At 34.9% G+C, this 72,089-nt stretch overlaps 1 protein-coding gene across 1 annotated transcript; it reads right to left on the reverse strand.

Annotated features, from left to right (window-relative positions):
• Positions 1–7,870: 7,870 nt before the first annotated feature.
• On the reverse strand, positions 7,871–28,606 carry MCHR2 (melanin concentrating hormone receptor 2). The gene is made up of 5 exons (XM_051993292.1): positions 28,410–28,606; positions 20,729–20,938; positions 11,920–12,114; positions 9,537–9,656; positions 7,871–8,195 (listed from the first exon to the last, which is right to left on the reverse strand). The coding sequence occupies exons 1-5, from the start codon at positions 28,589–28,591 to the stop codon at positions 7,871–7,873; spliced, it is 1,032 nt and encodes a 343-aa protein (XP_051849252.1). The 5' UTR covers positions 28,592–28,606.
• Between the last annotated feature and the right edge of the window lie 43,483 nt (positions 28,607–72,089).

Genomic DNA, 72,089 nt, shown 5'->3' on the forward strand with positions numbered 1-72,089 from the left:
GGAGAATGGCTTGATTTCTTATAAATTAGAGTCAATTCTCTATATATTTTGGAAATGAGGCCTTTATCAGAACCTTTGACTGTAAAAATGTTTTCCCAGTTTATTGTTTCCCTTCTAATCTTGTCTGCATTTGTTTTGTTTGTACAAAAACTTTTCAATTTGATATAATCAAAATTTTCTATTTTGTGGTCAATAGTGATCTCTAGTTCTTCTTTGGTCATAAATTCCTCCCTCTTCCACAGGTCTGAGAGGTAAACTATCCTCTGCTCTTCCAATTTATTTAAAATCTCATTCTTTATGAACCCATTTTGATCTTATCTTGGTGTACAGTATTAAGTGTGGGTCAATACCTAGTTTCTGCTATACTAATTTCCAATTTTCCCAGCAATTTTTGTCAAATAATGTGTTCTTATCCCCAAAACTGGGATCTTTGGGTTTGTTAAATACTATATTATTAAAGTTATTGGCTGTTTTGTCCTTTGAACCTAACCTATTCCATCGATCAACTAGTCTATTTCTTAGCCAATACCAGATGGTTTTAGTAACTGCTGCTTTATAATATAATTTTAGATCGGGTACAGCTAGGCCACCTTCATTTGATTTTTTTTTTCACTAATTCCCTTGAAATTCTTGACTTTTTGTTTTTTCATATGAACTTTGTTGTTATTTTTTCTAGGTCATCAAAGTAGTTTTTTGGGAGTCTGATTGGTATAGCGCTAAATAAATAGATTAGTTTAGGTAGTATTGTCATCTTTATTATAATTGTTCGCCTAATCCAAGAGCATTTAATATTTTTCCAGTAGGTTAGATCAGACTTAATTTGTGTGGAAAGTGTTTTGTACTTTTGCTCATAAAGTTTCTGATTTTCCCTTGGCAGATAGATGTTGGAATCCTTACTAACTGCTAACTAATTAGAGTTGATCTAATCTTACAAGAAGATGTTTTGGGCAGAACCTGAAACAAGGTACTAAGTAGAACTACCCATAATCCCTCTCTCTGGAAGGAGCATAAATAGGCCAATGGGCCAGTCGGAGAGTTCTTCAGAGGAAGACGCTACAAGTCGAGATTTCACTGGAATGACATGAAGACTGGAGCTGGCTGGAGGCTGAAGAAAGCAGAGGCAGAGGCTGAAGGACCAGACCTTTGGATTTAAAGACATTTGGAGAGAGCTCTTGGAACCAAGCAGAGAGATAGGCCTCTAAGCTAACCGGGCTATATTGGAGATAATAAAAGATCTGAACTTTCATCACCTGGCTGCATTTGGGAAGAAGATCACGACAGATAGATTCTTAAATATTTTATACAATCAGTAGTTACTTTATATGGAATTTCTCTTTGTAACTCTGTTGGGTTTTGTTAGTGATATATAAGAATGCTGATGACTTATGTGGGTTTATTTTGTACTGGAAAAGTTTTAAGGAGGGAAAGAGAAAATTGAGTAAAGTAGCAAAGACAAAATTATGCTTCAAAACAGTCCTTTAAGGTGCTCTGAAAAAAATGAGATTGGAGGACCTGAGTTCAGACTTGAGTTTTGCTACTTAGGTATTTAAGTATTTGATTTCCTCAACTGTTTAAAATGAAGGTGTTGGAGTAGAAGACTAAATCTGTGATTTTATTATTCTTCTCCCATTGTTATTCAGAAAAAAAGAAAAAAAAACCCAATTCCTTCTTAAGATATCATGCAGAATGGGTTAGGACCAAGGTCTGCCCAGGTTAGGGAAGAACTAAAAAATTTGGCTGTGATTATGTAGATCATTGGGGAAAATGCAGGTCATCATGTCATAAGCAATAATGAGATGAAGCCTATGTTAGTTATCTGAAGGCCATTGTTGTTGATCTTCACTTTTATTCAGGGATAAGAATTATGGTACTTTTTTTCCTGACAGGCCTTGACAGAAATCAGAAGTTAGCCAATTTAGTGTTATGGACACATTAGAAGTTATCAAATTTTGGCTACTACCAAAATAAATGATTGCTCTGTTCTATATACTTCACATAGGCCAGGTGAGCACTTAGGTGATGTATTTCAGAAGTATAGAGAGAGCACTTTCACAATGAGAATATCTCTTCTACCCCACTAATACATGAAATTAAGGAAGCTAATTAGACAAACTCAATGGAAACATTGTTTCTTTAATTTAAGACTCTTATTCCTGTTGAAATGCAAATTTCCTTGGGAAAGGTACCAATTTTGGGTGCAAGTCATTTACACTTTAATGTGAATGAATTTTAAATAATCTCTGTACAATGTGTGCTATACTTGGAGTTAGAGAACCTGGATTTTGCATCTTGATTCTTCAATTTACTAGCTAAGTGATCTTTGGCAAATCATTTAACTTCTCTGAGCCTCAGTTTCTTCATGTGTAAAGTGAGAGTGGACTTAGAAGGTCTCTGAGATCCTTTAAGGTCCTATCCTTGAGAGCAGCTTTTAATAGAGAGACAGAAAAAACCAGGCAGCAGAATTGGTAGGCTTCATTTTTCAATCCATTTTATACTTTTATCAATAATTACAATTTCTAGATAGTTTTGAATTTTAACCATTGTATCTTTGAGGAAAATGTCTCACCTTGAAAAATGGCTCTCTTTCCCTGCAGATTTTTCATCATTTAGAAGGTGATAAATTTCTTATACTTCAGAAAAGTAGCCTATTACCTAAGCTAATAAGTTTAAATGGAGGTAGAGACATCATTTACTCAGGGAGGTTATTCATGTATTTCATAACACCATGACAAGAGACATGAAGCAGAGAAACTGAAATAAGTATTCTCTCAGCTGGATATCTTGGAACCTTTCAGGCAGAATGTTCTAAATGGAGTGTCAAAACCTTTCCATTCAGTGATTAGAATGACACTGAAGATTTCCAGTCAAAATGTTGCTCTGTACCTCCGGGATACTTTTAAATCATGGAAAATGATCCATGTCTTTATGCTTTCCAGAGGCTTCTGACTACAGTTTGTAAAAGTGCTATAAATTCCTTAATGAAAGGTATAAAGGAAGTAAAAATCATAATAAACTTTTTATAATGTAGATATGTAGGTCTACCTGTGAGGTGAAAAATATAAACAAGACAAAGAATACAGATATTTACTGAATATTAACCACATGCAAGATGCAGTGTGGGATATATAGTTGAATACAATAGAGTGACTACTCTCCAAGAGTTTTTAAATGTAATTGGGGAGATGAGGCTAAGCTCAGAAAAAATTATATACAAGATTTAAATGAGCATACAATAAATACAAAAGCACAAGAGCTTTCATAAAGCAGTATATTATAATTACACAACCTAGAGTTTAGGGCTATCAGGATGGAGGAGAGAAAAGTTAACTAGATTCCAGAATGGTCTGGAGAGTGTTCCTGGGGACTCATATGATAAGAGATCTAGAGCTAAAATATGTTTTAGAGTTTACTGAATTCAACCCCCTCCTTTTCTGATGAGAAAATAAAGCCCCCCAAAGTTAACACAACTTATTAGCTATAAGTATCTAGGGTGAAATTCAAACTTAGTTCTTTCTGAATCACAAAATGCATTTTATTCAAAAGAGGAATCTTGAAGGATAAAAAAAATCTGGGAAGAAGAAAAAAGTGAAACCATTCAAGCAAATAAAATAAACTTTTGTAAAATCTATGTCAACTCCAAACTATAAGTTTTTGTTTTGTTTTTTCTTGGTTGGTCACCCTAGCTTATGGGTGCTTTACCTCTAGTTGTTTTTCAGTCATATCTGGTTCTTTGTGACCCCATTTAGATTTTGTTTGGCAGACATTGGAGTGATTTACCATTTCCTTTTCTAGCTTATTTTACAGATGAGGAAACTGAGTCCAGAAAGGTTACGTGATTTGCTCAGGGTCACGCAAGTGTAAGTGTATGAAGTCAGATTTGAACTCAGAAGAAGAGTCTTCCTCATTCCAGGCATGGAGCTCTATCCACTGGACCACTTAATTGCCCCTGTGCTTAATCTGTATTGATCTGCTATCCTAAATCTCTCCTTTTAAAATTCCCCTACAAAATCTAGAAACCTCTTTAGCTTGGCGGCTTCAGAACTGGATTTTGCAGTAAAAGTTGCCTCTGTTCTGAGGTTCCTGGTTCTGAGTGGTTAGTTCCCCCCAGAATGTCTATTTTAATGAAGGTGCCCCAATTTATCATTCTTATCCTGGCAGTACTCCTATCTCTCCTTCTGGACTTTCTCTATAATTCTAACTCCCACCACTCTCTTCCCTGGACCTTTCATTTTTCATTCACCTATCCTCCCACTCCTATTTCAGCTTTCTTTTAATGTGTTGTCCTTTCCTATTGAATGTAAGTTTCTTGAGGGTAGGAGAATCTTTCTGCTTGTATTTGTATTTTGGACACTTAGGAATCAGTGCTTAGCTGGGAAAAATATTTCCAATGACATAGGTGCCCTGATTGCATCATATGGTGCCCATGATCACAGCCTTCAGTTAACCTTATAACTTGGTTTTAACTGTGAATGTCTCAACATGCTTAAGTCTCAATTTTCTCATCTACAAAATAAGGGAGTTTGAACTAGATGTTAAACTTTTGATTTGCCTTGGTAAGAATTTCGTTTCTCAGAAGGTGAATGAAGCAATAAGAATAATATTCTTTGGAAATAATTCTGATAACAAAGAACTAAATGGTGATGCAGAAGTTTTTTTAGGAAGAAAATTACTCTTATCCTGAAATTTGCATTTTTGAAAGACAGGAAATGTTGTTTCATAGTCAGATACATAGTCAGATCTGACTTTTTAGCAAATTTTATTTACTAAATGATTTTAATAAAGAAATTTACAAAAAAATTTAAGAGAAACAAGTATGATCACATAAACAAAAACAATAAAAGGGACTATGTCCCAAGAGGAATATGAATTGAAAGAAAATCTTACAACACAAACATAAATTAGATGTGGAAATATGTTTAGAAGAATTGCACATGTTAAATTTATATTGGATTATTTATTTTCTAGAGGAAGAGGGTGAGGGGAAGAGGAGGGAGAAAAAGTTTTGCAAGAGTGAATGTTGAAAAAAAAAAGAGTGAATGTTGAAAACTCTCTTAACATGTATTTTGAAAATAAAAAGCTACTATTAAAAAATAAATACAATCATGAATAATTCCAAATGGGAAAGAAACTTATGTGACTGCCCAGTGAGTTCTCTGATGAACTCAGATTTTAAAAGAACATGAAAAAAAAAATGGAAGAAAGAATACATTATCCAGGAATTCAAAAGAGATATAGAGGACTATGGGAACAATGTCCATGAAATTGACCTACCAGAATGAAAAAGAGAAGGAAGAAGGAAGAAGAAAAAAGATCAGCAAAATTGAAGTCAGTGAAGATGAGAGTCACCAAAAAAAAAAAATGGAGTCAAATGAGACTGATATCTCCTGCTCATGTGTTCCATTACTTCTGACACTCAAACTAGTCCTAACCAGGCTCTGATAGATTATATGTGTATATATATATCGGACCAAGTTCTGATATGCCCAAGTTGAGCTAAGCAAATTAAATTTTGGAATGAGTTAGCAAGACAAACTCAAAAGTGAAAACAGCAAATCAGAGTCACAGTAATAAGCAATTTCATGTAGTTGTAAGGTTATTTCTGAGAAAATTTTTATGAAAGTCCTAAACAGAACCAATACTCCAAACTTAAAATGACTTAATTAGATCTGAATGCGCATGAAGGGGAAATAACAAACAGAAACTCATAAGATAGCCAATAGTAAGAGGCAGCTTGGTGTGATGGAAAGAACACTTGTCAAGAGAACTGGATTTAACCCTAATTCTGATATTTATGAGTTGTGTCACTGTGAGTAAATTATTCACTCTTTTATTTATAAAATGACATTAATAAAATTATGCTACTACCAGAGCTGATATGGAGAAAGTATTCTGCATACCTTAAAGGCCTATGGAAGAGTAAATAATACATATTAACCAAATGTATTGAAATAGTCATGAAATTTACTTGGAATTATGCATAAATGTTTTATGAGGAGAAATATGTATCACATTAAGAAGCTGTATTAAACCATCCTTATATATTTGCATACAAATGTGCCTATTTATAGAAAAATATACAAAGCACCCCAAATTAATAAAAAGTCATCTGCTTCATTCATGTTTCATTAGCTACCACATTAATTTACAACTCATAGACAGAAGAAAGGGACTCTTTCCTCAACCTATGAAGTATTATTGCATGTTTGATGCCTTCAATTTTTTTAAGATAATTGAAAATATTATTAGAAAAAAATTATTTTTCAATAGCCTCCAGATTTGAAAATTTTTATAAAACACCAGATTATTTAGTGCCAGTGTTTAAAAAAAAGCCAATAACAATAAACAATAGGAAGCTGTTAAGTTACAAAATTTATATTATATATATATATTTGTGTGTGTGTCTGTCTGCTTTTATTTGGCTTACACATTTCAGTGCTTGAACACTAATAATCATACTTGGGAAAGTTAAAAATGAAGATTCCTAGACCCATACCCCAAGGAACTAGTCTTTAAAGTGCAAGATTTAGATATTTGAGGCAAGTATAAATTTTACTAGGGTAACTAAAATGCTAAAAGGAATGTTAGTTGGTTGCACCCATTTTTTTGTCACCAAGTATACCTGCAATTAGATTGCAATAGGAAAAAAAAAAACTCTAAAAATGTTTTAGATAGTTTTCTATTTCATCAAACTTCAGTTCCAAGAACAATGTCTTTCAAGTACTGTTGATATTAAATGTTTTACCAGTTTGATCTTTTACTAGAGAGAATCTGAGCTATAAGGGAGAGGTGGGTTTTTAGACTCTCTCCTGAAAGGCAATTAAAGATTAGATCCAATTTTCAGTGATGCAAATTATTTATGTTTTTCAGTGATGGGGGTTAATTTATAGATTCCATTTGCCATTTGAAACAAGCAATACTTTCTGCTGTGAAAAATACTGATTTTTTTCTTCAATTTATGCACATATGCAATATATCTCTCTCTATAAAGAGATATATATTATATATGTATATATGTACAGACACACACACATATATATATCAGGAAGAGAAATGGTCTGTAATGAATGTCTCTGATTTGAAAATGATATCCTTTAGCTGTTTGTAGGCATGCTCCTTAACATGAAAATATGACAGGTGTTGGGGTAATAGTCTGAAACACTACAATATGCTATCCATTTCTCATGGTTTGGAAGTCCAAAAACAACAAAGCAAACAATAGCAAGTTATTAAATTACAAATTACAAAATACAATTGAGACCTCTTGTATCAGGTCTTAAAGTCTTAAAATACCAGAGTCCAGGCTCTAAACTTAGAGATTTCAATATTAGACTTTTGAACTCAGAAGCATATAGTGGAAATAATGCTGTCTTTACTCTCTTTTAGCTTTTTTCCCTCAGTATTAAAAATAACAATAATTAAAAAAAAAAAAGTCAAAGCACCCTGGGACTACACTAGCACTAGGTGCTATAGTGAGGACTCAGATAGGTAAGTACTGATAGGACCTCATTGAAAGGCAGTCGGGGGCCAAGGACCTTGAGGGCAAAGTATGGGCAGGTCCTGTTGGCTATGAGGCTGAGTGATTTAGTAACTGTGTTGGTGTGGTGGCCACAGGCTGCTCTTAACTAACAAACCACTGGAAAGTCCAAGCATCTTAATGTAGTATTATTATTACTTAATGTAATCCTGTTTCCAAACAGGGAACAAAACCTTATCTACACTAGACACATTATGTTAGACTTATTTCCTTAATGATGTATGACATTAAGGGTCATATTTGCACAAATATAAAGATTATATTGGGCCCACTCCATACATTGCCTTATTTAGGTGAATATGCTTTTCAGTGCCCTCAGTGAGCCAAGTTCACCCACTAAAAGCTTGATTTCAGTGTGTTTCCAATATTGTTTATTTCCCTTTCAGTTGCCTTTCTTTGAATGTGGGTACATTGAGTCAGACGTTTACGGAAATTGCCACTCAGCAGGATGTAGAGAAAGGGATTGATTCCACTGCTGGCATAGCTGAGGCAGATAGAGAGGTAATAGCTCACATAGAAAGTCAGTGTTGGTTGGGCCATCTGCAGATTTACCAGCTGGATCACATGATAGGGCGTGGCACTCAGCACAAAAACTCCCACCAGCACCAGGACCATTCTCGTCAACCTCAGAACCCTTTGCCTGGGAATGCTAGGATTATAGCTGCAGGGGAGAAGTGAACACATAGATCAGGGTAATGGTAAATTAGAAGAAAATGATTCCTTAGAGTAATAAAAAGTAGAATACTAATACTCAATAATGATTAGAATACTAACATTGATGGCTTCTAAAGGTTTTTCAGGGGAATGCACGTCTTTAAAAAACTGACCAGGCATAAAATATGAATTCACTATTAGAGATATTAAATTCTTAAAATTTATAGTTTGACAGAGCCATAAGCAGCATGGGCAAAATGGGGTTTTCTCCCAGAATACTACATTTTAGTGTGGAGAGATACACTGTCACCTGGAAGACATGCTTTTCTCTCATGGTTACTACTGTCCCAGTCACTCACCTAATGGTCTTTTGATGCTGCAGTTGGCAAAACTTCTTCCAGACTATGACCTACTTCTTGGCTGGGGGACCTTTCTCTTGAGGCCCACTTTTCCACTCAACTCCTTCAGGAGGGAGAGATGGACCATTCATTTCCTTAGTCATACTGTCAGTATCATTACTACCTACCACCCCTCTCCCTCAAATGGTTTTGTTCCAAGTGAAAATCCTCCTAGTTATGGCTCTGCATTAGATAATTGATTGAAAATTTTTACAAGTGGGTCTAAATGATAACTACTCTTGTGGCTTATGACTTGAGGATGTTAGTTTAAAAACATTGCATCTTCTTGACTGAGCCACTATATCATATGGCCATATAAGTATACACATATATATTTATGCAATTCCATGTTGTCATAACTCACACATACAAATACATGGCAGCATGGAATCATATAAATATACATATGCACATATATACATATAATAATGTAACATATAAGACTTAGGATATACATAAATATGTGTCTGTATAAACACACATATATACATATCTATATATAGATATTTAGATACAAACACACATATGTACATCCTAAAAAATCTTTGCAGTTTTAAGCTTTAATTGTTTGAAATGGTACTATCTTTTGGAAGTTTCCTCTATCAACATAGGTTGGCAACTTTTCTGAAATATATAATTTATATAATAAGACTTACAGTATTTCTTAAATGGCAGTGAGAAATTAGGTCTTTTTTCCAAGGTTACAATAGCTATTATGTATCTGAAGCAGGACTGGAACACAGGTCTACAGATCTTCCATAAATACTATTGCTCCCTCCTTCCTTATCTGTCTGTCCATCTTTCACATTCATAATATGTACTCACATCTATATACATACTATACACTCACATACATACTCACTTAAAGTGATAATTATATAGCTACATTTCAGGTATATTAGGATACATGAAGTTTCATTAACCAGAAAGATAATAAAGTAGACTCTTACCATCCTGATTTCTTGTTTTGTTGGTACATCTCCCAGGTATAACATAAAATTAAAATGTAGCACACCAAGATCAAAGGCAAAGGGAAAAAAAATGTTGTTATAGTCAAATAAAGAGTGTACCTGCAAAGCAAAAATATAATGATCAGATTGAGAATTTACTCAATAGTTTATAGCATACCATAATGTTTCTTCAGAGGTGGGTAAAAGTAGGAATAAATTGTCTAAGACTCTCCATGTATATTTCTACATGAGAAGATCTAGGAAAACATCTTCCAAGTAATAGTGCATGGAGGTGTGGATGCTGAATAAGAATGAACAAGGATTCTTAACCTTTTTTGTGTCTTAGACCTTTTTGGCAACCTGCTGATCCCTTTTTTCAGAATGTTTTTAAATGCAAAAATAACACATATAGGATTGCAAAAGACCAAAGTTTTGTTACAATAAAGATGCAATTTTTTTCCCCATTCAAGTTTGCGAACTCCCTGAAATCTATCTATGGACCTGATAAAGGACTCCTTTATAATACAGTGTTTGCCCTCTTTCTGCATCTCTTCAGTGATAAGAGTGGCCCAAGTGGAGATGCATAGAGAATGAAAAGGAGCTCCTTTCTTAGAGTGATTCTTGCTGTCAATTCAGTTAAGATTATTTAATATTTCTCCAGAGTAAAGAGGGATACTTGAAGAGTGAATATGGCTATTTTCTTCATATGGACCTAATGTGAAACAGCTAAATGATGGATAGAGCACTGGGCCTGGAGCTAAAGGAGATTTGAATTCACATCTATCTCAGACACTAGCTGTGTCATTTTGGGCAAGTCATTTAATATTGTTTACTTTAATCCACTGGAGATGGAAATGACAAGCTACTTTAATATCACAGAACAATGAAGAGTCGGACACCACTGAACAAGTGAAAAACCATATAAACTTGATGTCCTCCCGGACAAATTTGTTTCCTGATTGCCTCCTTTTCTATTCCCAGCACTTAGCACAGTGCCTGACACATAAAAGGCACTTAATGTTTATTGCTTGATTGATCATGAGGGTAAATGATTGTACCATATTGAGGGACAAGTTGTTTTACCTCTTCTCTCTGCTCAGGTTGTTGCTTGATATGTTTACTCCGGAGATGAAGTTGTGGTATAAAGCCCTAATGCTAGAGTAAAAACAGCAGACAGGAATGGAAACAGAGGTAACTATCAGAACAAAATGCTTCCATTTCCATACTAATTTCTTCCTTTTATTAAGCTCATATAAGCTTGTTTGACTCCTGTTGTCTTTTAGGAATTTTAAGAAATTATCCTTTGGGAATTATAATCTCTGTGTATAACTGGGATTAAGAGAGAAAGGTGACAGGGAGAAGTCCTTTCAAGATAGCACATCTACACTGATAACGTTTATTTGTCATCATTACTTTCACTGCAGAACCTAGGGACTCAGCACTCAGTCTTTGAATATCTAATGCTAAAAAAAATGATTAGGTAATGATCAGATAAAACTATTTTGATCAAGTGGGAAAAAAATAGCCAAGTGGATTGTTTTATGTTCTATAGCTAAAAAACAAAACAAAACATAATCTCTACTTGGTTATCTTGATATCTTGAATAACACTTTTCAAATAGTGGGGGAAAGCTTAGATTTAAAACTGGAAGGAACATTGAAAGTCATCTATTCCCATTTTCATTTTACAGATGGTGGGGGGAGTTGACAGATATTTAGAGACAATTAATGGTCACATGGGCAGCTGGATGGCAAAATGGATAAAATCAGGAAGATTTATCCTCATGAGTTCAGATTTGGTCTCAGACACTTATTGGCTGTGTGATCCTGGCCAATTCACTTAACCTTGTTTGTTTCAGTCCCTCATCTATAAAATGAGCTGACCAAGGAAATGGCCAACCACTCCACTATCTTTGCCAAGAAAACCCCAAATAGTGGGATGAAGAGTTGTATATGATTGAAATGACTGAATAACAACAACAAAAATTGCCACATATTGCTCACAGGTAGAATTTGAACCCAGGTTCTGAGTCAGTGTTATCTGACTTGTACTCAAAAAAGCCCACTAATGCTGTCTTGGTCTTGAATGTTACAACTCAATCTGGCTAATTTAGTGTGTTTCTTTAAAATGAACATTTTAATATGTTCCAAATAATTTTGGTACCTGAATTCAGGCTCTTTTATAAAGGCTACCAAATGTACAGGTCCTCCCCCACCCAAAATGAAAGTGTCCAATTGATTGTGGAAAACAAGGAGATGAGAGGAGAGGAGTGTGCTGAGTACCTTGAGAGGATGCTCTCCAATGCTGCTCACTCACAGACAAGTGGGATGAAGTACTTGACAACTTAATTCCGCTTTATTTTCTCTAAGTTTTAACAACTTACCAAAGCACATCATCAGGGGATGCTAAATCAAAAGCACAACTTTCAAAACCATCTTTGAATTTGATGACTTTCGAGTAGATCCAGACAGGCAACATCAGAGCAAATGAAGCTACCCAAAGGCACAAATTGATGCGGATGGTCTTCGACCTTGTTCTCAAACTGGTAAGCTTAAATGGCTGGACCAGAGCCAAGTACCTGTAAAACCAGTTGAGAAGGGTTTGTGAACAATCAATACAAGCTCTGAGCTCTAAGGATGAAAGGTTCATGACAAGAGTAAATTATTAGTATTATTATTCTCCCTGAAGTGCAATTCTATCATGGTGAAGGAAAGTAATATTTTTTGAAAGATGGGCTACACCTTTAGAGAAAAACCTTTTCAGTCTGGAGGTCTAAATAAACCACTCAGACAAATAACTTCCACTACAAATAAGAGTGATAATGATAAAAAAAAAATCTTTAGGCTGAACTTTACCTTTACAACATTGTCCTTTATAGATATTCTCTGAAAATTGGATTCTGATCAGGGATTTCCTTCCGGAGGAAGTGTCCCTACTATGTATTCAAGAGCATTCACTTCTGAGCACAATTACATTAGTGGAGAGAAATTTTTTTTGGGAAGGGAGCGGGAGAAAAGAGAAGGGAGTGAAAATGCCATAGAAACATAAGGGAAAATGAATAGTTTATGTTTAACTTCTTTAGTTCCTAATAATAGAGGTTTAGGGTTGAAAGAAACATTTAAGGACCATTGAGTTTATTCCATATCTGGAAAAATAAACCCACCTTCTACAACATCCTTGATTCATAGTATTTATCCCTTGCTTGAATAAAACCAGTGAGGGAGAAATCCACTTCTTTTCTTTTTTTTGGATAACTAATTTTTGAGATGCATCACTACATAGATAATTGCAGCTTAGAGTAATTGAACAGTTTGTGGAGGGCAAAATAGTATAGAAACCACTTTAGCAAGCACATGATCTCCTTGCCAAGAGAAAGACATGACAACCAAATACAATGTCAATTAGAGGGAGAAGGAAATAAGTCTACCAAAAGCTATTCTTGATCCAGATAAAATTAGGAAAATTTATAAATATAATTGGATGTAGAAAAACAGAGTCAACATGTATCAGATTTGCCAGAATTTAGCGGTGTGTTCTCATCATTGAAGACAAAGGAAGCAACAAATTTATATTTTAATACCTCATGCCATATGTGCTTTATAAAGATATAGCAATACTCTTAAGCTGCTTCTGACCAAATACATGCAGAATACAATCTACGCAGGGATTGAAATAATATTAAAGATACTTTGAGGTAGATTGTCAAAATATTTCAGAGGGAAGAGGAAGCTACTAAAATAATAGGAAAGATAATGAGAGATTAAGTGAGAATTAGCAATTAGTGACTGATATATTTACTTTCTTCATCTATAAAATATTTTTAAGACTATTGTTCAAATATATAGAGGATCTCTTTGAAGGTAATGTGCAAAAGAAACAAAAAAGGTTTTTGCTGATGATTTCTCATATCAGACCATATCTTTAGAATAATACAACTGAATGAGAAAAATAGAGAATATGAAATCTCACTGTGTGTATTATTTATTGATTCTTTTAAAAAATACAGCTAATGTATTGGTCAACCTGCCATTGGGGGGAGGGGATGGGGGGAAAGAAGGGAAGGATGGGAAAAATTGAACAAAAGGTTTGGCAATTGTCAATGCTGTAAAATTACCCATGCATATAACTTGCAAATAAAAGGCTATTTAAAAAATAAATAAAAATACAGTTGATTTGATATTATAAAACCTGGTCTTCAAGAACTTCCTTCAACAGGATGTTTCCCATGCATATGATAGATGCCATTATAGTTACAATTTTGTTTACAGGCTCTGGTCTGCCAGAGTGTGGTTGGGCCTCTCCTTTCAAGGACCAAATAAAGGTTTCCTCTTTGTATCTGAAGATGCCTCTGAGTAGTCAATTTGGGTAAGGGGGTCTAGCACCCACCTATACACTAAGTTCCCATTATCTGGAACTATTTTGCTAGTAGTGGTAAGTGGGTATCAATCTTCCTCAATTATTTGGAAACACTAGCTTATTTGAGGCTTCCTGGATCTAAATTAGTGGAACTCTGTTGCACATTTTCTTAATATTTTTATGTAGCCAAAACTAATCTGCTTTTCATTGGCCACCAATAGGTCCTAGGCCAAGCCCCATTTGGTCATTATTTGGGTCCTAATTGACTCAGATTGAATGTAAATAGCAGTCATTTCTGATTTTGCCAGAAATCCTGAGGGTCTTCCCTTCACAGATTTATTTACTTATTTAGATTATTATTATTATTTTTTTTTTGAAGGAGATTCTTTGCCTCAGTTGCTACTTAATCACAGAATGGGTGTGGTCTTAGTCAAATTGAGAACTGTTGAAGATCTTAGCTTAAAAAGACCTAGATCACACATTGCATTCAGAGCTATCCTACTACTAATCTATATCTGGCCTCTGGACCCTGGACTCTGGAGGGAAAAATGAAGCAGGTGACGTTGCCCAGCCCCTCCTCATTTAAATCCAATTCACCTGTATGTCAAGGCATCACCTCCCTGATATCACAGTTCTTTTCAAGAATAAAGCACAGGGGCAACTAGATGGCGCAGCGGATAGAGCACCAGCCTTGAAGTCAGGAGGAATTCAAGTTCAATCTGGTTCTCAGACATTTAACATGTCCTAGCTGTGTGACCCTGGACAAGTCACTTAACCCCAATTGCCTCAGCAATAAAAAAAAAAAAAAAAAAGAATGAAGGACAGACAATAACAACAATATGTAACCATAATGATTTGGGAGATTCCATTAAAGCAAAATCCCTGCATCTCATTCTGGATGCACTGAGTCCACTACATTTTTTCATGACTAAAAATACAATTTGCAGACTTTGATTTCAATCTTTGGCTACGGAACAATACAGAATTAGCTGACCTGCCTTAAGTTTGGGCCCATGACCTTGACTGCATTAGCTCTGTACTCAAATGAGCAAACTAGATGCAGACATGAGAGTATTAATTACTATGTAACCTATTAAATTATGGAGAAAAATGCATGCTTTATATTTTGAGAATTTTTTTTTCAGAAATATGGTAAGAGATTAAATATTTGTTCTTAAGAATTGATGTAAACTGTGTCCCCTTTAATCTTTGGGGGAAGGATGGTCCTGGGTTAGAAATCTCAAACCCTCCTGGCCTTTGGGAGGGGCCCCACCCTTCTTTTTACAGGGGGAAACTACCAGATAAGTAATCTCATTCAGTTGGAAATCTTGGCCTGGATCATGATCACCATCCTCTATTAGAAGATTCCCCACTCCCATCTCCCCACCCCCCTGCTCCAGGACAAGAAAACCCAATTTAATTGAAGGCTATGTGCCTAGAACTTTGCAAAAGTCCTAACAGGATTTTGTTGTCTAAGGAAATTGTTTCCTTACTTTAATAAATCCATTCTTGCCACAAACCTTGAGCTTGTATTCACTGGGGTTTGTGAATTCTTTCACAAAGCCTGTGGACTGGCCAGGGATCCCATTGCTGTCAGGAGATCTCTCAACCCTCATTTTTCACATCTCAACGGTATCAGAGCATATTACTCACCCCCAGTTAATTCCCTATTACTTGTATGACCAATTCAAAAACCATCTCTTAGGTATTTAAAGTCCTTCATAACCAGGTTTCTTTCATATATTTACAGTCTTTCCCTTATCCCCCTATATTGAAATCTATTCTTTGTCTCTTGGCTATTCCTCAGAAACTATTCTATCTTCTATGCATTTCCCCTTATTGTTCCTTATAGTTGCAAACTGTTCTTATAGAAGCAATCCTTTCTTTCTTCATCTCTAACTTCTGGTTACCCTGACTTCTTTCGCTCGCAGATAAAATTCTTTCTTGGGCAAGAATTTTTCCGTAACACTCTTAATTTTGGTGTGTTCCCTCTGTTGATTAACAGCTTCAGTTTATTCTGATATCTGGTTTGTGCAGAGTTGTCTGCAGGTTGCTTCCCCTCCCCATTAGACTATGAGATCCTTGACAGCAAGGTTTACTTTTCATTGAATCCCCAGCCCTTATCACAATGTGTGGCACATAATAGACACTTAACAAAAGCTTGTCAACTTGACTTAACATTAAAGTAAATGACCTATGCTGCCCTTGCTGCTCCATAGGTCACATATTTGTATACTGCTCACTTCTTCCCAGCTTCAAGGATGTGCTCAGGAAGATAAATGCCAAGAAACTCATAATTCAATTCAATTCAATTCAACTATCATAAAATACTTGAAGCATCACTGAAATTCCCAGAGCCTGAACAATGCTTCTTACTTTGTTTGATCCAGTGGATTCACAGATGCCCTGATATTTTGTTTATTATTGAGACTCTTGTATATCTCCTTTCTGTGAGGAATTAACTGAGTCAAGACATTTTCATGGGAAAATAACCTTAATTGTGACTTGAGACTTTATAATAACAAATAGAGCTATAGCTAAAAGTTGCAGGTCTTTTTCCCCTCCTATTTCCCACCATCTCTTAATTAGCATTTAAATACTTCTTTTAAAGGTGATGATGGCTTTGAATTCTCTTCTGTTAGGATATCTGCTTGTATAGTAGTTCTGTAAATTAAGAGTTTATTATTATTGACTTGTATTCTTTTGTTTCTGGGTTAGATTTCCATGATTATGACCTAGTGAACTCTAAAAATTGTGCAAAATAATCACTGAAACCATGTCTCCTTTGATCTGCAAAAGAAGAAAAGTTCAGGGTTTCCCAGGCTCCAAGGAATCTAGAGACGGGGCCCATCCTCCTAGGATGGGAGAAGTAATATTATTCAAGGGCAAATCAACTTTCATTGATCTTTTGGGAAGTCACATCCTCATTCAGGAAATTCTAAATTTTCATTTAATTAAGAAATCCTGGTCCAATTTTCAATTCAAATCACCTCAGATTTTCTCTTAAAGTGGATCTTTGCCAGTCATTCTTTGCAAAATATTTCTTAAGAAATAGGCCTGCCAAGGAGAAAGCCTCTTAATGTAAAATAAAATCTCTTTTTGCCACAGCCTCTAGTGTTAGTGAATTCTTTCCCTTCTGAACCTGCATCTCTTGGAACAGAAGGGATCTCATTCATTCATTCACACACCTCATCAATTAGATCTCCCAAACAATGGGAGAAAAGGCCAGCCAAGGGAGGTGGGAGTTTTGAGGGTTTCTGTGTTTAGGCTATTTAATCTTGAGTTTCCCAGTTTATGCTTTTCACTTCTTTGTTGACTAACCTCTTATCAGATGGAAGATGCTCTTTCTCATGAGAGTCTAATAAACTCCTTTTTGCTTTTTCTCACTCTGAGAATCTCTGTTTTTGTGGACATTACTGTCCCACACATTTCTATGGGAACAGCCATTAGGATTTTGATTATATTTCTCAGTGGTTTCTGGCATGCTGTCCCTGTGGTTCCTAACATGTGCATGTGTGATTAGAGCAATGGCTATGGTGAATATTTTAATTGTGTAATAGTTTAGATGTTCTGAAATAAGACTCTATGTGCTATTGGCTGCTATGAAATAAATTTCTAATGGTTTAAGATTCTTAGATATACAATAATGATATCAAATGGATCTTCGCTGACGCATATTGGCTTAGAAACCCATAAATTAATATTCTCTATATCGTATTGTATTTTACTTTTCTTCTTCTTTTTCTTTCTTTCTTTCTTTCTTTCTTTTTTTTAATAGTTTTTTATTTACAAGTTATATGTATGGGTAATTTTACAGCATTGACAACTGCCAAACCTTTTGTTCCAATTTTTCCCCTCCTTCCCCCCACTTCCTACTCTAGATGGCAGGGTGACCAGTAGATGTTAAATATATTAAAGTGTAAATTAGATACACAATAAGTATACATGACCAAACCATTATTTTGCTGTACAAAAAGAATTGGATTCTGAAATATTGTACAATTAGCTTGTGAAGGAAATCCAAAATGCAGGTGGGCAAAAATATAGGGATTGGGAATTCAATGTAATTTCACTGGGTGTAGCTGTAGAACTGTCATTACTGCTCCATTGGAACTGATTTGGTTCATCTCATTGCTGGAGAGGGCCACTTCCATCAGAATTGATTATCATATAATATTGTTATTGAAGTATATAATGATCTCCTGGCACTGCTTGTTTCACTCAGCATCAGTTCGTGTAAGTCTCTCCAGGCCTTTCTGAAATCATCCTGTTGGTCATTTCTTACTGAACAATAATATTCCATAACATTCATATACCACAATTTATTCAGCCATTCTCCAATTGATGGGCATCTACTCAGTTTTCAGTTTCTGGCCACTACAAACAGGGCTGCCACAAACATTCTTGCACATGTGGGTCCCTTTTCCGTCTTTATGATCTGTTTGTGGGCTTATACCCCAAAGTATAAGCTGGATCAAAAGGTATGCACAGTTTGATAACTTTTTGAGCATAGTTTCAAATTGCTCTCCAGAATGGCTGCATGTATTCACAATTCCATCAACAATGTATTAATGTCCCAGTTTTCCCACATCCCCTCCAACATTCTGCATTATCTTTCCCTGTCATTCTAGCCAATCTGACAGGTATGTAGTGGTATCTCAGAGTTGTCTTAATTTGCATTTCTCTGATTAATAATGATTTGGAGCATATTTTTATATGTCTATAAATAGGTTTAATTTCTTCATCTGAGAATTGTCTGTTCATATCCTTTGACCATTTATCAATTGGAGAATGGCTTGATTTCTTATAAATTAGAGTCAATTCTCTACATATTTTGGAAATGAGGCCTTTATCAGAACCTTTGACTGTAAAAATATTTTCCTAGTTTATTGCTTCTCTTCTAATCTTGTCTGCATTAGTTTTGTTTATACAAAATTTTTACTTATTTTATTAAACATTTTTCAATTATATTTTTATTTGGGTCTAGCCCTACACTGGCATTTTTGCCAGCTGTTTCGACACTTCTGGTTTATAGGACTGAATGGGACCAGGTGAAAAAGTCTATGAGATACAGTAAGTCAGACTGTAGGCCTAACTCACATGATCCCTGTTCCCAGAGGTCTATGGAGCTGGAAGATCAGGCCTTAAACCCAAGTTGCAGAAAGTCTCATAATCTCTAGGCTTAGAGGTCTCTAAAGGTCAGATCCTAGGTCAGCTTCAGGAAGTGGTAACCAACAGGAAGCAGACAACCCTGGTGACCATTGGTCATTAATATTTATTTCCTTTTAGTCTAGCCAATGAAAAGACTTGGGTCTTTTGCTATTTAACCAATTTTACTATTTCTGGCTTGTCAGGTCTAGCACATGTTGGGAGCTGGGATGCCTCTTGGGTGTGCTGGGCCTCTCCCTGCAGGGACTAAATTAATGCTTTCTCTTTGTACCTGAAGATGTCTCTGATTAATTTGGGGAAGAGGGGCTAGAACCTATTCCACCCAGGACTAAAGACAATCTTCTCCCTGGGAAATACAAGGGTGCTGTGTGGAAAAGATGAAGAACTTATAGATCAAGCACAAATTGATCAGTGACTGTTAGCTAAATTAATTAAACCAGTGGTCCTCAAAGTGTAGCCCAAAGAATTGTTGGGGTCTCTGAAACCCTTTCAGAGGGTCTACATATTCAAAATTGTTTTTTATTTCTAATATAGTAAATAGCTATGAATATAACCCATGTGAACAAAAACTCTTTGAACGGATCCTTGATGGTTTTTTTTAACAACATAAAAATACTAAGAACAAAAGTTTGAGAACCACTGATAAAGCCTTAAGGTCTCCATTTCAGCTTCTCCGGAGTCATATGATTTTAGATAAGGCCTGGATTACATTCCATTGTCCAAAGAAGGGATTAAAAAGTATACGTGGCTGAAGAAGTTATGCATCACCTTATCTACTGCATTCCACTGATTAAATAGGGGAATAGAGACTTATGAAACCAATCACAACATATAGAGAGTGGGATTTTGGGGTTCTTTGTCTGAAATGTATAAAAACTGTGACCATTCTCAAGGAAGTGGCCCTCCTGCTGTGATCTTTGGCTCACAGAAGGGGATGGTCTACTTCTCGAGATTCTAATAAATATTCCGCTTTCCATGAATGATCTCTGAGTAGTCAATTTGGGTAGGTATCTTTGTCCCAAACAGTCCTAGAAATATTCTCATAAACAGCTATAATAAAAACTCTGATCTCTTTAAGTATTCAGGCCTAGGATCCTTGTCAGAATCATTTGTTCAGTTTTGCTGCCAAGGACTTTTTGGATTCTCTGTCTTACTTTCAGGCCTGCTTGTTTCATTCCACTGTTATACTTAGAAGTCAGGAATGTGTGAGGAGCTGAGGGTTCTGGAAGAAGCCTAATTATTTTCCCATCTCTGTTTTAGTAATTGCTTCACAAACTCTAAGTATTTATTCCTTGTGGGCAAAAGGGATTCTTTTGTGAGGAGGAAGAAATGGAATTGTCAGGAAGAAATACAAGGGAAGCAAATGAGAATATAAAAGTAAAAGATATCAAAAAATAATTTTAAAGATGAAATTGAAACAAATGTAATGTGAAATTAAATTATATAATAATGAAACCTAAAAAAACCTTAACTGGGCAATTTTTTTTCCTTCAATTACTTGATACTTTGGTGAACAACAAAAAGAAAACAACTTTATTGTTGAAAAACAAATATTAGTTATGTCTGTATTTGAAACATCTCTGCTGAACGGCCTACTTGTAAAATCAAATTCAAGTTTCCCGTATATCTTAGCCTTTAATGAAGTATTTCAAAGCACATTTGCCTACCTGTCCAAACTCATTACAGTCATGATAGCACTGCATGCAAACTGGTTGCAGGTGTCCAGTGAGGTAATGATGGTACAGAGAGGACTCCCAAATACCCACTCTCCTCCTCGGGCCCATTGATGAATAAGAAAAGGCATTCCAATGATATGGACCAAATCAGCCACGGCCAGATTACAGATATATATGTCTGGGATAGTTTTTTTCCTAGACCTAAAACAAATAGAGAAAGATTGATGATTAATCAAAAATGCTCTATCTCAAATCTATAATACTTCAAAAAAAAACTATTATCCTAGAAAACATTAAAAATGATATGCTTAACAGATAATTATATCATTTTAATTTTGTTTAAAAATATTAAAAGCTTACTATGTGCCAGACAATGTGCTAAATGCTATGAATAAAAAATTTAAAAAAATTTTACCTGATCTCAAGGATCTTATTTTATTTTATCAATCAAGCAAATATTTACTAAGCATTTACTGCATAGTAAGCACTGGGGATATGTTCATTAAAAAAGAAATAGTCCTTTCTTCAAAGAGTTTACATTTTTTGCTCAATAAACATTTACTAAAGACCAACTATATACCAGACACAGTATGGATGTGCTAAGAATACAAAGAAAGAAAAAGAACAGCCCTTCTTTCAAGGAGCTCACAGTCTAATGGAGTAGAAAAAAACAAAACATACACACATATAAAACTATATGTAAACAAATAATATATAAGATAAATTGGGATAATCTGAGAGTGAAACTAGAATTAAGGGGATCACTCTTATGTATTTGTTACTTGCATACTTAATATTAAGTAAAGATCTCATTTTCTAATGTAGGAGACAATAGGCAAATGATGAGCTATATATAAGATATATACCAGACAATGGAAAATGATCTTACAAGGAAGGCACTAGAAGCTAGGAGAGTGGGGGAAGGAAGAGAGCCAGGGAAAAGCCTTCTGTAGAGCAAGGGACTTGAGCTAAGCCTTGAAGGAAATCAGGGAAGCTAAGAAAAGGAAGAGTATTGCAAATATGAAAGTAAGTCAGTGCAAAATCACAAAGTTGGGAGATGATGTAGATGACATCAACCCATCAACCAACCAACCAACTATGTATCAATCACTGGAGAACAAGCATAAAAGTGAAGCAGTTTATGACCTTCAGGGGAGTGGGTCTAGCTGGGGGAGAAAATCTGTATTTGTCTTTCCTTTCCCCTTTCTTCCTTCTTCCCTCTCTCCTTCCTTCCTTCTTCTTTCCCTTCCTCCCTCCTTTCCTTCTTTCCTTCCTTCCTTTCTGAGTTGTTGACAAGGGTGGGAATGAGATGGAGGGAGGGAGGTGGGGGATTAAGGGGAGTATTGGGATGATGGGAATGGGTGTTTGAAAAATAAAGGATTTGTGCAGGGTCATAAAACTAGTTATGTGGCAGAGACAGAACCGAGGCAGAACCTGGAATTATCTTTTCTTAACTCTGATAGAGATTGGTCCTCCATATACTACATTAAGCTCTCTACTGCGCTTATACTAATAGGGCTCAATGAATATAATACATAAATAAGTAGGGGATGGAAATGACCTTCCATCTGAGGATCAAGTAATGTCTCAAATAAAGTTAGAGTCTTGTTTCTGTTCCAGAGTAGAATAACTGATGAAGAAAAATAAAAAGAGGAGTTTGGAGAAATACTCGAATTCTACACTCAATGGTTCTTGATACAGTTTTCCAGGACACCCATGGAATGATCTCTTTGAGCAGTTGTAAAGAAAGCAATGGATAGAGATGAAGCAAACATAACTAGATAGAAAGTAGGGCAGGAGTATTTTAAAACTCAGAAATAGTATCATGGTCGTTACTATATATTATCTTTTACCTGGTCCTTATTCAAAACCTTTCTAACTTGGTGCAGGACCTAGCAGTTTATATTTGGCTGCCACAGTCATCAGAGCTTTATCATCTTGTACAATTTTATACATGTTACAATTTTAATGGAGATGGTGGCAGGTAGCATCATATTCTGTTAGGAATAATGTATTCACATTTAAATTAGAATGCAAACCTCATGATTATGTTCTAATTATTGCCAATGAGATTATTGTATCTTTCCTGTGTGGTGAAAATGTTCCTGGTTTTAGAGTCGGTGCTGTGATGGTATAATTCTGAGCCATTAACATCGCTAAGGAAATACTTTTTTGTTCTCAGGGTCAAAATTCGGGGTTTCTGCTCTGTTCACTACATCATTTAGATTTTTTTATTCTTTTAATCAAAAATAAAGTCATATTTTAACAAAAAAGAACTCTTGAAGCAGCTAGAAGACATAGTGCATAGAGCACTGGCCTTGAAGTCAGGAGGACCTGAATTCAAATTTGATCTCAGACACTTAATATTTACTAGCTGTGTAACCCTGGGACATCACTTATCTCCGGTTGCTTCCAAAAAACAAACAAAAAACAAATTAAATAGGAAAAGTAAAAATAAATAAAAAGACTCAGTGTAACTGGGTTCACATTCTGACTCTAATACTAGCTGTGTCACTAAATCTCTCTGGGCCTCAGTTTCTTAATCTGTAAAGTGAGGGTGTTGGGCTACATGTCCCTTAATGTCCATTCAATTCTAAATCTATGATCCCATAAATAATTACCTATAATTTATTGATAATTAATTATAGCAATGCTAGCTGCTATAGTGGATACAGTGCTAGACTTAGAATCAGGAAAACCAGAGTTCTTTTGTGCCTCAGTTTCCTTTTATTGTCCTGCCTCAGTTTCTCTAATTGTCCTGCCTCAGTTTCCCTAAATTGTCCTACCTCAATTTCCCTAACTTGTTCTGCCTTAGTTCCTTGAATTGTTCTGCCTCCATCCCCCTGATTGTAACCTCCCCCTCCTGATCATTAGGACTGATATAACTTGGGGCTGTCTACTCTAAGGTTATAAATTGTAAATATGTAATCTCAACATAAGGGGGAGTTCAGATATCTTGGCTCCTAAGTCCTCCTAAATTTATCAGAATTTATGGTCCTCACCCCTTAATTCCCATGCTCACCAGACTTTGGACTCCACCCCCTGCCTTTGGCTACCCTGATTTTAGAGCCACGTATATAAAAACCATTGGAATCTCACAATCAATGCTGCTGCAGCTGCTGAATGCTTTGAGACATCAGCCTTGGGACTAAAATGGATTCTTTGGTCCCAGAAAATCTCTCCCTCTCAGAAATCCAAATAAAATATATAAAACTGTCTAATCTCTACCTTGCCTCAGTTTCTCCAGCATTACAATTCAAGTCCTTCCTTAGATGCTTACTACCTGTGAGATACTGGGCAAGTCATTTAAACTCACTGAGTCATAGTTTCCTTATCTGTAAAATGAAGAGGTTGCCTATGAAGGCTTCAAAGATCCATTCCAGATCTAAATCTATGATCTTATTATATGTGGCAAGAGTTATTTATTTGTTAATTTTTTTGGTGAGGCAATTGGGGTTAAATGACTTGCTTAGGATCACAAGGCTAGGAAGTGTTAAGTTTCTGAGGCTGGATTTGAACTCAGGTCCTCTTGACTTCAGGGCCATGATTTATCCATTGCACCTTCTAGCTATCCCAAGAGTCATTTTTTAAAAAATGACTTTATTTTTGTTTAAAAGAAGAAAAATATATAAGTATAGTGAACAGAACAGAAACCCTGAATTTTGACCCTAAGAACAAAAAAGATGTTTCCTTAGGGATATAGTGGCTCAGAGATTCCTAGGCAATAAATGCAAAGTAATCCATTTATTAAATATTTCATTATTGCAAATGACACTATGCAAAACAAAAGTGATGGGAAAACAAATCCTTTAACCTGCTATGTATGTGTGAAACATTGTTACCGTTGTGGTTTCATTCCTCATGAGCTCTGTGTCTTTTGCATTTTGTGTGCCTGCTCATTGGTGTGGGTGAAAGAGACACAGTGAAAGAGACACACATTGGTGTGTGTGTTTGTGTGTGATAAAATACAAATATATTTGAAGAATTGCTTATCCCTGTCTGCTTATCCAATAGGTTGGAGCACATAAATCTACATTTTGATTTATTTTTCCAAGTATAATCCCTCTTCACATCTCTTGCTGTCAGGCTTCAATAGCTTTTCCTGCACATACCAAGTGCTTAAAAGACAAATGCAGAGAAATGGTTTTGGTTTCTCAAGATGGAATTATAGTCTAAATGTGTTCCATCGTTCACTTCCTGTTTATCACTTTCTATTGGGGTCAAGTATGGGGTTCTTGAATGTGATTACTGATCTGCAAACTCTCTCCCAAGATGGTAATTTTGACTCCCCAACGTTGGCTTTTTGTTACTTAAATGACCTATAATTTTATTAATAGTTTTTTGAATACTTCCTGAGAGATCTGAGTTCCAGCTTCCTGATTTGTCCTCTCTGTGTTTTGATTTCGTTATTTGAGTCCAGGGCTCTCTATACCATGTTGCCTCTTGATAGTTATATTGGATGGCTGAGAGTCAGAAGATGGGTTCAAATTCCTAACTTGGACACTTACTATCTGCATGACTCTGGAAAAGTTATTTAATTTTTCAAAGCCTCCTATATTGTTCATCTGTGAAATAACACAATTGAACTCAGTGGCTTCTGAGGACTCTTTCAGTCTAATTTATATTCCCCTCACCCTTCATTTATCATTATTTTAGTTTAATTCTCTTACATATTTCTGGTCTTCTTTTGATAAACATAGGCATCTACTTACAGCTTATTAATTGTCCATCTGATTTCAGGGTTTTAAGTTTTTTCACTTCTTTAATATATGCAAATGTGAAATTTCTTTTCCCTTATTTAAATAGAGAGATAAGAATGCCTAACAAGAAAGACTAATAAGAATGCATTAGAAGCACAATAGAGCACTTTGTAAAAATACAGTCTTAGTTAAATACATAGCAATAAAAGATGAGCATTAAGTTACTTTCAAGTGTGACTTGGCAGATTGAAGCATTTATTTTAAAAGCCACAATAATATTCCTTTAGCTAAAAAGGTTGGCTCTTTTCTCAGAAATCCTTCATCAGATGACGATGGGTTGAAGAAAGGAAAGAGTTTAACAAGAGTAATAACAATCAATATATGGATTCAGGTATTCTAAATAAGCAATTCTTTATAATATTTAGAATCATCCTGTTCCTATATATTATTAGTTCAGGATTGATTTTTTTAGTTTATTTTTTTCTTTTAAAATAAATAATAATAGCTCTTAATTTTTCAAAATACTTGCAAAGCTAGTTTTCAACATTCTCCCTTCAACACCTGTGTTCCAAATTTTTCTCCCTCACTCCTCTCCCTTCCCTAGACAGCAAATAATCCAATATAGGTTAAACATATGCAAGCCTTCTAAACATAGTCACATTTATCTTGTAGAACAAGAAAAATCAAAAAAAAAAAAAAAAAAAAAAAAAGAACAAGAAAAATCATATGAAAAAGAAAAGAACAAGCAACCAAACAACAACAACAACAAAGGTGAAAATTTTCGTTGTGATCCACATTCAGTCCCTTTAGTCCTCTCTCTGGATGCAGATCCAGTCATCACAAGTCTATTGGAATTGGATTGAATCACCTCATTGTTGAAAAGAGTCCAGTCTATCACAGTTTGATGAGGTCTAGATACGGGGTACCTAAATGAAATTAGGGTTTAATTGAGGTCTAGTGGCAGGTTCGGGGTACAGGGAGTCAAATAGAGCTCACCTGCAACCCCATTGGATTCGGCACAAGGATACGGAGTTAAATGAAGTCTAGTGGCTACATGAGTCCCCAGTAAAGGAATTTACTGGCCCGAAAAGCTAGATTGATAAAAGAGGTTTATTATGGGGTTTGGAAATAAGGTTATAGTTAAGGAAATAGGTGAAGGTAGAGATAAGAGGACACCGGAAACAGGATTTCAGTGGACAGAGATCCTTGGCGAGCCAGATGTAAGGCTGGCATGTTTGGAATCTCTGCAAAGAGAGGATTCCAGTTTGGCTCTTTTATAATGAGAGATTTAGCTAAAGGGGCCTGTGAGTGGAGTCCCAGGTTGGCTTCTTTTGGCTTTCAGTGGGAGGTTGAGTTTGCTTGGTGGGGGTTGGGAAACCTGAGTAGATCATTAAATGGGGGCTGGGACAGCCCTGGATCTTCTATTGGAATTCAAAGGGACCAAGATTTGTGAACCAAAGGTCCTAGATTCCTGGATTGATAATGCATCAGCTAAGGAGGGGTTGGGAATCAGAAAGAAAGGAATAAATCAATTCTTAAAGGGACCACGACTCTCATCAAGTTGATCATCACATAATCTTGCTGTTGCTGTGCACAGTGTTCTATTAGTTCTAGTCACTTCACTCAGTATCAGTTCATGTAAGTCTTTCCAGGCCTTTTTGAAATCATCCTGTTGATCATTTCTTATAGAACAATAATATTCCATTACATTAACTTGTTTAGCTATTCCCCGAATGATGGACATCCCCTCAATTTTCAGGGTTGATTTTTAATAGAATGTAGTGCAGCAATCTAAATCGAGGGTTAAAATGAACCAGATCATCATTTAGATAGATCTGTGATCCAGACATCTAAATATGAAAATGAAAACATTGAATTTTAGCTTTTGTTTATAGTTACATGGGTAGGAAGTGACAGAGCTAGGTTCTTGATGAGAGAGGCTAATTAATCACAAAAAGCATAAGTGAACTTTAAGCTTATAAATTCACTGGGGTGGGGAAGTTGCTTTTCTGCAAACTAAATATCTATTTATTTACATCAATATCTGTATCTCCCTATGGATACTTGGCTGAATTTGAGTTGAGGAATAAAGAGAAAGTCTAGTGTAGTTTAGAGATGGAGGATTTGGGAATATGAAACTATTAAGTTTCAGGAAGTTCTCAGTTCAATTGATATAGAGATAATTTCTATTAAAGGGCAGAGCTAATCATTCTGTTGCCTTGTATCCTCTGGAGATCAGAAGGCATCTGTCTATTTTCAGAATATAGAGCTGATAGATCAACTCATTTTTCTGATTTACAATTCAGAGGAGGATTTGCTATAGGGAGCAATTCTCTGGTAACTCATCTTCAAAACCTGTTAGGTAATCAATTTATGTACTTTTGAAATTATCATTTCGAGAACTTCCTCTTTGAAATCTCTCTTCATTGTTTTAGCAGGTAGTTTTTATGTTGGAAAATTCATCTCTGCAGTCAACCTTTCAGTAATGAATCTCTGCAAACTTACTAATGCTGGTCTGCAGATTCTTGACATGCAATCTGTTACCTGGCTCATAGTCAAAGATTTCTCAGCTTGATAGTATTTGTCAGAGTTTGCACTTGGATACCATGGTCCTTCTAGAGCCACAGTTTCACTTTGATGTAAATGAATTATAAGAATCAAACTTAATGGTAAGTTGCATAATGATTCAGATTAATAATCTGTTAATGTACTAAAGATTCTTCAACTTAAACTCCTTTAAAAATTCACCAACACACCATCAGACACTGAATATTGTTCTCCTATATATATGTATATGAGATTCAGCCACTGTCTTAACTGCTGTACTTACCTGATAAGGTTCTATTGCTGAAAAGTTTAGTAAATATTTTAAAGACTTAAATGTACGAAGTACAATATTGTGTACTGCTTTGAAATCATAGCTTAATACTATTGAGAAAGAAAAAAAATGAGTCTTTAAATCAATCCCATACCTTATTATGGTGAACACAATGAGAATATTGCCTACTAGGCCTGTGGAACAGAGAATTCCAATCAAAGATGGAAGAATGATGGTCTCTGCTGTACTGATGCTCTGATAAGAGAACTCTCTGCTTTGGGACAGGTTCAACGGGTTGGAAGTACTGTTCCAAAAGGAAGGCTGAAATGAATTCATCTTTCATGAATTTTCAGCAACTAAAGCTGTAACAGCAACAGAAAAATGAATTATTTACTGAATTGTAATAATAATAATAATGTAAGAATTTCACTTTTTAATATCAAATTCTTTCAAAATTAAGCTGAGAATTACAAATCAACTTTTAGATATGTTCTGCCACATGCTGTGGGAGGGGAGGGGATAAGTAGGGAACATTTGGAAAATATATTCTCTACCAAATTTCGATAAAATAAAAAAATCCAGTACATTATCTGGATATTGGAGTCAGACAACCCAAATTTCTATTTATACTTTCTTCTCTCCTATTAATCTCCTTTTTGTTAACTCAGATTAATTTCTCCTAAACTTTAAGATCTCACTCATTTATTTCAAATCTTTTTTCCTTCATGGCATTTGTTAGTTATAACAACCTTAATCTGGCTGGGCTTTGTGATGCCAAAACACAATGAATTTATGTAATATTCTATTATCTCATGTTACAAAGACAAAGCAGCACTTGGATAAAGACTTGTCCAAACTGACTGAAGATTCTGGCTTTAACTTAACTCAGTCACAAGATGATGATACTCCAGAGAACCATGAGATTATTTAAAAGCATTCATATAACTAATTTTAAAAACAATTATCTATTTGTTTAGCATCACATTGACTAAACCACTAAGGAAAATTATGGGCACAAAGTTACAATTAAGAAGCACACTTTTTAAATATTTGTATAATAATTTGAAGTGAGACATATACCAGCAACCAGAAACATTTCTAAAAGCTCTTTGCTGATTCTGTTTAAAATAATCAATCAATAAGCTTTTATTAAGAAGCTACTATATGCCAGACACTATGGTAGGAACTATTATAAAGACTGCTCAGGTAAAATAATGTTATTTGAAAGTGACTTTTGTGCATGGCCTACTACTATATAGAGTCAGAAATGACAATTCAATTAAGGATATATTCAAATTTTCCTGAAGAATTTTTATAGGAATTTTAATTACTTCCTCCTTCTCGTCCTTTGTTGTTTAGGACCTCAGCTTTCCCCATATATAGCCTAAAGATATGTAACTCTGTGAGACTTTGCCGAATAGCCTCATTAAAAATGAGATGCAAGTTTTAGGATTAAGATTTTAAAGTTCAATCTATCTTGTTTCATGTTAATAATTTTCTTCTAATAAAATGAAAAATTTTACAAAACAAAATTCCTCCTCTTCTATAGTCTTTGCTGTCAATGGCATCTATTTCATTCAATTAAATTCAACCTAAATTAATTCAATAATTAAGTACTTAATGTGCAGAGCATTGTGTTTGTGACACACAAAGACAAAAATGAAGCAGTCCCTTCCCTCAGTAATTTTACAGTCTGAGACAACATATCCACAGTAAACAAATTCAAAACATATTCAAAGGAGTTTCAAGAGAGACAGAGATCTTATAAAACTAATGGTAAAAGGAAGGCCAGTGTTTAGGAGGTAGCATATAAAGTATACTTAAAAAAAGAAAAGGTTGTATTTTTTTTTAATATGTGTTTTGGACATCTTTAGACATATGGTGAAGTCCAAAAACACCTCTTTAGAAAAATCCTTTTTTTAAAAAACAAATCATAATTGAGGAATATGCTAAATTCAGTTAGAGGTTAATGAAAATACAGATATAATTTTTTCTCCATCCAAGCTCATGTACTCCTTGACATCTCTTTATAAAACCCTTAGTTTAATGGACTTTACTTTAAGAACTCCTGATTTTAAGGAAACTAGCTAGGAATTCTGTTAGGTGAAGATAAGGAAGAAATGAATTTCAGAGATCAGAGACCATTTGTTCAAAGGTGCAGATAAGTGAATGGGACGCCATACATGGGTTATAGAAGATAGGATAGTTTGACTTAAAAGGAGAATGCAAGAAAAGAAGAAATATGAAAAAAATCTGGAAAGACATGTGGTATTCAGATCATAGATTCAGGTAAATGTCAAAACAGGGAAATTTGTTTTATCCTAGAAGCAAGTAGAAGCCATTGAAAGTGACTTTTTTTTTTTTTTTTTTTGAAAGAGCAACATCAGATCTGGGTTTTAGAAATACCAGTTTGGTTGTTGTATTAGAAAATTTGGAAAAAAACACATTAGAGAAAAGAGAAAATATAATTAGAGAAATAAATTGGGTGGCTACTGCAATAATCAAGGTGAGAGGTGATGTGGATATAAACCACAGCACAAACTGTTTAAGTGAACAGATTGGGGTCAAAAAGACCTGACAAGAAGTTGAAAGAGGGAACAATCAATAATGATATAAAGGGGATTACTGGAAGGATAATACTACCATCAACCAAAAGTAGAAAGCAGAGAGGAAGGATACATTTTGGTGAAAAAAATATTGGGCTCGTTGAGTTTGATATGCTTTTAGGGAATCCCAATGAAGACAATTTGCTAGCTCTTCAATTTTATCTGCCTCTTAAACAGCCATAAATATGTGCACTGAACATCTTGTGATACTACTCCTTTTGAGGATTCTTAGGATTCATATAAAGTTTCTTCCCCTTCCAATCTTCAAGTTGCTTACACTTTTATAAATTCTATAACTATTCTTAGGGTATATTAAAAAAAAATTACTGTGTATCGAGCCATACACATCTTCCATTTCTTTGTTTCTTAGCATGAGACATGCCCAGAAAAGAAGTTGGGGTGGGCCAGAGGAAAAAAAAAAGGGAAGACACCATCAAATGACATTTTTATATGTGGAACAGGATTTAGAAAGAAGAGTGCATTCCTTTAAGTTGATAAAAGTCCTACAGAACATGGGAAATTTTCATATTGCATAGGATATTCTTTCTTTTTACCATGGCACAAATGAAGACCTATGGTTGGTAATTATTTATTAAGATTACCCTTCCTCTAGTTTCTGAAAGTGGGAAATAAGAAACAAAGAACTTTCTTTGAGAGTCTCCTTTTCCTTGTATCCAAGTTTTTATATTGATTTTAGAATATGCTCCCCTCCCCCAAAAGCTGCTCTTAGTTTCCAGGTCTTCCTTTTTGGAAGATTTTTAAAAACTCCTTTAAAGAAGGAAATTTATGCTTATGAGGTTGGTACTTAAGGAAGAAGACTGACAGTGTCATCTTAATGTATTCTGATTCACATCAGTCATCTGTATATACTGACATCTTCATACATTAAAAATGCATTTTTTGTAACCAGGACCAGCAGAACGCGGAATGAATTTAAAGGGAATATCTTTTTTTTTTTTTTTTAATTTTTTTTATTTTAAGAAAACCTTTAAATTTGAATAGGGAAAAGCAAACTTATATGCCTAAAAGAATTTAAGATAGAGAGTAAATAGGAGAAGGCAAATGATTTTTATTGCAGCAGCAATTTCACATATTTCTGAATGTTTTAAAATAATTTCTAGGTGAATAATCCTCCCCCTACCCTGCAAATAGCTATTAGTGATGATAGGATTCTTAAATAATCAAAATTGTTTTTACCAGATTCTGTAATTATATAATTACATATTAATATATAATTTTAAATAAGATATATTTATTGGTTTTATTTTTGAGTTTGGATCTTCCTAACTTGTCAAAGTTATAAGTTCAGAAGTAGCTTATAGCCTAGCTCCACTATTGATCATCAAGGAAACTTTGATCTACTGTTTTCAACCCAGTCTCTTTGCCCACTGAAATAAACTAATAGCTCCCTTTCTTGAAGGCTCATCATTATTGGTGCTAGAAAATGCAGATATACAACGGATTTTTAGCTCTACTGAAACTCACTGCTGAATTTAGGTGATCCATTAGTCTCAGTTTCCCCAGAAACGGGGACTGTAAGTATGTACTACCACTATTGGCATAATATGCAGTCTTGAAAAATAATTATTTTTTATAACTAATATTACACAGGACTAAATAATCAAATTATTTCTGGTAATTAAAGACACCGACATTCAATATTTTAATTAATTAATTTGATAACAGCATTTATAATGTTATTTAAGACTAATAAAACACTTCTTTTACAACATGGTTAACATGAAATGTTTTACATGACTTTATATATATATATAATTGATATTATATTGTTTGCCTTCTCAAATAATGGGGAAAGGGCAGAAGAGAGAGAGAGAAGTTGGAACTCAAATTTTTGGGGAAAAAATTAAAATATAATTCAGAAATATTTAACAAAACAAGTAAATATATTTGAAATACTATACATTATATGGTAATTAAATATCATCACAAACTAATGGGGTAGCAAATCTGGACAATCTGAGTGAAAGGGCAGTGGTGAGTTATATGCTGGTAAATGTTAAACAACAAAGTGAGGAGGGAAAGGCAGAAATGTAATTAGGGATTACTTCTGAGTTTGATCTATATTATTAATACTTAAATCTAGACATTAATCCTGGTTTGTAATATACTAATTCTGGAGGTGTAAATGCTCACACTGAAAACTAAACAATTGATAGCCACTTTGGTGCCTGCTGGCTATAGGACAATCCTAGTTGTAGTGCAAGGAAGTCAAGGAATAGGCTAGAAAAATAAGCAAACAACAACAAAAGAACCTTACCATAAAAAGCTACTGTGGAAGGCAACAGGGAAGCTCAACTCACAAGCTCAGAAGATAATGACTTAAAAACATGTACAACCAAAACCTCAAATTAAAGTAAAGGTTAAATGCAAGCCCAATAAAATTTCCTAACAAAGCTAAAGAAAGAAGAGATAAAGAAGAGTCAAAAAAAAGATATAAAAAATCAAATAAGAGCAATGAAGGAAAAATTGGGAAAATAAATAAAGACAAGGCAACAAAAAAAAAATCAATAGCTTGGTAAAAGAAGCACAAAATATTGAAAAAAATTCTTAAAAATCATAAATTGCTCAATTGTAAAAGAGGTACTGATGGGGTGTTAGAATTGAGGGTTGAGAGATCCCTCCTGGTTGATGTTGCAGATTCTTTGTGAAAAAATTTGCAAATCTGAAGTTTGTGGCAAAAGGGGATTTATTTACACTAAGAAGACAGTATGCTAAAAAGACAGCTTTCTTTGTGGGCAAAATCCTGTTAGGACTATTGCAAAGATGGGTTTATACTGAGAAGAAAATATCTTCATCAATGGGCAAAATCCTATTAGGACTTCTGCAAAGATTTACATTGAGAAAGACCCTGGGCTAAGTCCAGAAGGGCATTAGCAAAGATTTGGTGTTTCAGGTCTTTTATTAGCCTTCCGAGTTTTGAGGTTGAGGAGATTAAGGACTAATTTTTTATTTAATAGAGGGCGATGATTATGCCCCAGGACAAGATCTCCAATTGAATGAGATTACTTTTCTGGGAGTTACCCTCATGAATAGACAGAAGGGTGGGGCCCCTCCCAGAGGCCCCCCAAAGATTAAAGGGGACATAGTTTACATCAGTACAAATCACATATACACATGTGCACATGTGTGCACACACATATATACATATATACACACACACATTGTTAGAAAAGCCAAAGGAAAAGTATATTTAGGAAGAGGGGTTAATCAACAAAAGTAGTGACTTCAGAAAGGTAAAAAAGGATGTTTAAAAGTGACGAAAGAGTTAAGAGATCAGTTGTAAACTTAGAGATAACAGTTTCAGTTGAATGGTGGTTCTTTCCACTAATCATCAATGTGTAGACAACTATATACCTAATAACTGACTTCTTTTTACTCTTTCAATGACAAATTTTATCTTTATATTTATTTTTCTGCAGATAGCACTGTTCCCCACACTTCTCCATCATCAGCATTTTCTTGCATAAAAAAAGGAAGTTAAACATAATTGACTAAACCAGAATTCATATCTGACAATATAGGCAATATTTTGTTTCCATAATCTTCCATCTCTTCAAGAAAAGGAAGGAGATACATTTTCTCATTTTTCTATAAGATGAAAATTGATTATTACTTGCACTATTCAATTCTGTTTTAGTGTTCTTTTCATTGTATTATTGTAATCATCATAAACACTAGCTTTTAACTCTGAATTCCTTTCAGCAAAGACCTGGGATTGGTGATATTTTGAAGTTCAAGTATTTGATGAATCTGCTAAGTGGATAGGGGTTCCTTTTAGTACATGCCTTCTAGTTCTTCTGACTCCCTAATGCTTGGAATTTCTGCTGGAGTTCAGTGAGGTTGCTTTACTGCTAAAGATCCTTCTTACACATGGTGTGATTGTGTAGACACAGCTTCAGCTTCAATTCCCTTATTATTCTAGAAAGGAAGTAATTCAGATGTTAAGGGGGGAAAATGTTCTTTAACACATAATTGTGAATCTGCATCATAAATGAAATTGTTTGTACTTCTAACTTGTGCTCATTTAAAACTATGCAAGTAACAACACAAAAGAGGTAGCATACAACTTTAGTCATTATTTTTCACATTGTAGAGTACATAATTAACACTCTCCAAAGTGTCATTAGTGTTTAACATAATAGTCAATGAAAAGCCTGAGGATAATCAAATGAGGTCCGTTTTTCCTAACTACCTGGAATGACTTCATTTCCAAAAAATAAGAGGGGAAAAAGATGGTTATTTAACAACTCTCAGGTAAAAGTTGACTCTGACAAAATTTGAACTCTTATAATAATACAAATGACCACTTTAAAGGAAGATTTTAGGAAAAAAGAATAAAACAGGCCACATTTTTAATGATAGCCCTATTTACAGAGTTTTAATGTTAGCACTGACTTTCCCTTGCTTGAGAATCAATCACAACTATTTTCAGAATACCTATGCACAACATGCTCTGCTTTTGTTCATTACTTGCTATAAAAAGGTACATAACTTGACACTGCTTACCTGACATGTATTAGAAACTGAAACTACTAAGTATATTTGAAGCTGCTTTGTCAAGAATCATAGAATTACTGTAATGCTGGAGAAACTGAGGCAAGATAGAGATTAGAGAGTATTTAATAATTCATTAAATGGGAGAGATTTACTGGGACCAAATGGATCCATAGTTTGGTCCCAGGGCTGAATAAGACTATCGTCTTCAAGAATCCAGCAAACATTGTGAGTTCTCAATGACCTATTTACACATGGCTCAGACTCAGGGCAGGAGCGGAGTCAGGATGCTGAGAGCAGGAACGGGACTCTGACAGGGTGGGGTGAGCCTCTGGAGATGAGATGACATAATCGGGGGAGGTCCCCAGAGATGGGGAGAGGCATCTTGATAAGATGGTATCTGACATTCTAGTAGCTTGGGATGGGAAAGGAATTCTGATAATCTAAAACTAAGATCTTTTATCCTTAACAAATATTCAAAGAGGGAGGGGAGGTTTTGCAGGCCTGAGTTTTGAGCTGAAGCAGAGAAACTGAGTCAGGACTGGGTCAGGATAATCATGGAAACTGAGAACTGTGGCATAACATTACAAGTAATAAGCTCTCTGTCACTGAAGACATTCAAGCCAAAAAAGGACAACCAATTGCCAACAAACTTCTGGAAAAAATTCATGCTTTGAACATGTTGAATCACATGATAGTCCAGGACCTTTCTCACACCAAGAGCTAGACATTATAAGTACCTTATAATTTAATCTGATAGACAACTCTTTATCCAATCCATGACCCTTCCCTACATTTTCAGTCTTCTAACCACATTCCAATGATCTAGCCACCTTAGTCTACTTGCAGTTTCTCAAACATAACACTGAGAATATAACAGCACCTAGAATTGTTAGAAAGTTCAAATGAGATAATACATGTAAAATGCTTTGTAAACCTTAAAATGCCATATAAAACTATTAATTTAGAATGTAAGCTACTTGAGGGAAAGGTTGTCTTTGTGTCTCTAGGTTTAGTAGTAGACACTAGTACTAGAAGGATCAGACTTGTCAGTCATTATTAAATTTCAGTCCTTCCATGAACAAATGCTTATTGATTTGAATTAAAATAAGATTGGATTATGTATATAAAATTAAAAAGAATCCCAAGGGCCACTACTCTATTCCTTCTCTCATCTTATAAATGAAGAAACTGAGAGCTGGACAAGCTAAATGATTTGCATAAAGTCACATAGGCAATAAGTGTCAGAACCCTGGTTCTCGGCCATCCAAGCTGGTCTTTCTATTATATAATGCCTCTGACTGCCAACCCTGTCCCTGGAGGTTTTCCAACTAAGTAGGACTATGTGCTCTGCTGTGTAGTCTTTGAGAACCTAGGGTGACATGCCCTGGTTATATGTTATGTTGGGGTATTGGACTTGGACTTTGATAATAATTCAAGCAATTGCTTATCTGTTTTTTTTTTTTTTTTGAGGCTATGACATTTAAAAAGTTTAAGAGACATAATTTATGGATAATTAATCATTTCATTAATTGTTCTAACATATGCCAAAGATTTCTCATTGAAACCCCTTAACACTTATAAACCCTTGGAAGAATGGTTGTTCATAAAGGTGACAATTGACTCTAATTGGTTAATAAATAAAAAAAAAGAGAATGAATATTATAATGAAAGGTAGAAGTATTCTAATGAGGTGCTAAGGGTTGTGACTTTAATCATGTCATTTTCCAAAACACCTCCAATCTTCTGTAATCTATCGAAGCCTGAGTAGAACACAATGGGCGAATTTCCCCTCTATAGGGTTTGAACAAGACTGAGGAGAAAGTTAATCCAATTTCATTATTAGCACTGTCCTTTGTTCCCTTTGCTTACTAGAGAATAAACTTTTAGAAAAGGATACATGCCAAGTTTTTGCAATATTAACAGTTAATTATTTGATTACCATTTTTCTCCTGGCAATGTCCAGCTGTCCATAGCTTCATTATCTCAATGGAATTTGTACTTCTGTGACTCTTCCTAGGGCCTCCCAGTCATTTTGTCTTTGTTCATTATTTGACTGATGTTTTAGAATATTTAACACATTTGCAATTCAGAAGAACTGCCCTGTATTGCAACTGAATGGACTCTGGTATCCATTGTTGATAGTGTTGCCTTACCTCCTCTTAAAGAAGGGAGTTTTAGTTCTGGAGCTAATGTTTTCTTTTTCTTTGAGTTGGCCCTTAATCCTCAGGATGCCTTTCTATTTGACATCTAATTTATTCTGCAACATGAAAAGCATCTAAAACATTCTGCAACCCTAAAGCTTACAGATACCATCGTATTAATACTTTATTAATTTGCTTTGTGGTTTTATAGTATGGGGATGCTATCATGTTATGTCATCACATTAATGCTTTAAGTTGCTTTTTAATCAACCTCTTGACTTAATGTAAAGCTATTTTTCCCATCTCTAGTTCATGGTTCAATTTTATCAAATTCTTAATTTTTCAAAGCATATTTAACATTTTGGATACCATTATGACTTTATCAATAACCAGTGCACAAATAAGGGGAATTATGAACAAAAATACAATGTGTTCCTCCATCACCGCATTATATGAAAGAAGATGTTCCCTATGAATTATACTCTAGGTAAAGAAGTCAGGGCCCAAACATTTTACTTCTTCCTTTCCTAATGAGATCTCTGGTTCTTATAGGTTTGATAAAGAACTATAGCTCACCATGTAATCCTAAAGACTTTTTCCAGAGATGACCAAAGAAAAGTAAATGTTTTCTATTCAAAAGACATCTATCTGACTACCACACCCCCGCATATATTTTGTCTAAAAATATTTATTGCTTGCTTTTATTTGTATGCTCAGTGCTTAACATAATGTCTGATATATAGTAATCGTGTAGTTCGTGATTTATCATTCATTCATGCTGTCTCATTTTACTTATTCCTGTGGACATATGGTCAAAGTACAAACTCCTGTTAGAACACTACCTCTGAAAATTTAGGGGAAAAAATAAAACATGTTATATAAAGAAAGCATTATTGGCTATTAATTCAAATATGAGAATGAATCTTAGACATTAAGAATATGATTTAATAATAGATAAATAGAACACTTTTGTGATTCTGCATCACTTTAAAATTTATTATTTCATTTTATCCAATGAACAACTCTCTGAGATATAGAGGCCTTGGGGTCAGATGTGGGTTTTCACCACTGTAAGGTGCTCCCAGTATGGAAATTCTCTCTGTCATCAAGGCAGATCTGCAATTCCCTTGGAATCTTTTGGTCTTAAAGGATAGGAGGATTTACTGAAAAATTAAGCAAATTTGTAACCCTAGTTACAAAGTTAATATACCCCATCTCATAAAAATAGATTCTTTCATCTTATTCATGGCTTCCTCAATCTCATATTTTTTTAGTGGATTACACCCAGAGTCAGGATTGGCTGCAAAGCCAGCATTTTATCTGTTATGACAGGATGCTACTTAGAGCAGATATTATTGTCTTCATTTCATAGAAGAGAAGCATATAAATTAGCTGAAAAACTGGAGTGGGGAAAATTTTACTTCTTCCAGGGAAGAATGGGGGAAGGTCTGGGTCCTTCTTCAAAATGGAGGTTCCAGGTTGTACTCACCAATAGGAGAAGAATATCTGAAGGAATAAAGGGAGAAGGAAACTAAAACATGTTTATGAAGCTGGAGAATGAAAGACTTCTATGAGAACTTGGATATCCAAGATAGTTTAGCAAGCAGGTGACAGAATTAGAGCTAGAATCTGACATTCATCCACATCTTATTATGGTCCATTTGAACTGAAAACTATTTCAAATGAATTCCTTTATTGTAGAATCAAGTAGTTGGACTGGATCAGAGGTTTCAAGCATATGATTTGGGCACCACAACATTCCCAAGTGTAGGCCCAACCACATTAAAATGTAGTAGGGAAACATTTAACATAATATATGAAAATGCAATAAAACATAGACAATGTTAATGTGTAGTTTTCTAATTCAAAACATGGCATGTAGGGATCCTCAAGTTTAGTTTAGTTATGGTTTATAGTCTTTTTTCTATTTGAGTTTGACACCAATGAACAAGGTGGTCTCTTAGATCCTTTCCAGACCTAAAATCCTATGTCTCTGACACTATAAATGTAACCTATTTGGGGATAATCATAAAGAGAAAAAAAGCAAAAAGAAAGCCAACTTTAAAGAACTAAAACAAAGTTTTAAATTTGGGGAAAAGTAGTAGCAGACAAACCACATGTTTGGGGCTTCAGGAGGCATTTAGGAGTATCTCATAAAAATAGATTCCTTCTCTTGATCATAGTTCTCTCAATCTCTTATTATTATTGTTGTTGTTGTTGTTGTTATTATTATTATTAGTGGCTATACCTATGTTTCCCAAACTTTTTGGACTCAGGACTCCTTTATACTTTTGAAAATTACTGAAGACCCCAAAATATTTTGTTTATGTGGGTTATATCTATCAATATTTACCATATCATAAATTAAAATAATAGGATGGATTTTAGGAAGATGGCAGAGTAGTTGGGTAAAAGTCAAACTCTCCCAATTTCCCCCCAAAATTAAACAAAATTTATGCTTCAGGGTAAACACAACTGTAGAGAAACCAAGAAAACTTGGGGCAGAAGAAGGGCCCTCTAGATACAAACCAATACAATCTGAAGTAAAACCCAGGACGAGAATTAACCTGTCTGAAGTGCAAACACCTCCAATGTTCTGCTCCACAGAAACATCAGTGGGGATTCCTCTGGCTATTTGGTTATGGCTGGATCCTCAGCAAGAACCACAGAAATTTTCACCTCTGGGACTAGTGTGGGGTTTGAGTCCAGGAAGACAGAGTGAATCTCAGTTGATTGGGAACATCATACCCAGATGTACCGCTGAGATGTGCACCTGGACGAAAAGGAACCAGTACCTGGTGAGGGCAGAAGCAGTAGGGCAGAGTTGCTGCTGGCTGTAGGCACTTGCTGGAGGGCAGAGCTCTTGGTTTGGGGTTCCTGGTCAGATTGGAGAGCTGAAGGGAAGCTTGAGGCATCATCCCTCCTCCCATAATTAGAGGTGCTTACACTAATACCTTTTATTTAAAAAAATGAACTTGTAAAGAAAAAAGAACCCCATCATTGAAACATATTATGGGAACAGGGAAAAGCAGGGTTGATTTTCAGAGGACACTTTAGTAAAAAAAAAAAAAAAAAAAAAAAAAGCTTCTATCTCAAAGAGTAATGGCCCCCTGCCCAGAGAGAATTTATAGAAGAACTCAAAAATCAAATGAGAGTCACTGAGGAAAAACTAAAGAAAAAAAATTAAAACCATACAAGAAATACAAGATTATGAAAAAAAAAGTTAACCAATCAGAAAAGGAAGTACAGAGTCTCAAAGATGAAAATTATGCTTTGAAAATTAGAATTGGGCAAGGGGAAGCCAGTGAAGCTACAAGAGACCAAGTAATAACAAAACATTGTAAAGAATGAGAAAATAGAACAGAATGTGAAACATGAGAAAAATGACAGATCTGGAGAAAAGATCAAGAAGAGAAAATATAAGAATAATTGGACTGCCAGAAAGTTGTAACCAAAAAGAGAATCTTGACACAATAATTTAAGAAATAACCCTAGAAAAATTGTCCTGGAGTAATAGAAGATAAAAGAAAAGAAGAAATAGGGAAAAAAATCCACTGATCACCATCTCAAAGAGATCCTTTGTGAAAAATACAGAGGAATATTATTGCCAAATTTTGGAACCCCCAGATCAAAGAAAAAATTTTGCAAGAAGCAAGAAAAAAGCAATTCAAATACTGGAGCATAAGACTTATTAGCAGCCACAATAAAAGACTGGGAATCATGTCTACAGACAAGCAAAAAAACTTGACCTGCAGCCAAAATATCATATCTAGCAAAATTATCCATAATACTGAACAAGAAAAAAAATAGTCATTCAATGAACTTACAGATTTCCAGGACTTTCTATCAATGAAACCCGAATTTAACAGAATATTTAACATCTAAGTGCCAATATCAAAAATCATTTTTAATGAATTCAACATGGACAAACTATTTAAAAATGGACAAATTGTTTATGGTTTTTTAACATGGGAAATATTATTCTTTGTGTTTAAGATTTACATCAACAATAGGGTAAACTCAAAAGAAAGATTGGCAGAGTAAAGGTAAAAATAGTAATCATGTCATGTAAATGAGGTACAGAACAAGAATATACACAGACATTAAAAAGGGGAGGAGGGCTTGGTGTTCTAAAAACCTATTCCTATTGGGAATGGGTTCAATAGGCAATACAACATACATACTATAAAGGGAATAGACCCCTCCAAAATTTGTAAAGAAATAAGCGAGGAGGGATGGGCAGATGGGGAAGCAAAGGGTGAAGGAAGAAGTCAAGGGAAAGATCGCAGGATCAGGGGAGGCTAAGTAGTAGTAAGTGAAATTATGGAAAAGAATTTAATGCGTCAGCAGGGATAGGAAAAACATGTGTGTATGTGGGATATGAGTGTGTGTGTGTGTATGTATATATCTACAAATATACATAAATATATCTTTTCTTAACTATAGCTTGCTTGGTGGTGGTCATGGGGATAAAAGGGAGATATGTGTGAGTCCATGTGTATATGTATGTATGTGTATTTATATATGTATATATAAATATATCCTTTATTAATTATAGCCTGCTTGGGGGTGGGGGTGGGAGTGGGAATGAAAAGGGGAAAAAAGAAGAAAGTTAAAAAGGCACACAGCAGAGAACAAAAAAACAATTTACAAAGGAGTAAAGAAAACACAGACACTCACGAATATAATTTTTTCTACTAATATATATATATATATATATATATATATATATATATATATATATATACTTTTAAAAATTGGTATTTGTTGTTACACATTTTGATGGTCTACTGGGCACACGATAATGTTCTTTTTTATTTTGTATTGCTTTTCTGTTTTTCTTTTTTCTTATTCTCTTCCTTCAAATAAAATAAATTTGGAAAAAAAAACTAATACAATTTCAAAATAATCATTTATTAACTAATTTTAAAATAATCATATTAAGATATGTGACATTTTAAATGAAAAAATAAGTATATTTTCCAAAACAAAAATATAACAAAAATGGTATTTTACAAATTTTTGCAAGCCTCTTTTGATGTCTGGCTAAATAGAAGACATTTGGATTCTCATATCTGCTACTGCATTCAGTCTATTATGATATGTTGTTTTCTTGAAAATAAATGAAGAAAATTCAACCTCATGAAGGTATGTAATTGGTAAAGGGAGAAGCTTAGTAGACAATAACGTCTTAGTATTTTTGTGAAAATAGTTTTGATGTTGCTGATAGTCTTGGAGACTCCAAGGGTCTGTGGACCATATATTGAGAACCCTTGTTTTACATTACCTTTTGATCCATAATCAGAGATACAGTGAAGAGACAAAGCAAAAGTACCCAAAGTCAAGTCAACAAGCATTTAGTAAGTGCCTACTGTATGTCAGGCATTATACTAAGTTCTGGGGATATAGAAGAAGCTAAAAGATTATAGGATATAACATGCAAATAACTATGTACAAGTTATATGAAGTTGAAATTGGAGATAATTTCAGAATGAAATCACTGAGATTATAGAGGACTGGAAAAGACTTGTAGAAGATAGAATTTTTACTGAGACATGAAAGCTTGGGAAGCCAGGTGACAAATGTGAGCTAGGAGAATATTCTGGCATGAAGTCAACCAGTAAAAAAATACTCAGAGTTAGAAAACAGTCAGAAAAACAAGAAATTCAGTGTTATTGGATCAGAAAGGGCAGAATAAGGTTTTAATACATGATCCATAATTAGAGATAAGACTTAAAAAGTAAAGAGCCCCTCAAAAGATAATGATAATAACAACTATGAACAGCAATAGCTAAGATCAATATAAAGATTTGCAAAGTGCTTTACTTACCCTCAACAAAGATATTATAGAATTTCAGAGTTGGAATGAATATTAAAAGCTATCTAGTATAATTGACACTCAAACAAGGATCCCCTCTCCAACATCCAAATTTGATTTGAAACCTCTAATGAGGAAGTATTCCATTACCTTCTGAGACAATTCATTTCACTCTAGAAACATCTAATTTTTAGGAATTTTTTTCAAAGCTGCTTACTATAATTTCCATCCTTTGTTTTCAGTTCTTCTCTCAGGGACCCAGTAGAATTTGTCTTCCATCTGGCCACATGACTTAAGTTAGAAAGAGGAAGAACCTGGATTTAAACTCAGATCTTTTCATTCCAAGTCTGGTGCTTTTCCCATTATACTAAACTGATTAACTAGGTGTAAAAGTCACCTTACCACTTTCAATCTCAGTTATATTATCTTTTTAAGAAGAAGAGAATATTTGTCAAATGCTTTTATGATATGCAGGTAGACATAACATTATTGCTTCGGGCTACTAAAAATTGATCAATGACTTACCATTGTCTTTTGTGACAGTTACATAATCTCAATTCTGACAATGTGATATTCTTTAATTCACAGCAACATAACATTACTAGGACAATAGTGTGAATAAGTGTTGTAGTGAGATAAAATAAGAATTAAAAAAGAGTTTGTAATAAATCAAGTGTGTCTTGGATGGTTTTTTATATCTAACATTTGCAAAGGAACAAAAGAAGATGAAAACTTGAGGTAGTTTATGCCCACTGGGAGTTTATACAATTACTTATATTAATTTGATTTTTTTTAATATATAGAGAAAAGTCATCAAAATTTGAGAATTTATAAAGAACTACCCTAGTGGTTGGGGTCACTTTAATGATCCAGAGAAATAGTGATCATTTCTCAGTTGGTCTGTATAGGAAATTGCATTTTTTTCAAGCTGTTTTTCATCCTTGGAATGGACTCCCTCCTTGTCTCTCTTATACAATCCTCAGCTTTCCTTAAAGCTCATCTTAAACATTTTTAATAGACCTTTTGTAATTATCCCCTTGCTGGTGCCTCTCTCAAAAAAAAATTCCTTACATTTCCCTTGTATTTACTCTGTATATATTTTTTTATCTACTTAAGTGCATACATTTTGTTTTCCTCATAAAATTTAAGTTTTTTGAGATCTAGGAAATGTCTGGATTTTTTAGCTTTGATTCTCCAGATAACAGAACAATTGAGTTGATTATTAACAGTTTATTAATCAGTTGATTGATTTTGTCTTTGTCTAATAAAGAGAGGGATGAAGAGGTGGCCGGTTAAGCCTTGTTATTCATCCTAGGAGAATGTAATTTTGGGGATTTGGTCAGTTAGCTCGGTAGAGAGATCCCAAACTTCTTGCTTCCAAGAAGAGTTAGTTTAAATGGCAGTCACTCTGATGAGATTTTATTTTCAGGGGAAACTGAACTGAAGAAATTTATTTGATAACAATTTATTCTAGTCATGAATTCCACTTCACATACAATTTCTTGGTAATGAGATATCCATTATGAATATAATACTTAATGAAATGTTCAGGATCACAGAAGGAAAGTTCTGAAAGCTTCTACATTCTCTATATAGAAATAGCCAAATTGAAAACAGAAGACAAAGTTGGTAGGTGATAGAGTTCCAAGTCTGAAGTCAGCAAGACTCATCTTCATGACAACCAATCTGTTCTCTGACACTGACTAATTATGTGACTGTATCACTTAATCTTGTTTGCCTCCATTTCCTCATCCATAAAATAGGCTGGAGAAACAAATGACAAACCACTCCAGGATCTTTGCTAAGAAAATCTCCTATGGGGCCACAAAGATTTGGATATGATTGAAAATTATTTGATAACAAAAATCTCTGGTATGCATGCTATTATTAGAACAGGAAGAAAGTTATGTTTTATGATGAATCTGAGTTATGTGAATTGCCATTGTATGAATAAGATTAGCAACTAAATGCTTTGAACAAATATTCATAATCTTTGGTCATTCTGGTTTATTTGTTGATCATTTTTAAAATATCATGTTAGCCACAAAAAATGAGTCAACACTAAATTTTTTTAAAGAGTTGGAAAGGACTTTAGGTATCACCTAACCTGGTTTATTTTTAACACACCAAGGTTGCATAGTGAGTAAAATGCTGGACTTGGAGTCATGAAGACTTGAGTTGAAATCCTAGGACTCTGGTTAGCCACTTAGTCTCTCTGTCTTAGTTTATTTATTTGTAAAATGGGAATAATATTGAGTAGGAACATAACATACTACTACACTAGTAAAACAGTAGTGATTGTGTTCACACACAGACACACAAACACACACAAACACAAAAAAGCCCAAACATTTCTTTTTTTAAATTAACAGAAGGAAGTTCGGAAGGAATCACAGGCAAGAAAACCAGTTTTGAAAGTCATATGTTGGATTTACATACTTTTTTTTAAAGTAAGCTGTGAATCAGAGAGATTCATGATTTCACACATAATTCTTTTTTTTTTTTATCCTACATGTGAAAATGTTCCTTTTTTGGTGTTTAGAAACACCAAACTTTAGAAAGTTGAGAAATGTAAAAAACAAAAAAAAAAATAAAAATAAGTAAATTGGGAAAAAAGCTAGCATGTATTTGATTGACAATGCTGTGGAAATGATCAAAGGATCAAGACAGTATTTATAAAGATATTTTCAAACCTTTAAGTATTATAGAAATGCTAGCTATCATCATCGTCACCACCACCAAGAGCAGCAGCAGCATTAGCATCATCATCACCATTTTATCATCAATAACATTAGACAAATTAGAAACATGAAACTCAGTAAGGTTAAACAGTTTGCTCAAGGTCACATCACTACAACCATAGTGTGCGACTAGCAGTCTAATTACTATTAATACTAAATGGGTTATAGTAAGAAAAGAACCTCAAGATTCTTAAAGTGTTCATAAAAGTCATTATGGCATAGTACCGGAATATTAAAAGATCAAAAGGTTAAAAAACAACAAGATTTTGTTCAGTTAATTTAAGGTACCCAGCAAATTTGGGGTTATCAACTTTAACTCTCAGAAAAGTAAAAAAACTTTTACTTCAAGTCTTGGATTGATTTGCTTAAGGATCTACAACATAAGTAAAATACATTTCATTGTATTCTAGAATTAAAGACTCCATCGAGATATAAATAACTTCTAGAAGGGTTTCTCATTTCTAACACAGCTTTATGACTGTTTCAGACTGGAACAGGAAATCCTTCCTCCCTCCCATCTTCAACCACTTTATTCATTAATTCCTTCTATATTGTCTATTAACATGACCAGATCTCCCCCATTTTAAGAACAAGCAAGCAAATAAACAAAAAATCTTTTTATCTGACCCTAGTTGCTGTTGTTCAGCCATTTTCAGTTGCATTGTACTCATTTAAATTCCATTTTAGGTTTTTTGTTGTTTGTTGCTGTTGTTGTTTTTTGTCAAAGATACTGGAGTGATTTTCCCTTTCCTTTTCTAGTTCATTTTACAGATGAGGAAACTGAGGCAAACAGGGTTAAATACTTGCTCAGTTGCATAGTAAATGTGTCTTAGGCCAGATTTGAATTTAGGAGGATGAGTCAGCAAGACTCTGTGTCCATCCAGCTCTAGGATAGCTCTAATTTGGAAGAATTGGGCCCCTCTGAGAGGCCAAGAATAGTTTAATAACTTTCTGTCCTCTTAGTCCAGCTGTGGTGAAATATGTTCTTAGGTCCTGAATGGACCTGAATTTTGCCCTAAAGGCAATTGGTTGCCATTAAAAATGTCTTAATCAAGAAGTGATATAGTGAGAAATTTGACTTCAAAATTAAAAAAAAATTTTAGGATGGGTTAGAAAAAGGGAAAATTTTGTGGCAGATAGAACGATATTTTATGACAACCATGTAGGTAAGGGATGACAAGGATGCTTACCAGAAGGATGCTATAGAGAGAAGAAACAAGTGCAAGAGATTGAGGAGATGGAGTAAACAAGATTCAGAAACAGATTACAGTTAATAATGAGGTAGTGGTTGCTCATCTTTAGACTGGAAACAAATATGTAAAGTATAAGAAGATTAGGTTTTTGAGAAAAATAACAGTTACATTTTAGACATGTTGAATTTGAGATGCTTAGGAAACATAGAAATGAAATTCTCTAGCAGACAGTTGATGTGGGATTGGCATATATTAGGAGAGTATATATGTAGATGTGGGAGTCATTTACTGAGAGATAATAGCTCAATCTATGGGAGCTAATGAAATAAGAGAAGAAGAGGAAGACAAGGAGAGAGAAGAAGAGTAAGAGAGAAAGGGAAGGAAGGAGAGGAGAGAGGGACAAAGGGAGGGAGGAACACAGGGAGGAAGAAAGGAAGAGAGAGGGAGGGAGAGAGAAAAAAAGGGAGGAAGAAAGGGGAGAGAGTGAGAAAGAGAGGAGGGAGATGGGGGGAGAGTAAAAAAGGAGGGAGATAGGGAGAAAGAGAAAGAAAGAGAGAAGGAGGGAGACAGGGAGAGAAAGAGAGACACACAGAGAGAAAAAGTGAGCTAGCTAGTCCTGGGGTAGATTCAAGTATAGGAGCAGAACTCTGTTGTTGAATCTGTAAAGGAAACACAAAGATAACATCCTTAATAAGGATGAGAAAGGCAGGAAGAGAATGGCCTGTCACCCTGCTCTTTCCCTTAGCAAAAGTAATATTAATTTGATTTGAGCAAGAGATGGGAAGGTTATGGTGGGGAAGGGAGTTGTGGAGGAGATATATATTATTGTGTGCAGGACAAAAAGCAAGATGTTTTTGCAAGCTAGTTCTTTTGTCTTCCTGGTGGGATTGTTGTATAGGATGAAGCTACCACTAGAAACACTATTTCTTCCCTTGGTCTGTATGAACTAGAGGCTGAAGGAGAGTAAAGATTGGATTCAGTTTTTTGTCCACTAATGGCAGAGATCTTCCATGTGAAATTCAATAAATTAACCTAAAAATAAGTTTAAAAAATACATAAAACAACCAAGGAGAAATGCCTTCATCTCTGAAGCAATCTCAGCAAGTTTCTATAACAAATTTAGCATTCATTTCTGCTATGTATTTTATGAAGAAAAATTATTACGTTTGAAAAGATGGCAAGGCCAAGTTGTAGGTTTTATACAATAAAACTTCCATTAATCTGTTCCTCCTCCAGAGGGATCAAGTATTCATTAAATAGGAAAGAGGCTTTTGAGTTAAAAACCACAAACACCCAAGACAAACTGCGTGGTCTCTTAAGGGTGAACCTGTTTTAAACCTCCAATTTTGCTTGCATAGGCACAGAGGTCAGCATTTCATTCCTTTTATTTACTTTGAAAAATGTATATTGTTCTGGAACTTCTGGACAGGTGGTTGAAACACAAATACAAGATTTCCCACATCTAAGACTCCCTTTTAACATTTAAAGTGGGGGGTGGAAAGTGGAAGTTTTAGTGAAGATTGGATTCCTGCCATTTTGTGTCAAGAACATCTCAGAGGAACCGCATTGAGAGAATGAGGAAACGTGACCAAAAAGCACATAAGCTTTCTTGTCCTTGTCAGTTTTCTTCTCGTACTTCTGTGATCTTTTCATTGCTCCCCCAAATCTGGTCTGTAATTCAGTTCTCTACTATGAAAGCTTTCTGAAAACTTTTGTTGTTTGACTGCTTTTCCTGTAGACATTTTGTTATTACTGTCATTGTTCTGATTCCAAGATTCTTCTCATGTGTAATGTATGTAATGGGAATTTTTTTCATGACATCCATGAAATTCTTTCTTTCTTTCAGAGGGTTATTCAATGCTGACCCTTTAAATTAAGGCTTCCTCTGACCTGAAGTCAGGAAGACCTGAATTCAGATACTTATTAACTATATGACCCTAGACAAGTCATTTAATATTGTTTTCCTCGGTTTTTTCATCTCTGAAATCAGTTAGAGAAAGAAATGGCAAATCACAGCAGTGTTTCTTCTAAGAAAAACCCAAAAGGTCTCATAAAGAGTCAGACATGGGTGACTATAATCTTCCCTTCCCTCCACTTCATTCAAAAGATCACATAAAATCATGAAATGGAAATCTTAACTCAATAACAAAAAGGAAAAGAAAAAAGAAAAACAAATAATCCAGTTTAGATAGATTAACAAATAAATTTTATAAAATTATACCTATGTATATATTACTCTCAATAATTGAATGATGAGAGCCTGGCATAACCTGGTTATCATGTTCAGAAGATGCCTGTTACATAGATTCCCTTCTTTCTTATGCTGAGTCTCAAGCTTATTACATCCAAAGCTTAGATATTGTAAGATATTTCTTTTCAGAGATTCTACGATCCCGAGATAATCTTGTTCTCCTTTCCCTTGTCCTTTTCCTATTCCTTCATTTCCTCTAAAACTACAACTTAACCCTGTATGAGATAAAATGTGTCTGTAGTAAAGTCTTATTTTTATTTATTATTATTATTATTTTTAGAATTCTTGCTTTTTCTGTAGAAATCTGGGAGCCACTAAAAAGCAGCTGAAATATACTAGGGCAAGCTTTTTATGTGCTTTTAATGGTTCCGGTCTTCTCACAGAAAAGATGCATTTTTTAAAACATTGATATTCTTTTAAGAATGCCATATTACTTTGAGTTATGGAATATCACAACTCCAAAAAATTAAAATTTTAGACAACTAAAGAGCAATGGAGAGGTACATGAATATAAACAGAATGCAATGCACTACCAATGAAGAACTGCAGAGAGATGACATAAAAAAGTCATTAGAATGAAATGTGATTGGAAAAGATGGTAAAGAGACAGTTAGGGGATGCAGAGAGAAAACAGGTTTTGGAGTCAGGAGACCCTAAGTTCAAATCCAGCCTTAAGTGTCTAACACTTACTAATGGTGCGACAATGGATAAGTCATTTAATCATGAGTGCCTCTGCAAAAAAAAAAAAGGAAAAGTTAGTAGGAAAGGAAAAGGTCATGTGGTAAGATGCTTCATTCATATCCATGCAATGTCAAAAGCTCTAGATAGAAGTTCTTAACCTTTTTTTGTGTGTCCTGGATCTTTTTTTCAGAATAATATTTTTAAATACATGCAATATAATACATAGGAACAGAAAGGAAATCAATTACACTGAAATACAATTATCAATTAAAAAAAAAAAACAAGTTCATAGATCTTAGGTTAAGAGCTTTTGATCTAAAAGATCACCTTCCTTTCCTCCCTCCCCCCTATACCTACACCTGAGGTAGATAACCTGTGAAAGATTTGTAGGAGGATTTGAAGCAGAGTTGCAAAGAATGAAGGCACAGATGAGTTACAATCTGCATTAGAAGAAATATACACATCAATTGGGATCACAGATACACCAAAGTAACAGAGAAGAATAATATTCTGACAATATAACCTCTTGGAAAATATTAGATATGTATGTAATAATGAATCTTTTCAAGATGAGAATTTTTACCTTTTAAATTTATGTCAATAATTTTACTTGAAAAAAAGGTTAAATTAAAAATTATACATAATTCAAAGTAGGGGAAAGATATTTGGAAGTTTATGATTTGGAACAGGGCAGGAAAGAGCAAAAATACATTTATATTGAAGCTATGTATGGAGAGAGGTGACACAGTGCCAGGCCTGGAGTTAGGAAGACCCGAGTTCAAATCCAGTCTAAGACACCATTAATTTACTTAACTTTGTTTGTCTCAGTTTCCTTGTCTGTAAAATGAGCTGGAGAAGAAATTGGCAAATCACTCTAGTATCTTTGCCAAGAAACTCCCAAAAGGAGTCATAAAGAATCAAACAGGACTGAAAAATGACTAAACAATAACATGCCTGGAAAAGGCTGTGGTAGATCAGTCACGAAGTGAGAATGAAAAAACAACAGATGGACAGCTTGAGTAGTATATTGGTACCTTGGAAAGACTGAAAGAGTGAGAAGGAGTCTAGCACATTACTTGGGAGATTTATGGAAGGACATGGGCTTGAAATGCATAGGCTAAGAAGGCATAGGGGAGTCATAATTTGCATGGGTGTAGGGATTATCCAAATGAATGGAATAATGGCTCCATCATAATATCTAAGTAAGAGAGTTTGTGATCCTTTTGTTTGAGATCCATGTTTTTTGTATTTTCTAAACAAAAGGATGCTTGTTACAAAATGAATTTCATAAACCTATTATGAAAATCAAATTCCATTTCAGTGACGTGTTCCCATATAATGAATACTAAATATCATAAAAATATCTAGCCCAACTCTAGTCTGTAAACTATCTAAAAAGAAGAGGTCTGAAAGAAAATTAAGAATTAAATATGTTTCTACCACCTAAGTTACACAGAATCTAATTTATATATGCTTTAAAACAGGGATGGACAGTTTTCAGCTATTATTTGTTCAGAATTTCAGGGAGTAGCTAGAGAGCTGAGCCTGGAATCAGGAAGACCCAAGTTCAAATCTGGCTTGAGATACTAACTGTGTGACTCTAGGAAAGTCACTTAACCCTATTTGCCTCAGTTTTCTCATCTATAAAATGAGATGGAGAAGAAAATGGCAAGTATCTTTGTCAAGAAAACCCCAAATGGGGTTACAAAGAGTTAGACATGACTGAAAAATGACTGAACAACAATAACAAAAAACCAATGAAATGCATTGATTTGATATATTTTACTCTCATCATGTGACTAGATTACTGATTATATGTTATTCTGAATACATTTTGTGTTTCCTTTGACATTTCAAAATTGTGAATAGGATATCATAGTATATGGTCAGAAATCTGTAAAAACAGAGCATATATCTACACACTTTACTACCATAATCAAATAAAACCTGCAATAATGTTATGATGCATTTAATGATATACACAATCCTATACTACCTACATAGTAATTAGGCATAAATGGAAAATAGTTTGCATAAATAACTGGATTTTTCACACTGTTGTCACATTTAACAGAGTTTCCCTTTCTCCATCTCAGTTAATGTAGTTGAAGAATAAAGTCACATATGATAAATTTTTAATATGTAATTGAGTCTGTGCTCTGATTGCATCATTAGAAATGAATTCCTCTCCAATGGAGTTAAGCAAGGAAAAGGATTATACTTGAGCAAATAAGCAAGACATACTTCTGGAAGTGTTAAAAAGCTAGATTGAATTTAAGAAGTTTAAGTTTAAAAATTGGAAACAATTGTAGAAGGAGAAATTTGAAATTGTATCAGAGGGAAAGAAGAAAGGGCAGGGAAATTTTCTCTATTCTATCTCCCACTCATAATTATCAGCCATTCCACTAGTTGGATTCATTGATATCACTGAATTTATAGTGAAGCAGAAAAATAAATTCCAAAGGGACAAGTATTTAGAGAAACAGTCTTTGATGGAGGCAGCAGCTTCAAAGATCAAATGCTTCTGATGAAGAGTCAGGCCGTGGAGAAGAGCAGTCCCTGAAAAATTCAATACTCTATAAAGAGAGAATGGACATTTAGGGTCAGTAAATCCACCTACTACAGATGCTGCTTTTAATAGAAATTGTATATGGATCCTACAATGGGAGAAAGAACTTCCAGTTCCAATAGTATCAGGAGTTGTGGATACCTTTGCCATGTATACATCTACTCTTGTGACTCACTACCCTTGTACTCTGTTTTTCCTATGGATTTTATTTGTATGAGATTCCACGTTGATGGGGGGAATATTTTGTATTTATTTTTCTTATTGTGGCATTTAAGTAAAGGCACTTGCTAAGAGGTAGTTGTGTCTGACTGATAATCAGTGGAAATCACATAAATTGGGGCTTATGAGTCATAATAGTAAGAATAAACGATCACAAAGTAAGATGAAATAGTAGTAATACTATAGTAGTAATGAAATAGTAGTAATACTTAGTAGTAATCACCTTCTGGGGACACTACTTACTCCCAGTCTCAGCTCTTCTGTTTACTCTTTCTTAGTCTTTTTTACTGAATTTTCACTCAGACCATACCCACTGCTAAGAGACACTGCTTAAGAGTTCTAACCTGGGGCCACCTCTCTTTTATCCTATACTATCTCACCTGATGAATTCATCAGTTCCCATGAATTCAATGATCATTTCTATGAAGATGATTCCTACACCTATAAATCTAATCCTAATCTCTTTTTTGAACTCTACTCCCATAGCACCAATTTTGTCTTGGGTTTGAATTGGATGATCAAGAGGTTTCTTAAACTCAACATATCTAAAACAATTCACATTCCCCCAAGAACTCCTCCCTAACTTTCCTATACTGTCAAAGGGCAGTACTCAAAAATTCTATTCTTTACTCAGTGACTACACATATCCAATCTGTTGTCAAATGTTTTTCTTTTTTTCTTTCTTTTCTTTTCTTTTCTTTTCTTTTCTTTTCTTTTCTTTTTTTCTTTTCTTTTCTTTTTTCTTTTCTTTTCTTTTCTTTTCTTTTCTTTTCTTTTCTTTTTTTTTTTGCGTCTCCCTATCTAAATCTGGCTGGAAGTGCAGTGGATACCTTCAGGCCCAATACATCACTATTTGGCACCTGTTCTATTTCAGTTGTTCTTAGGCAGTCTGATGGTTTCCTATTCTTGATAGCTCACCATATTTGGTTTAGTATGGAGACCTGATCTTCTCAGGTCATTATAACTCAGAATTCCCAACCTCAAGAGGTTGTTAGCCTCAGCCTAGTTAATTGCAAGGATTATAGGTAAATGCCAACCTGCCCAGTCTATTGTTAAATCTGTTTTTTTTTTCCTTTAAAACATCTCATGTAGATTCCCTTCTCTCCATCATGATCACAATCCTAGGTCAGGCTCTCATACCCTCTCTCCTGGACTATGACAATAACTTTCTAATTTTCCTCCCTGCCTTAAGTCTCTCTCCACTCTTGTCCATTCTCCATCTGCCAAAGTGATTTTTCATGTCACCCTGATATTGCTAATGTTATTTTCATTTATAATGAGCTTTAGTGCCACCCTTTTACTTCCAGTATCAAATAAAAACTAATTTTTTTGACATTCACAATTCTTCAAAATATGGCATTTTACTGCTTTCCAGTGTTACACTTTGTTACCCTCCATACACTGGACAGATACATCTCTAGACAGATATCCTCTACTAGACAGATACATCAGACCTCTGTCAAATGGAGAACTCCATTATTTGACCCTGCATTTGGACTTGCTGACCCCATGGACTCTTCCATATGGGATTTCTTTGCATTTACACTGTATATACCTTCTGTGCATATAGTTATTTCATACTATTCTTGCTATTAGAATGTGAACACCTTGAGAGAAGTATAGTGCTTTTTTGCTTTTTTGGAGGGAGGAGAGTGGATTATTCCTGGCACTTATCTCAATACTCTGTGCATAGTAAGTACTTAATAAATGCTTATTAATGGACTGACTGACTGGGGAACCAGACTTTGAGTGAGTGTAAATTTGAGGAGTCCTAAGGGCCACTATATGCATATAAATGAATTTTTTTCTTCTCATGTAGTCGACTCTCTACTTACCTAGAGACAGTGACAATTTTAAAAATTTTAATGCCATTTATTTTAAAATTATTATTGCACTAAAGAAACACAGATACACTGAGAGATTTAAAATTTTGTGCCAACATAAATCTTTTCTCCCAAAGATCCAAATTTGAAGGTCCCATATAAAATCTAAGAATGCCAATACTCTGCTATAATTCTTTCTTCATGGGATCTAGCTGCTTCCTTATTGTCTGGGATATTCTGGATTCTGGAGTATTTGAGACTACTATGACTTTAAGTTATGGTGGTTGTAATGAGAAGAAAAGAGAATTAAGTTCATAAGTGGTAGCACTGGGGAGAGATAAGGGTCTAATGAGAATAGACTCTAGATTCTAGCTTCAGGAATAGTAAACAGGAATATAATTGTTACTTATGACAGTTCTATTGATGTTAAGTTAGGAAAACTAATCACATTAGGAGGAAGTATTTATGTATCAATTGATCAACCAATATTTTTAAAGGCCTACTATATGGAACTGTGCTCTATGAGCAAAGCAGAATTAAAGTAATCTAAAAGAAATGCTAGATGTGCAAAATTAAAGAACCTATCCAAAATGTCATATGGACTATCTGTGTGTGACCTGTGGCAGAGCATTCTGAGTGCTCATTGGTGGGATCAGCCATAGTCCGGCACACTATAACTTTATTCTAATGTAGTGATATCAGTTTGGTTCTCTTCGAGAATGAAGGACAACCACCAACTATCCAACCAACCAACCAACCAACCAAGTGTATCAATCATTGGAGAATCAAATGTAAAAGTAAAGCGGTTTCTAATTTTCAGGAGTGTAGGGATTAGCTGGGTGAAATAAAATTTATATGTATTTGTCTTCCTCCCTCCTTCTTTCTCTCCTTCTCTCCCTTCTTTCCACTTTTTCTCTTCCTCCCCTCTCCTTCTTCTTCCTCCTCCTCTCATTCTCCACCTCCTTCTCCTCTCTTCTTTCTCTCTTTCTCCTCCCCTACATGTCTGAGGTTTCACGTATAAGATGGCATGTAAGCTGAGTCTTGCGGGAGTAGCTAATAGAAGGATACAGAAGCAAGAGGTGAAATGTTATATAAAATAAATTAGAAAAAAAAAACAATGTCCATTTTGGCTGGATCATAGTATCTGTGGAGAGAGAAATATGTAATAAGGGATAGAAATAAAAGTACAAACCAATTTGTAAAGATCTTTAAATGGCAAATGGAGGAATTTACATTTGGTTCTAGAGACAATATAATTTAGGAATTGTGTGGAAGATAGTTAGAGTGGGGACAGACTCAAGGGAGGGAGATCAATTAGGAAACTAATTTATTAGTGAAGGTAAGAGGTGATAAGGGTCAGGATGACTGCTAGATGCAGGCATTGTGAGTAAACAGAAGGGGGTGGATTCAAGGGTATAGGAACAGAAATGACAATATTTAGCAACTGAGTGCATATGTGGAGGTAAGTAAAGAACACTGAGGTGCAGTAAACATGGTACTGGAAGTGGAATCATGAAAGACAGTTTAAACCTCACCTCTGGCACTTACCAGCTGTAGGTCAAATTATCTTACCTCCCCAAGCCGCAGGCAGCTCTCTCTTATTCACTGCTATTTACTCTTCCTTTCAAAGAGGATCTTGATATCAAGGATATGATGCTATGATATGTAAGAAAATAGGATTTAAGCGAGGAAGGGCTCTTCATCATCCTCACTTTCTACTCCAAAGCCATCTAGATATAGTAGCAATATATAGAGCAAGATGACTGAAGATGGTTCTGAATACAGCCACTATATTCACAAAGGTTGTTGTTTGTCCTTCGTTCATGACCATGACAATAGGAAAATGATGCCATGACATGTAAGTGAACTGAATTTAAAAAAAGCCAAGGTCTTTTTAAAGCTAAGGACTTTTAACAGTTATCAGTTTGTCAGAGGCAGTGCCCCATTCAGTGATTAAGGCTTGGGAAGGAATGAAGCAGAGAATGTCCTTTTTTATCTAGTTAAAAAAAACTAATTGGGGAGGAAAAGATTCTCAGAATTTCAGGCCAAAACAGAAACAATTCCTAGTTACATTCACTCTGAATCAATTGGGGCCTATAGTGGCCATTTTTGATCAATCAATGAAAGCCAGAGTAATTTGGGTTTAAGGCAAAGTCATTAAGAAAGAAATCTAGCTTGTAAACTCCAAGAAATCTTGGGAGGGCTCAAAGATCAAAATTTACATTCTTTTGAGCCAAACCTACACAGTAAGGGTATGATACCTTATGTGGACAGAGGGAAGGGAAGGGAAAGAAGGAAGAGGGAGATGGAGGGGGGTGGAGAGAGAGAAAAAAAAGGGGAAAGAGAGAGAGGAAGAAAAAGAGAGAAAGAGAGAGAGAGAGAAGGAGAGAGAGAGAAAGCAAGAGAAGAGAGACAGAGAAAGAGTAAGGAGAAAGAAAGGGAAAAAAAAAGAAAGCAACTTTATTACCTAACTGGTGTTCCAGTTAGGTTCCAGGGGATCATCTCCTAATACTACTCACAAAGGTTGTTGTTTGTCCTTCATTCATGACCATGACAATAGGAAAATGATGCCATGACATGTAAGTGAATTGAATTTAAGTGAGGATGGATTGTGTAAAGCGAGCAGCCTCATTTTCTCCTCCAGAGTCATTTGGATCTCGTAGAAAGAAATACATCAAGATGAAAGGAGATGACTGATGCTGAATAAGAGAAAAGAGTTTCCGGAAGTTATTTTAAAATGATAGGTTTGAGAGAATTGAACAGTTGGATAGGAACAGATAGATTTGAATTAAAAGGTATAAGAGAGAGAGAAGGGAAGAAAGCAGGTTGTCCAGGTAGGGGAACCAATAGTAAGAAGCCAGTGATCTCAGGCATATGATCTTTGGCACCTGTTAATCCTCAAGCAATAGATCTTCAGATACTATAGCTACTCATTCCTTAGGAGAAAAAGGAAGCATCTATGTTAGGGAGAAAGAAATAAATTACTGTCTCTTCTGATAATCCCTCTCTCCAGTGTAAGCATATTTAACTTCAGGATCAGCTTTAGGAATGGTGCCATTTTTAGGGTCTTAGAAAAGGACCCCTGTACCAAGGAATATTGCCCCTACCTTTCTTTATTTCACAACTGGAGATAATCGATCATAGGATTTAGAACTGAAAGCTGCCTTACAGACCACTTATTCTAGTCCAGATCTCATGTTGTCTAGATATGGAAACTGAAGTTTAGAAAACTGAAATGATTGGCCTGAGATTGTACAGGTAAGATAAATCCAATTTTATTTCCACTATGCCAAGATAAAAAAAAAATCCCAAAAGCAAAAAAAAAAAATCACAAATAGACAATAGAGGATAGTCCACACGATGAAGTAAGTCCCTTTCCAGTTTTAAATTCTATGATTCTGTGACTTCCAATCCAGCATTAATCTTCCTTGAATCTTTAAATCTAGGTAGGACAAAGTAACCTTAATATATAAGTGTTAATTAATTTCAGTCAAAAAATGAAAATTATCAGGTCCTGTTCTGTTTTTAATAGAGCAAAAGAGAAGGCTGAAGACACTAGAGACATATTTTGCCTATATTAAACATTTTGTGGCCATGCACCTATGTTTATTTTTATCTGTGCACAAGCATAAGCTGCTTGCAAAAATATTTCATACCCTTCCTGGCCTGAAAGCTTTGTGCTTCAGTGAGATCTATGTTAACCAATTTTCATCTGGGTAATACTGATCTGAAATCATTCTTAGAATCATACTGGTTGGTTTATTCTTCATGATTTTCTGGAAGGATTTTTTTTTTTTTACCACCATTCTTAGCAATACTTTCTTACTGTCAAATCTAGTTTGGCTGGATTAATCTAATGATGGAATTGTCTATTACAATCAAATCAGGGAAACATAAAGAAGACAAAACTCAAGTTACATATACCTCTGAAGGTGTATTAGGCTATTAGATCATTTCACACAATGCAGTAATATCAACACAAAATCAATTTTCAGCTCTTTATAACAAGGATGCTGATACTAAAATTGTAATTTTTTTTTCTCACAACAATTTGGGCCCCAAGGGCTACTATAGTATTAAATATAAAGGGTGCAGTGTTTTCTCTTTCCTTTCTCAATCTCTATTTGTTAATACGCTATATTGATATTTTATCAGTGACTGGGTTACATGTGCAAAGATGGCACTATGAGCATTAGGATAAGAAACAAAGCCCCTTCCTTGGAATGTGAATATGTCTACCTACCTACTGTTTTGAATGTATGTGAGAAATTATGTTGAATCCAATTACACTGTCATATTCTGCTAGCTATTTAAATGAAAGCACAACTACTTTGCAATGATCAGTTCAATAGAAATGAAATAGATGTCATTCAAAATCAAATCAAATCATAGGCACAGAAGCCCAATTTATGGCAAGCCTACTTTCCTCTAAACTATATTGTTCAGTTTGAAATATGTGTATTAATGTGTATGTTTGCACACATATGCCCCCAAAGAATATCAATGAATATATTCATACGTGACTATGTGTACCCAGAAAGAGAATGGTTCATAGAGGGATCTAGTCAGAAAACTTTCACTCAAAATATTTATGAAAAGGAAGCCTTTAATCTTGGTTAAACACAATACAATTTCATGCACCCCTCCTCCCCTAAGGAATCTCACTTTTTTGGGGGGTTGCTTCCAGTACCAATTTGATAACAATTTAAACCTGCTTTTAACAAATCTGCTGCTGCTGTTGCTGATTTAAAAAAAAAAAATCTAATTTCTATGAGAGAAATTAGATAAGAACCCTTTTCCCATCTCCCTGTTTGGGAAAAATCAAGTGGGATTGCTGGAAGCACTCAATTGATGCTCCCACTCATTCAAACACAAGCTACCTACCTTCATTTCACAGCAATCAATTATACACTCATTGTGATCTCAGAAAGGAGCCTTTGTAATATCTTGATACTAACCCCAGTGATCTTGAGTACCTCCAGCAGAGGTTATCTATGCTACTATTCCCTATCAAATGCAAAAATTTCCAAGTTACCCAAGTAGAGGGAAAAGACTTTTTACAAAAGGTACTCTAATTAAATGTTAGCTCAATGAAAGTAAAACTTCAGGGAAGGGATGTTAACTTCAGGCCGTGAGTCTTCCTACAGAGAAGTCCTGAAGTTCACAGAAAGGAGAGACTTCAGTTAGCTTTTCTGCCTTCAGAGCAGGCATTATGAACCTACTCTTCTTAGGGAAGTGAAAACCCACATCTCTCCTTATTTTCTACCAATATTGTCCTGTCAACTAAGAAACTGTTTGGACATGTGGTCCAATGTTCCAAAGCTCTAGGATGCTCAAGACAGCTAAAGTCACTTTGTATCACCAATGCTGTCTCTTGAAAGCTACTTTCCCTTTCAATTCCATTGGTGTTTTTGTTTTCCTTTTAATTCTTCTTTGCTTTTTAAGGTTTGTAAATAGGCTTGTGCTATTTTAATTTTTAAAAATTATATTTGTCTTTTGCTTTTATACAATTACTTCTCGATATAATTACCAACCACATTAGCCCTGAGTCATCCCTTGTAACAAAGAAATACAGTTAAGCAAAACCAAACAAAACATCGACTTTGCAAGTGTACACATGATTCCGCACCTATAGTCACCCTCCTCTTCAGAGTAAGGAGCGAGGTGCATTCCTTATTTTGGGGGGTTTGTTCTTTCAAGCTTCCCCGCCCAGCCCCATGCAGTCGGCTACTTCCCAGAACTCAACTTTGTTGCCAATTCTTCCCGCTGGGAGATTCCAAGCTGGTAGAAGACACGCCTGGTATCCAAAGCAACCAAAAGGAGCTCCTTTGCCCCGGGAAAGAGAACCTGGTCAACCTAGCGGCAACAACAATGGAGCTGCCAGGGTACGCCGCCGCAAGAACAGCTAGAGGGGCTATGGTCCTTTAAGCTGTAGCCTAGGAGCGAGGATACCCGGCCGCCACTTTGCCCACCCTTTCACCTGGACAGGAGTCTTTTTCTGTTCTGCTGCACGATCTGAAAATTGACCCGCCCGCCTGAAGCATCATCACCTTTGGTGGAAGGGGAGACTGCCCTTCTTCTGCGGGGGCCCCGAGTTGAGTTGAACGCCCCCTGCCTCCCTCCTCCTCTTCTTTTTCAGTGGTCTGGTTACCGAGCTTCCAGCCACTGCACACACCCGTGCCCAATGTGCTCCAGTTGCGGAAAGGTGGAGGAGGAGGGGGAGACCTGCGAGTTACAGGGGGAGGGTCTGTGAGCAGGAGACGCAGCTGAGGCAGTGCTGCTGTAATCGCAATTCCCTTTCTCCAAAGGAACTTTCTTAAGATAAAAGAAACCCTTTTATCCATTACAAAGCCCTCCAAGACACAGATCTCTGTGTTGCTGAAAGCCAACAATTTTACTTATTCAGAAACATAGCTCCCCTTATGGTATCTGTATCTATTTTTAAGCGGCTTTGGAAACCTGGTTGGAAGGTTTCTTTCTCACCTCCTGAGGAATCAGGAACGAGTAATACAGAAGAGACTCAATCTTTAGTGTAATGAGGGAGAAAACACATTAGTGGGTATGGCTCTGCCACCAGATACTTAAATGACCTTGAACAAATTAGTCTCATTTTTGAAATGAGGAGTTGAATTCAAGGGTTCTTAGTTTTCACTGGGGAAACGGATTTTAGAGGTCCATGAATTTGGATGGGAACAAAAAAATTACATCTTTATGCCAAAATAATTGATTTCCTTCATAATTCTATGCATTTTATTTTTTATTTTTAAAACAATCATTTTGAGAAGAGATCCATGCATTTTACAAACTGATTAAGGGTCCCAGACAAAATTCTGAACAAAGAAATCCTAAAATGGTTTCTAACTCTAAAATTCTAAAGAGCCGTGGGGAAAGATGGAATGTTAACTGGCTTTGGATCCAAAGAATATGTATGGGTTCACACTTGAGCTCCATCATCTGTTAACTGTGTGACCTTGAGCAAGAAAGACTAGATAATCTCAGAAGTTCCTTCCAGTCCTGAATCCACACTTCTGGGACCCCGAGATTCTATTATCTGATCTGTAATTGAGCTTCTCTATTTATTCCTTTTGTGACCTTGACCAAATCACATTCTGATCTCAGTTTCAGCAATTATATGATTAGTAGCTGCATCAATTGATGTCTAATGGCTTCGACTTCCAACTTTTAAATCTAAGGACCAATCCTCCTCTAGAGCTTTAGATTTGCAGTTGAGTTTGAAGCTTTCTCAGACACTAGCTATGTGACCTTGAAGAAGGAAAATTTTTTTCTTTGAGCTTACCCACATGTAAAATGGGAATAATAATAGTATCTCTCCCAGAAGATTTGTCATGGAGATGTCAATAAGAAGAATATTGAAGCTGGTGAACTGGTGCTCAATTTGTATTCTGCCTCAGCTGGCTGCTGTGAGGTTTTAGGCAGGTCACAGCTATCTGGGCTTCAGTTTTCTCTTATGTAAAATGAGTGGGTTGAAGTAGATGGCCTTTAAAATCCTTTTTCAGCTCTAGGGCTATAATCCTATGAAATGAGATTAAGTGTTAAGGTCTTTTAGAGAAGGTAAAGTAACATATCATTGTAAACTGTAATTTGCTATGCAAAACTTTCTGGAATTTGAATTCTAGCATATCTAAAATTGTTGTTAGAAAAGAATTTTTCTAACCCCAAATGGTGCTGGTTTATAAATTATACATGATGTAAGTGAATTTGGTTTGGACTTTATCATGGCTTCCTAAACTTTTTCATATAATGGATCTTTTTAGCAGTCTGAGAAAGCTTATAGCTTTTCAGATTTTTTTTTTTGTGTACAAAATAAAATAGAATTACAAAGGAAATCATGAGTATTGAATAATTAATTGAGTATTTAATGAGTAATTAACTGAGTATTTAATGAATATTTTAAAAATAAGTTCATAGTAATTAATGAGTAATTTAAAAAATAAATTCATAATACTCAGCTGTCTAAGAAGGCTTTAATGTTAGCATCCTTTTAGTCAGATTTCTATGATGGGTTGAAAAAGAGATTCACAAGGCATTGAATAGTTAACAAAAGCTTTACTTTGTTCTAATGTAGCAAATATATGTATAATCACACACACATATACATATAAAGGATAAAGTTCTCAGATTCATAGAGCTGTGCCCCAGTCTTCCCCATATGGAAATGAGTGAGATCATCAGGGCAGGAAGTGAAAGATGGGGTGCTTCACATGGTTTTCAGAAATCCAGCAAATTCAAGGGGTCTAGACTCCACGTGGTTGGGATTTTTAATACCTTCATATGTTCAGGAAGCAAGCACCAATCAGTTTTAGGGGATAGATTTGTCTTCTTTTTATAGAAAAGTAATCCCTAAGGCATGGGAAGGAGGAAGAGGAGTCTGGGGCTATTCTAGATTGAGAAGAAAACTGCTTCAGAAAAGATGAGGCTAATCAGGTCTCAAGGTCAGCTTTGTTTTCTTTCAGATAAAGCTTTCCCATTTGTGGGTGGGAGAAAAGAAGCTGTAATGCTGTTGAGATACTGATCTTTTCACACTAGCTTGGAATGAAATGCTATAGTTACAAAGCTTAAGTTATAGTTGGTTCAGTTAACTAAATGGAAAATTAAGAAATTAGGGTTCAGTACCATTCTCATCTTCATTTCTGATGAATTCCCTTTCTTAAAAAATAATTAGCTATAATGCAGTCTCCAGACAGTCTAAGCATAACTTCTATGTTCCTTTTATTCTGTCTGTTCCCCAGTGTTTTAATTAGACATTAAAAGTTTAAAGTTTATTGGTTATTTTGAGAGGAGCTGTTTTGATATAAATTATAAAACCCTTTGGAAATCAGGAATAATTGTAATAATAATAACAACTAGCATTTAGATTTAGATGGCATGCATTAGATTATATGATGGAAAATTTGTTAATACTGATTAGTAAATCCTTATTTCTCTTAAGTTTAAAAATAAATAAAGATGGAGTAGATGCAGTTGAATTCTTTTTAAACACAGTGAGAGAGAACAATGCCAAATCTTAGGACTACTTCAATACTAAAGCAAAACCATGTGTTTCCTTAGAATATGTCTGGAAACACTTCTTATTCAGTTCATGTCCACCTAGTTTTGTGAAAAGGAACTATAATATGCTCACTGTATTTTTTCTCAAGGCAATTGAGTTAAATTTATCACTCACCAAAATGTTGCCTTCTTAAATGTTGCCAGAGTACTATTGTCAGTCAGATGTTCTTGAATGCCCAATCATTCATTATCATTGTTGACTTTTAAAATTATTTCTGGCTTTGATAATATAGGTCTATAATCCTTGGTTCTGTGGAGGTTGAGGTTGGTGTATCACTTGAGCTAAGGACTTTTTGAGCTGTATATAGAGAGGCTAAAGCAGATCCTATGTTCACAATAAGTCAGGTACCAGTATGGTGAGTGTTGGGAAGCAAGTGTGGGAGGGAGACACCAGGATGCCTAATGAGGAACAAATCAGTTCAGGTCAGAAATGGAGCATGTTTGAAAAGTTTCTGGGTTCATCAGAAGTATTTTTTGCTTTTCAGGTACCTATTAGTACTTACCTTACTGAAGTTCAAATGAGAAAATTCTCATTTGAGAATTTTAAAGACCTTAAAACACAGCATAAATTCTATTATTATAACTACTATTAAATGTAGCTGTTTCAATTTCCTCATGTTTAAATTAGGAATAATAATTTTACCTCACAACATTATTGTTGAAAAATATTTTGCAAATCTTAATGTTACATGAGTGTGAAAAATTATTACATCTCAACCCAAACTTGACCTGGGAAGCTTTTTGCAATATCCTCCATAAATGATCATTTCTACTTCAACTCTCTACTTGAACATCTCCAGTGATATGTAGCTTCCATAGTATGTTTATGATAAAACCTTTTCCACTTTTGGACAGCTCTAATTATCAAGTCCTCAAAGAGATAGGAACACCACAGATCATTTTACTTGTCTCCTGAGGAACTTGATTGTGAGTCAAGAAGCAACAGTTTGAACCCAGCATAGAACAACTGATTGGTTTAAGATTGGAGAATGTTATATATTGTCACCTTATTTATTTAACTCATGTTCAGAGTACATCATGCAACATATCAGGTTGGATGCATCAAAAGCTGGAATTAAGATTGCTGGGAGAAATGTCAATAATCTCAGATATTCAGATGCTATCATTCTGATAAGAGAAAGTGAAGAATTAACATCTTAAGGAAAGTATGAAAAATGGCTTTAAGGGGCAGCTAGGTGGCATAGTAGATAGAGCACCAGGCCTGAAGTCAGGAGGACCTGAGTTCAAAGGTGACCTCAGGCACTTAACACTTCCTATTCGTGACTCTGGCAAGCCATTTAACCCCAGTTGCCTCAGGAAAAAAAAGAAAGAAAGAAAGAAAGAAAGAAAGAAAGAAAGAAAGAAAGAAAGAAAGAAAGAAAGAAAGAAAGAAAGAAAGAAAGAAAGAAAGAAAGAAAGAAAGAAAGAAAGAAGGAAAGAAGGAAGGAAGGAAGGAAAGAAGGAAAGAATGAAAGAAGGAAAAGAAAGACAGAAAGAAAGGGAAAAAAAGGAAAATTGGTTTTAAGCCTAACATTAAAACAAAAAACAAAACCCCCTAAGATCAGGGCAACTGGTCCCATCACTTTCTAGATAAAATAGAGGTTGATGAAATGAAAGCAGTGTCAGATTTTATATTCTTGGGCTCAAGATCACTACAGACAGCATTTGCAGTCATGAAATTAAAAGAAGCTTGCTTCTTGGAAGTAAGGCTATGAGAAATCTGGGCAGCATACTAAAAAGCAGAGACATTACTTTGCTGACATACATCCTATAGTCAAAGCTACAGTTTTTCCAGTAATAATATGGCTGTTAGGGTTGGACTAAAAAGAAAAGCTGAGAGAATTTACTTTTGAATTGTGGTGCTGGAGAAAGCTTTTGAGTCTTTTGGATAGCAAGGAGATCAAAGCAATCAACAATTAAAAATTTTAATTCAGACTGTTCTTTGAAAAGACAAATACTGAATTTAAACTGAAGTTTAAATATTTCTGCCACATAGTGAGAAGATAGGATTCATTGGAAAAGACCCTGAGTCTGGGAAAGCTTGCAAACAAAAGGAGAAAGGGAAATTAGAATGAGATGGATATATAGAGTTATGGAAGCAATGAACATGAGCTTGGACAGATTTGGGGAGTTAATGGACTATAGAAGAGCCTAGAATGCTATGTATGGTATTATGGGCAGTCGGACACAACTGAACTACAACAACAATTTTTAGCAAATCTTACCTATATCAAGGGAAAATCTTCTCTATAACTTCTACCCTTGATTCTGGTTGCATTCTCTATAGTCAAGCAGCAAAATTCTCTCTCCCTTTCTGCATGGAAGACTTTCAAATACTTAAAAACAGCTATCATGTATCCCTTAAATCTTCTCTGGGTGAAGTATGTCCTATTATTCCAAAGTGATCTTCATATGAAATTGTCTCCAGTCACTTCACCATTCTTGTCAGCTTCCCTGCAGATAATTCACTTTGTAAATCTTAGTCCACAAATGTGTCTTCTAGAGCTGAACATATTAATATAGATTAGTCTTAACTGATCAAAGAAAGAGGTTGCTAGGATCTTCCTAATTTTGTACACTATCCTTTTATTAAACATTCTAAGGTTGGATTTGCTTTTGGATGCCTGGTCATATTGTTAACTCCTATGGAAACTGAGCTTATATTTTGCTAAAATCCCTTAATCTTGTTTTTTACAGGAATTGTTTTCTAGCCATTCCCCTTCATTATGTTGATTTTTTTTCAAGCTTGTTTATAGGATTTGGCTGGGAAATGTGATTTCATCATTATGGCAATCATGCAATAGTCAAAGCTACAGTTTTTCCAGTAATAATATGGCTGTTAGGGTTGGACTAAAAAGAAAAGCTGAGAGAATTTATTTTTGAATTGTGGTGCTGGAGGAGGCTTTTGAGAGTCTTTTGGATAGCAAGGAGATCAAAGCAATCAACAATTAAAAAATTTAATTCGGACTGTTCTTTGAAAAGACAAATACTGAATCAACAAATACTGAAATAAAAAAAAATCTTATAAGCCTTCTATGCTGCTCATCCTGTGAGATGGACTGCCCACCCCATGTTTTCCCATATAGTCATGATAGATCCATTCAATATTCTAGTAACCTTCTTTATTTTCTCTCTATAATGCAAGGATACTAGTGGACAACATAGGTTAGCTTACATTTTAGCCTACCATTCCATCTGCTTTTTTCCCTCATTGGTTAATAACATTCTTTATTCTACTTCTTCTTATAACTTTCCATTTATACTATATCTAGACCACCTTAGATCCACCATTAGACCTTTCTATTGATTTCTTTTACTTTGGGCAAGTCACAACTTTTCTGGGTTTTCATTGGTTTATATGTAAAATAAGGGTGTTGGATAAGACAAAGTCCCTTCCTGATCTACTTCTAGGATCCATGTGTTCTTTTTTATTTACTTTCCCTACCTTTATTCTTCTCCATTAGGGTACAAGTGTAAGGGTACCATAGGAATTGATGATGAAAAGTTTGTTATAAGTTCTCTTTTATCCTTATTACATTTCATCTTATTATATTTGCTCTAGCCTATTATAATCTTTTTGGATCGTGATTAATAGCCAAAATATTTCTCTGTCTCAATTCCATGCAACCTGAAAATATGATAAGGATATCTTCTATACCATTATAGAAGTTACTACAAAAATCTGGACCAGAACAGGGCTAAAAATTAATTCCAGGAAGCACTCCACCAATGGCCTTACTCCAGACTGATATTGATTTATCTATCAGTACTCTTTGGGCACAATTAATTAACCAGTTAATCCACTCTATAGGTCTTTCAAGTAACCCACATCTGTTGACCATAGGGACTTTCTCAAATGCCTAATTGAAATCTAGAGATACGACATGTATAGTATCTCCTTGATATACCCTTTTGGTAATTCTATCAAAGAAGGAAATGAAGTTTGTTTGTTATGGCCTCTTTTTATTGAATATATGTTGATTCTTAATGATCACCATTTCCTTTCTTTAATTCTCACAGATTCTGAGTTGCAGTTCACCTGGAGAACAACTAAAGTAATGCTGGTTACGCCAAAATTTATGGAAAATATCCAAAGCATGCATATAGGGAAGGAAGAATCCATGAAATGCAGGCTGAATCAGAAGTATAAGGCCAGGGAATTTGGCACAGAAACAGTGAGAATCTAGTAAAAAGCAGAGTAATGCATGCCATTGAAACAATATGCATTATACTATTTCCTTGTATGAGAAAATTCTTTTATGGAAGGGGCATGCAAACTGTTCTCTCTTACCACGAACCTAGATACCAAAGAATGAAGCTATAGTTGAGGAATGACAGACAACAGAATTTTTATTTTGAGGCACAAGACTTTGTTAGTTTATCCTCAAATCAAAAAAATGTAAATTACACAGAGAACTGGCTTTTATATCAAGAAGTAAGTCTAGTTCCAGAGAAGGCTCTTGGGATATACTCACATTGGCATTTCAGACCCTTGTGAAAATTAGATGCATTGTTTTTTCATTACCTTATTAACTGTTTTTGAGATTATGAACTATTAATAAAAGATATCCAAAAGGAATCTCCCAAGGAAATTGCATGATAGATAACAACCTCATAAGGTCTTTTTATTCCCTTGAGAATGTTAAAAAAAAATCATAGGATATAAGTTCTGCCTTTGAACTACCTACTCTATTTTTAGGCATGATTCCTTTTAAGATTTTGTTTTAATTTCTAATATCGACTTCTCCAGATGCAGGATCCTCTTTCCCTTTCTTTTAGAATTTCATTTTTGTCCCTGGAAATTGGTTCTTCAGGGGTGTTAGCAGTATAATTCACATACCTCTCTGAATGTCTTTCAATCTCTAGGTTAAGCCATTACCTCTTTGTTGTTGGTTTTTCCCCCTTTCCCTTGACTCTTCTCTAGTTTTGAAATGTCTTATTCAAAATTATTATCATAATTACAGAAGTTCAGAATTACAAGCAATGGAATAGAAGTTGCAGAGAAATAAGTTTAGGTTTAATATAAAGAAAAAGTTCCTAACAATTCAAGCAATCTATATGTGGAATGGGTTGCCCTGGAACTAGAGTGTTCTTCCTCATTGTGTTCTGTTACTCATGCAAAGGCTGAATTACCCACTTGTCAAGGATGTTGTAGAAGGTTTTCTTTTCCCTCCTCAGATACAGTTGGCACAAATTCTGTGATTCTCTAGAAATCTTATGGAACCCCTGTGCCAGAGATTCTCATGAGTCAATGACCTCTGGTAAATTTGGGGAGATATTTCTGCTCTTTTTGTTTGTAGCTTCCTTCCCAGTAAACTTGAGAAAACATAAGTATAATATTTCTAATATAATGAGACTATCTTCCATGTATTAAAGGTATACACTAGCTCTGTAAATAAAGTTTACAATATTACACAATTCTGCTTTCCTGAAATAAGGACAAAACTCATCAGAATCACAGACCCTTTGAGTTAGAAGGGTAATCCATACCTGGGTAAAAAAAAATTTTATTATTGTATATCCAACAAATGATCATCCAGACTCTACTAGAAGACTTTCAAGGTTAGTGTGTCCACCTCCATTATATTTTGGATAGCAATAATTGTTAGTGAGCTTATCTTGCCATCAAACTTAATTGTCATCATTGCAAATTCTATTGATGATTGATTATGATTCAATGAGTCAAAGCCCTTTACTTTTCTTGTTGCCCATCAGCTTATCAATGATCTTTCCAAACTGTGTTACCCAGGACTGAACACAATATTCCAAGTACAGGATATAATATCTCTCTCTCATTCTTCCTTTTTTTCTGGAAGCCATGTCTATAATAATACAGGGTAAAAAAGCTTTTCCTTTTTTGGCTGTCATATATTGCTGACTAATTTTGAGTTTGCATTCTATTAAAATTCCTAAGTTATTTTTCATACAAATTGTTGTCTGATTGAGTGTTCTTACATCTTATGCTTCTGAAGTTGATTTTGAAGTTGAATTTAATGCGAATCTTTGCATTTATCTGTGGTGAATTTCATCTTCTTTGATTCATTCCATGGCTCTTGTCTATTAATTTATTTTCAGATCCAGATTCATCTGATGTTTTAGTCATCCTTTTCTAGCATCTATAGATCAAATAAACACCACAACTGTGCCTTTATACAACTTAAAATAACAATGAAGTTGGAAAACCAGAGGAGCAGGTGATATACAGAAATGGGTGGGTCAGTGAAGTAGTCAGAATATGCACAATATTTATCAATTAAGTTCACTGTCTTATATGGGGGTGATTCCTGACACCCCAAAACAATTACAATGGTACCATTAAAGATCACTGATCAGAAATTAGTATAATAAACAAATAAAATAATAATGAAAGAGTTTGAAATATTGTGAAAATTACCAAAATGTGACAGGGAACCACAATTTGAACACATGCTGTTGGGAAAATAGCACCAATAGGCTTACTCAAGATGGGGTTGCCACATATCTTAAATTTGTAAAAAAAAAAAAAAAGCAATATCTATAAAGTGCAATAAAGCATAAAATGATATATGCCTATATACAAGCTCTCCTATTAGACTGTACCTCTTCTACCTATGCCATTTTGACCCACTTACTGATGGCCAAGGTAGGAAACAGTTTGTATTTCTTCTTTTTCCAGCTCTCTACTGTCCTAAATCTCCTTCCTAGATCTCTATCATGTCTATAGAATGGAAAAAGCATGATTACTAAGTAAGGCTATGGTAAGACTCTAGAATTCACCATTCATTGGTAACATTTCCCCAGTGAAACATAAAGGCAAAAGCTCCAGTCTTCCTTTCCTCTTGAATGCATTGTTCTCTTTCTTCTCTGCCCTCCTCCATCTTTCTCTTCTCTATTCTCTGCTTTATTATTAGCCCTACTTAACATCATGTATACCTTTAGATGATATCACCATTTATTTTCTTTAGTCACTTAAATAGAAGAGGTTGCAGGTAAGGGAACAACTTTTTATAACTGCAGGAAGCTTTTTTTTTTTTTTTTTAAATTTTCAGGATACTTCCCAGAATGTTCCATTTATATTGAATTCAGGGGGATTTTGGGAAGAAAGATGATACAACTGCCCCTCCCAGAATTTCTGAATTTCTTATTCCTCTGTGGTTCATCTCTAGATTACTAACAATAGAATAACAAGTTCCTTAATCACCTGAGTTCTTAGAATCCCTAGATTTCTTCAAGGCTAAACTCAAGTGCTACCTCTTTGGTGAGGCCTTTCTTGATTTCCCCTTAATTATTAGTGCTTAGTGTTCCCTTAAATTTTTTTTTGTATTTATTTAGCTGTGAACATGCAATTTCTCCTGCAGTAGAACATTAAGTTCCTGAAAGTCAAGATTACTTTATTTTTTGTCTGAATCTCCAGTACTTAGCCCAGAGTTGGCATTTAATAAATATTTGTTGAATTGAGGTCAATTAAGCATATTTAATAGATATAGTGATTGACAGTTGATATAGTAACATTTGCATTACTTATTTCTCATACTCCATAAAAATAATTACTACAAATTGCCTTGCATTTTTACTGCTCCACCATTTGTTTCTGAATTTATTCCAGTAATTTTTTTTACCTGTCTTTCAAGTTAGTGTTATGTGATCCACTGATACTCAACTTCACAAAAATTAATTAATTTGTTCCAGCTGTGGCAGGAAGTCATTGTTAGAAGTAAAACTAGATGTCAGAGAAGTCACTAATTCATATCTCATTTAGGGACACTAAAAGGTTCTCTTCTTCTAAATGGTGACCTTGAAATTATAGTGTTCTTGTTTGGTCAAAAATACTTGTATGGATGGAAAAGTGTAAAAATTATGTGACTTCCTGTAACTTATAAGACAAATTTGTGAAGATCTGATAGAACAAAGATACTGATATTTGATATTAGAACTAGAGACAAAGCATGGAGGAGCAGATAAAGCAATATATTTCCTATGTAGATCCTGAATAAATATGCCCAGTAAATTGAAATGCTTTACCTGAAGTGGCTATTGTAGATTGATGAATATAATACATATGCATGTAATAATAGCAGCATCAGTAGACTTAGAACAACAGAAGGAAAACTGCACTCAGCTGACCCTCCTGTGCCTCTTCATCTCAACACTGATGTCTTCACAGATGAAGAAATAATCCAAAAATGTCAAATATAAGACACTTGATGTTGAAATCATGTATGTGCT

This window comes from Antechinus flavipes, chromosome 4 (assembly GCF_016432865.1).
Source record: "Antechinus flavipes isolate AdamAnt ecotype Samford, QLD, Australia chromosome 4, AdamAnt_v2, whole genome shotgun sequence".
Taxonomy (NCBI): domain Eukaryota; kingdom Metazoa; phylum Chordata; class Mammalia; order Dasyuromorphia; family Dasyuridae; genus Antechinus; species Antechinus flavipes.

Excerpts from the sequence above, each read along its gene's own strand:
- MCHR2 (XM_051993292.1), bottom strand. The coding sequence starts at position 28,591 with ATGAATTCATTTCAGCCTTCCTTTTGGAACAGTACTTCCAACCCGTTG. Across the intron at positions 12,115-20,728 it reads ACTGTAATGAGTTTGGACAG|GTACTTGGCTCTGGTCCAGC; the intron begins GTAGGCAAATGT and ends CTGGTTTTACAG. Across the intron at positions 9,657-11,919 it reads TCCCCTGATGATGTGCTTTG|GTACACTCTTTATTTGACTA; the intron begins GTAAGTTGTTAA and ends TTTGCTTTGCAG.